Source organism: Diospyros lotus, chromosome 3 (genome assembly GCF_014633365.1).
Source record: "Diospyros lotus cultivar Yz01 chromosome 3, ASM1463336v1, whole genome shotgun sequence".
Classification (NCBI taxonomy): Eukaryota; Viridiplantae; Streptophyta; class Magnoliopsida; order Ericales; family Ebenaceae; genus Diospyros; species Diospyros lotus.
Window position 1 is genome coordinate 12,021,057 of NC_068340.1, and position 71,510 is coordinate 12,092,566.

The window sequence follows — 71,510 nt, forward strand, 5'->3', positions numbered from 1 at the left end:
TCTTTTTGTCAAAATTTAAAACTTTGGATAAAATCCCGAATGCACGATAAGGTTTAGTTTTTTCCTGCAAATAGGCTTTATTTTTTTATTTTTTTTTTTTTTTGAGAGAGAGAAGAGATCCACTATAAAAGAATGTTGTCATTGCAACCCAACATTGAAGAAAGCAATGTTAGGTTAACCCACATGCACATGTGCCATTGTGGAAGAAGATAACTCTTGAAAAAACATCGGGATACTTGAAAAAAAAAGGGTCATTAACCACCAATCACTATCTTTGTTGTGATTGACACTAAAAAAAGATAACAAGAGTAGTCAGGAATCAAATGAGAGGGAATAGATTTGTTATTGAGAGCTAAGAAAATAGAGGGGATAACCTTTCACTCTTTGTTATGGTTAGTGCTGAATTTTATCCTTTTTCATTTTTATTTTTAATTAGAGAGATTAGGAAATTTTGGTTAATTTTAATTTTCACTAGATTTTGTTAGGATAACAAAGGGAAAGTACAAAGACCTATTTGGTTAAAAACAAAATCACATGGGGTGTGTACAAAAGACATAAATTACAGGGGTGTTAGGGCAATTTTTTTTATTATAAAATTAAAACTAAACACAAAATTTGATATATTGTTGAAAAATAAATACAAAATTCTGTATAAGTTCATTATTATAAAATTAAGACAAAATTCAAAAGTTTAACATTTTTTCAATAATTTAATCCTAAATAATTTGATGTTAATTAATGCACTATGGAACAAATAGGGTTTCCTAGCAATTTGGAGAAAGTAGGAGGATTTGCTAAGTTAAAAGCAAATCACAAGGGTGTTTGAGAACAATTCATCCTATTATAATTGAAATTAAACCTTAAATTTTAAATTCTAAACAAAAAATTTAATATACTATTAAAGAAACTAAAACTTAGTTATAAAATTAAGACCGAAATTGGAAATCCTTTGTGTCTCCTTTATAAAAGCAAAACCGCATGAAATTCTTGCGGATTGGGGGCAGAAAGAACGCCGTCTGTGGGAATCGAACCCACGACCACATGGTTAAAAGCCATGCGCTCTACCAGCTGAGCTAAGACGGCTTCGGGGATGGTTGGGCATTAACAAGTATAGGAATTGTAAATGATCTGAAGACTAATCATTTAATTTAATATCAAAATTATTGGAACCCGTTCTCCAGGGGCAGTTGGCCAGGCCAGGCCGGGGGATCTATTTTCTTTCGCATTTTTGGCTGCGTGCATTCTCAATCTCCTCTCGTCTCTTCTTTCCCATTAGACGGAGCGAGTAGTCCCGTTGAAACCCTAGAGACGCATCACCAGAAAGAGACAGAAAACGAACCAAGAAGAAGAAGAAGAAGATGTTGAGAGTTGCAGGGAGGAGGCTGTCTTCTCTCTCATGGATGAGGTCGGCCCAGACATCGCCCTTCGTCGTTAGGAACGCTATCACCGGCCCCGATTCACCCTCCGGCAGCCCTAAGTCCGCTTGCTCACCCCACGCGTTTTCCGTCAACTCCATGTTTCTCGATCAATTCAGAGGTCAGAGCTTTCCTCTCTCTCTCTCTCTCTCTCTCCCCCTTTGAAAATTTGTGATTCAGATTTGGGATCATATCTACTGATTAGCTAATTATTCTTAAATATTCTATGATTCTTCGCTCGTTGCTCGAGGAAACAAAATCGCGCAGTTTGTCTGCTGGAAAGTGGGAGCCACATGCTCGATCAATTTGCTATTTTTCCCATCTTCATGGAATTGCTTAATGACTAAATGCAGGATTGGATTTCAATTTGTGCCATATACGACTATAAACGATTGTCCTTTTTCCTCCAAAAAAATGCTTCCACGGCTAAAGTCATCTCTTTTTTTTTTTTTTTTTTTGTGGTTTCCAGATCATCAATGGTGCTATTAGCTGTTAAATTTTGAATATTCAAGATTGACCTACATATATTTCTGCACGTATGAGTCCTTATATTATGGTATAAACCAATACATGAACAATTACTCAGGCAAGTTTTTTTTAGACACCCCACCTCGTCAGAATTACTCGAGTCATGCTGGGGTTCTGAACCCCAGTCACTAGGGTTTAATCTTGAATCCCACCAGGGGCTCAACCTGCACCACCATCTGGGTTTAGTTCTTTGAAACGAGAGAGAAAGAGAGAGAGAGAGAGACCATTGTCGCCATCATTGTTGCCAAAGGAGAGGAGATGTGCGGGGGGGGGGGGGGGGAGAGAGAAAGGGAAGTTCCATTGTCAAGAGAGGGAGGGAGGGAGGGAGGGAGTGAATGAGGACATTTTTGGCATTTTGAAAATTTTATGTTGTATAAAAGTAGAGAGGAAAATGAGTTGAGTAATATAAATTCAGGGGAGGTTATCTCAAAATGTTGAGGCCATTGCCAAACCTCAAGGGTGTTGGATGTAATTTACCTTTATGATATTTTGATTTTGTAAAATTGGGGTTGGCTCAAAACAACCTCTTTGCATTGGGTAAGGCTTTATACAAAAATGATCCTCTCTGGATGTTCAAAAAGTAGGAAGCCTGTGCATGAGGAACGCCCATGTAGCTTCATAGATGTCAGCCTTTGATGCTTGTAGTATAGTGCTAAGTAGTAGTTAACCCTCTTTTTGCCTTTACTTTCCCCCCGTAGTGAGTTCTATGAATGTGCAATTTTAATCTTCCTCCTTATATCACGTAAACTTATAAAATTTAAAATACCACTTTTATTTCCCTCCTTAATTCTCCAATGTCAATATAAACACTAAAATAGTGTTTGTTAACCAAGATATGAGATAGAAAAAGTGGGATATGAAAAGCATTCTAGACAAAGGTGTTTTCTACTGTGTTTGTTAAATTTATCTGGCTATCCACTGAAAAGAAATCACTTAACTTCTAATGTGGGATTTTATATATAAATTTATCTAGAGAGAGGGAGATAAATTTATCTAAGATTTTACAGATAAGAAAAAAATGACCTATATGTCCCTCATCTCATAAAAGTACAATTCTCAATATATTCTAAAAAATTTAACAAACTGTCTAATAGAAATCTTAGAATGCTTCCCGGTCTTATTTTGACAATTCCATATCTTGGTCTGAAAAGCATTTTAACATTATCTTGATGCAATCTTATTTTGTTCATTTTAACGAACGCTACCTAAAGAGAGAAAAGAAAACCCTCTAGATGTGCTCCCTTCAATTGTTGCAATGCAGAAAAGTGGATTGATGCAGTCTTTTGAAGAAAAGAGGAATTATAAAGCTCTATACATGGCTTTTATTTGTCATGTACTAGGTGAAGTTCCCCTTGGAAGACTGTGGGTAATTAATTTTATCCCTTGTTATTGCTTTGTTGGACGTCAGTGTTGTTTTTCAATCTCCCCCTTCCTCCATGTTTTCCTTCATTATGAAACTTCTGATACAACTGTTTGATGCATCACGAGTTACCACACTGAAATCTACAAATGTGACATAAGGAGCCCTGTTGAATTTGGTCAGATGAGTGGATTTTGAACCTGAATTTTGGTTAGTTTTTAAAATCATTATCGATATATAAAGAAATAGCAAGAGTAGTTTGGGAGGGTCAACACTTCTAGAAAAGGAACTGTTTGTTACTTGTTTATAAGTAATTACAAATTTAATTATACAAGTAAATAAACTTGTCTTTTTAAAATCAAGTCTATTATAGTTAACTGAAAATGGCACACCAATAGATTAGCCAAAAAAGAAAGAAAATGATACACCAATGTGTTACTACCATACATGTACAAATAACAAAAGCAGTGTGTCAACTAGTAAGGGAATCACAACTATGCTTTTTTGCCCTTCATGTTGTCAACCTGTTTATAACATTTTATTGTTAACATGCTGAATAAGGTGGATTCTTGATTTTTTGTCACTTTGTTTATGAGGCAGGTAAAGATTTGTTTTATCCTCTCTTTTTCCCTCTTGTTGAGTAGGGTTTTGTTTTACTTTATATTTGTTGAGTAATGGCAAGCCTGGAAAGGCACCTGGCAAGAATAGGCTCATAGCATTAGATCAGATTACTTCCATTCGTATTCTGATATGGAATCTGTGAGTTTGACATGCTTTCTGTTGCTTCTTTCATTGCTTTGTTATCCTTCCTCTATCCCCTCTAATTCCCAAAAAATGTGTCAAGATGATACCAGGTTGGTTCTGTTCTCAAGATGAATCAAAGATTTTTTTTTTTGACTGGCTACTGATGTAATATCTTTGTCAACTATGTTGGCTTCCTCCAAGTTGCTGGCATGACTGCCATTGATTACTGAGGTCAGCTTAAGCAGGATCCAAGATAGTGTAGTTCATCAAACATTTTGCCAAGCAACTATTTGTGTAGGCCTGGTTTGAAATCCTTGCAAATTCTAGTTTTCTGTTTTCATTTTCAAAATTTTGGGTGAAGAAACTGTTATGGTCCATTGCAAGGTATGGGACTTGTCCCACATTGGGAAGTATGGGCTATTGGTGTAGGGTTTATAACCTCTTTAGCACCCTCCTCTCAACAGGTAGCTTTTGAGGGTGAGTTCTACTTGAGGGTTATAATAGAAACACAAAAAATTCTGTCTGGTTAGGCATTTTTGTTTTAAAAAAACCAACCATATTTTCTTTTTTGCAATAAGAAAAAAGGAAAAACCAAATTGGCGTGTCTTTTATGTTGAAAATGGTGGTTAGTTCTCAGCCTCTGGGCATGAGTTCAAGTACCAGTCAGGGCAATTTTTTCCCGTCTCCCATTTGTGCTTCTCTCTCCTGTTAATTTTTTGAAATTGTAACTAATAATATTCTTCATACTAATTTTAAAATTTATTTTATTACATCTGAAATTATATATGATAAAAAATAGGGTAAATTACAGATGACACTAGTGTTTCCAATTTGACTAGGACCTCCCTTGTTAACAAGTTGTGTAAATTGACCATTTTACCCATAATTTTTACATTCTCTCTCTCTCTTCCTTAGATAAAATATAGTTTAATTATAGAAAATAAGTTTAATTACAAAAAATATAACAAGAAACTAGAATACTATATTTTCTAAAATATAAATATAAACTAATATATATAAATATATTTACAGAAATTATATGAATATAATAATAATAAACCTAAAGATATTATCTAAAAATTAGACATCTATATAAATATAAAACAAATATATATAATATGTATTTTCTAAAAATATACTTTATTTTTAGAAAAAAAAACAATAGAACTAAAAAAACAAATCACGGATGTTGGTAGGCTGTCATTGCCAGAGAGGTGATCATCAGCCAAGAGGAAGCCCATTGCTGGGGTTACGTATCCTCAATGATGGAGGAGGAACCCCATCACTAGGGTTCTGCAAACCAAGTGATGGGAGTCACAACAGAGGAGGAGAGTGATAGGAGGGGAGGAGGTGAAGGCGAGAGCCTTTAGCACTTTCTGACTCCCCCTACCTTTATCACATAGTCTAGGTGCCAGGAGAGAGAGAGAGAGCTACCATGGCTACCGTCTACTACCAAGACCACCGAAGGAGAGGAGAAAGAGAGGAGAGTTTCACTAGAAGCAAGAGGGAGGAAAGAGAGAAAAGGGCATTTTCAAAAGTTTAATGGTTGTTTTATCACAATAGGAGAGAAAGTGTTAAGAGTTTTTAAAAGTTGGAGGTCTCTGTCATCTATTGGACCAAAGGGATACCACCTTTAGTTTCACTAAACCTCTAGGGAATTGGCTGTAATTTACCCTAAAAAATATGAAGTGAATTATTACATATATCCAATTACCATATTAAATAAAAAATTGTCAAAAATGGTTCTTTGTTTGTGAGAATTTTGAGAACGTCATATAAAAGATATGTTTAGTTTTCATTTTTTCAAAAGAACAAAAGTTGAACACAAAGAATGTTAAGAGTAGAAATGAACACATAAAACTAATGATGTTATTGGTTGGTGGTTAGCTGTTAATGTAGTTTGTCTTGTTGACATGAAAAAAGGGTAACTCAATGCAGAATATTACCTCCATTTATGAGGTGCAGGTGTGTCTGATACTCTTTTTCTTGGTTTTTGCCTAATAATTTTAACCATCAGATTATTGTGCTTCTTGCAATAGCAAGTATAACGTAGCCCTTTTTAGCATCATAGTGATGGGAGACCTTCATCATTACCATCTTATATGATTGCTGTATAGGTTTTCCTTGGTGGAAATGTTTTTGTTCGATTTTCTGATTGCTGTGGATTGTTACATATTAGTAATTGAATTTGGTAGATGAATTTACGTTGAACCAGACTTCCCCTGAAATAAATTCATACATAACATATTGTTTTTTGGTTACAGTAATTGACATGTATTTTTCTTCTTCAATGAATACAGTAAATTGACTTATTGTTCCTGGATTTGCATTTTGATTTCTTGTCTCACGGTTTTTTACAATCAATAACATATATATTTTTCTTTTGTGATAAATACAATAAATTGGCTTATTATTCCAGGATTTTCTTCTGATTCCCTGGCTCCCACACATGACGCTGGTGTAATCCCAGACCTCGCAGCTACCGTGGCAGCTGTCAAAAATCCCACCTCAAAAATTGTGTATGATGAGTACAACCATGAGCGCTACCCCCCTGGTGACCCCAGCAAGCGAGCATTTGCATACTTTGTCTTGACTGGTGGCCGGTTTGTGTATGCTTCGCTGATTCGTCTCCTGATACTCAAGTTTGTCTTGAGCATGTCTGCCAGTAAAGATGTTCTTGCCCTTGCCTCCATTGAGGTAGACCTCTCCAGCATTGAACCAGGAACTACTGTTACAGTCAAGTGGCGCGGTAAACCAGTTTTCATCAGGCGTCGAACTGAAGAGGACATCAAGTTGGCCAACAGTGTTGATGTTGCCTCCCTGCGCGACCCACAGGAGGACGCTGCTAGAGTCAAGGATCCTGAATGGCTTGTGGTGGTTGGAGTGTGTACGCATTTAGGCTGTATCCCGCTGCCAAATGCTGGCGATTTTGGTGGTTGGTTTTGTCCATGTCATGGTTCGCACTACGATATATCTGGCAGGATCCGCAAGGGGCCCGCACCCTTCAATCTGGAAGTGCCTACTTACAGCTTCATGGAGGAAAATAAGTTGATGATCGGGTGAGGAAAAATAAGTTGCATGGTGGGTGCATCTTAAAGCATCTTCTGATGTTTGTTATTTTCCTCCAAGCCTGGGAAAGTGGAGAATAAGTCAGGAGCAAGTTTATACCCTCTTTTTGACCTATTCATTCAGTAATGCTTTTTTATCATACGACTTTGGTAGGCGTAGGAGGGATCTGAATAATAATTAAATTCAACTGCCTTCCAGTTCCTGTTGTGCATTTTTTGTATGTTTTCTTTTCAAGTGGATAAAAACTTTTGGAATATATTTCACCTAATAATTAATTTGGGGATGCTTTCCTTCCTCTGCTGTAGTATTGTATCTGTAATATGGTAATTTGGATGTGATGGATGCCCGTCCTATGGTTCTATTTTGCCATTTCAGTTGACAGCCAGATGAGATCTGGATTCTGGGTGGCCATTCCACCCGCATGGATGGCTTCCTTCCTTCCTGGTCCTTGATAAATATTTGCAGGTTGGCTGCCATAACGGATGTTATCATGTATCGTCCTTCTAGCATTTAAGCTGAAGAGCGCTCCAAATCCAATCAGTTCAAGTCATACTTCAACGCTGACGATGATTTCATGGTGTGAAAAATTATGAGGAATATCTACAAAAATGTACTAAAATTTGTTGCAGTATTTGCGCTCTATTAAATTTACTATAATTTTACAAAAAGTTTAATCAAACCCATTTTAACCAAATTGAGACTTCCTCAAGGTTAAGTTCATCGTGAAAGGATTTTTTTTTTTTTTTTATAAGTATTCATTGAAAAAAAAAATCACATAACATCCAGAGTTTTTATTAGAATGTACTCTGAATATCTCAAAGAAAACTAAAGAAAAACTAAAAGTGATCTCTACGCATTCCTCTGCACATAGAGGAAATATGAAATTTGTTAGAAAAAATCTTCAAAAGATCGCTTTTGCAATTATACACACAATCTTCACTTTATTGATGAAGTAATCTACAACTCTATGCATTAAAAATTCTTGACAAATTTTCAAGTCCAAAAGAATTATTTGAAGATTTAACCTACAAGATTGCAAGCCCATATCAACTCCCATAAGTAGTTCATTGATTTTAAGGAAAGATGAAGTTGGAAAATCAGTTGATAGAAAGTTGTATAGAAGCATGATGTGTTCATTACTATAGTTGATAGAAAGTTGTATTAGAAGCATGATGTGTTCATTACTATACCTGACTACATTAAGACTAAACATCATGTTTAGTATTTGTTTATTTGGTAGGTTTCAATCAAACCCCAAAAGATTCTCTTAAAATTGTAAAAATAATCTTTAAATATCTTAAATCATCCTCTAGTCTTGAACTTTTCTATCCTAAATCAAGTACTTTTGATTTAGTTGTTTACACTTATGCGAACTAGGATGAATGTAGGTAGAATAGAAAAAGCACTAGTGGATTATCCCAATTTCTATGGTTTGTTAAGAAGCAAAACATTGTTCCATTATCATCTACCAAATCTGAATTTATAGCTGTGAGGAGCTATTATGCACAACTATTGTGGATGCAAAGACATTCGAATATAGGTATGAGGCATCTAGATGTGGCTTGTGGCATTCAAATGTGAGCAAAGGCATTCGGATGTGCCTTTGGCTTTAAGTCTTGTCTTCGAATGAAAGGCTGATATATTCGGATGTCTTCCTTGAGTTCTTGTAGGTGACATTAAGATGTGGGGGTGAGACAGTCGAATGTGGCTTGTGGCATTCAAATATGAGCAAAGGCATTCGGACGCCTATGCTTTCAAGAATTCGATTAACCCTTCCATCTAGATTTTGACCTTGATGCAGACTGAATCTCTCAAAACACAAACACATAAAAGTTGTAGATCTTTCTTTTTTCATTCTATAGCATCTTGAATCATCTCAATTGGAGCTCGGACGAAAGAGTTATTGCCCAAAATACGAAGAGATGTTGAATCTGTCCAAAATCTCAATTTTTTCATTTAATGCCTCTCATATCCGGATATATGTCTTGGCATTCGGATATGTTGATTTGTAGCTCTGTCTTGCATCCGGATGATTGACTAGATATTCGAATGGGCCTTCCCACATTTGGATACCCTCTTTAGCATCCAGATAAGCTTTTCTGAAAGCGACTTTTTAGGCCACTTTCTCAACCCATATCTCGAATTTTTGGCCGTGGATAACTTTTCATTTGATTTTGCCACGCGTTTAAATCTACATATGTCTGTCTCTTTCCCATAGATATATACACAGAGAGTGAGTGAAGAGAGGGATATTTATAGAGTGTTAAGTAGAGAGCAAGAAGAAGAAAAAAAAGAAAGCATGAGAAGAAATAAGGGTCTACTAAGTTTCTGGGTTTCATTTGCTCTTCGTCTTAGGCAAGCTCTCTTTCTTTCTTTCCCTTACATGTTCAAGCTTCTTATTCTCTTCTTACTTCTATAATGTCCATTGTTGACTTGTGAGATTTTGCCACTCTATGCCACTCTTAAAGAATGGTTTTTTTTCCCCTACTGTTGAGTTACGTATAGATAATATATGTATGTATATTTTGAGGATTATAGGCAGGCTCTGCCACTTTCTCGTTGGGTTTATTTCCCTACTGTAATGTTTAATTACTGGAGGTTGTAGTTGGAGTTTTCAAATAAACTTGTTATTTGAGGATTTATTGAGGATATTTTCACTTTTGAGTTACAGATGGTATATTTTTAGGATTATAGGCTTGATCTTGTTAGCATCCTTCATTTTTGTTGGATCCTTACTCGAATGGTGAGTCGTTTCTTATGAGCCATAAAGGGCTTGGTTCTCCCTTCTGTTTGTTGTTGGAAGGAAGCTAGGATGCTAGGGTTATGTTCTCATTAGATGTTGTGGTGGCTGAGAGTATTTGCATGTGTTTTCTTTAATTTCTAGTACTTCATCATTTCAAATGCATGCAGGGGTTTGGGATTATGCATTTAAGGGTTTCCATGTAACTGGTGTGCTCGACTACGGGCATGATAGATGGTTTTAAATATCTAGGTTAGCTAGTCACGAGCACTGCATCGTATGTGACTTTCTATATGGGTGAGCAAGGCTTGATGCATGGTTTTATGAGGGCTATGTATCATGTTTATGCTTAATATGTCATTGCATTATATTTGCGCATTGCATGGTTACTGGCGTCATGTGAGTGTGTTGTGATGGATTTACGGACGTAGTTGGCGTGCTGAGATGGGTGTTGGTTACTCCTACCTGAGCGAGCTTCAACTTGAGTTTATGTTTTCGGACATTCTAGCATGCCAAGCGAGCTTCGGCTCAAGTTACGGGTGTTGGTCGTTCCCACTCGAGCGAGCTTCAGCTTGAGTTACGAGCGTTTTGGACTTGGGTGCTAGTGCATTTTATTTAGACCCTAAGATCCGATATGTGCATATTTTACTATGTGGTGTTTTATATATATGTCATGAGATTCATGGACATGGGATGTGTGGTTATTGCACGTGTGTTGCAGATTACTCTTTAGCTTCCATACTCTTGTTGGCCTTTCTTTCTTATATACTTATTGAGTCTTGTGACTCACTCTTACTTCTCTTCATTCCAAGTAAAGGCAAGGTTAAGTGTAATGCCCCAGAATTTTATAAATAAAGGTGCTTGATTCTTCGAAATTCTCGAGCCTAAGTATAATCAATATTTTGGGAAATAGGAATCTAAGGGTATAGTTTTTATTTAATGTTAATTGCTATGTATACTTTTTGGAATATTATACCCTATTGTATATTAATAAAAATATATATATTATTGTATATTAATATATTTTTGGGATATATCTTATTGTATATATCTTATTATATATATGTATGTTATTATAAAAAAAAAATAAGTGGGCAGGTGGGGCGTGGCAGAGGCCGGCAGCCATATAATAAAAATAAGTGGGCAGGTGGGGCATGGCAGAGGCCGGCAGCCTCTATGGCTGCCAACCAAGGCCAAAGCTGGCCACGTGAAGGCCTACCCATAGGGTTTCAGAGCCTAAGGAAGTAGATCAGCACGAGGATGGTCAAGATTGGCTGGATAATCGGCTAAATGGGGTGTGTCATTTGGCCAAAGCATCGCTGGAGAAACCAAGGTTATCGTGGCTGTTTTTGAGCAATTTTCAAGGGGTTTTGGGGTTCCCAGTGGCCGAGGAAGAGCCTGAGGACCAAGATTTGGCCATGGATTGGCCTGAAAGGCAATGATTTCGACTATAAATAGTTGAAATTCTAACCAAGAATAGGGGCATTTGAAATCGGGTGTTCGGGAGCTCATTGCATCAAATTAGCAAAGGGATTCTACTCTAGGTGAGAAATGGGGAAGATCTGGAAAGTTTGGAAGGAAAAAAAACAACGGAAGGTTGGTTTCAAGTGATCGTCGGAATTGCGAGGGGGTCGCCGGAGCTGAGTCTTCAAGTGCCAATTTGAGGTATGAATCGAACTCTTTTTCAATTTTAAACACCATATTTGAAATCAAGAGGTTGGATTTAGGGTATGAGGGGGCAATCGAAAGGAGTTTTGGAAGCTAGAAAGATGGCTGGCAGCGAAAAGGCTGGCTGAGGAAGACGTGTGGCGAACACACGCCTTGTGGCTAGAGAAAGGAAAAAATAAAGGAAAAGAAAATGAACAAAGAAAATTTGGAAAAAATTATGAAAAATTCTAGGAAAAATCCAAAAAAAATATTTTGGGGATTTTGATGGAAGAAAAGTTGGAAAAAAATTAATTAAGGATGAATTTTATTTGAATTTCTTTGTTAGGAAAAATAAGGAGGGGAAAATAGGAAAAAATTAAGGAAAATAGGATGCTAAATTTCTTGAGTAAATTCAATGTCTAGGGAACACTGGGACATAGGAAATATTTGTAGAAAAACTCAACACGAGTTTTGAGGTGAGTATTCTTACCTAAAGGGTTATTTTCCAAAAAAATACGAAAATGCTTTATTTGCCATATTGTCATGTGTTGAGATGCATAATACATTTAGAAATGCATTCATATGATGTGTTGTGATGTATATGTACATTCATAATATTTCTTAGCATGCATCGCATGTGAAATGATGATGTCGTTAATCAATCACGGATATTGTAAGCACATCCCGCCCTTGCAAGTAGGGTCACAAAATGATAATTAGCATAAAAGGAAATATTGTAGTGTATTGCATTTTACATATCACGCATGGAATTTTATTAAATGAAACCTCACTTAGATGATTCAACATCTAATTTGAGTTGTACCCCTGGAACATTCAAATGTTCTAAATGAGGCTTGCAGCAAAGCAGAGGAAATGTAACGACACGAGATGTCGTGTCAGATGAAGTTTTAGCAAGTTATTCATGTACTATACCTCTTCATGAAAGTGCGGATATGTCTTAGTCATGTTGAAAAACTTATATTCCGTTGATAATCAATCTTGTAAAATAAAAGAATGTTATATATCACGACTTATGTTTGAGTATCAATCATGTAATAATGTTATGTTTTCATGTTATTTGAGGTTCGATTCTTAGCTTTCGCATTTGATATTTATGGTAATTCTCATTCGAGATAAATGAATGGAAATCTTGGGAGAAATATGAGAAAATATATGGTGTAGCATTAGTTTTTTTTAAAAAAAAAAATTATCACAGAATTGTCCTAAGTTATAACACGCTGGAAATATGAGATGTTACACTAAGTATAGGGACGAGGCTAGCAGTCCTTGAGCTATCCCGATAGGTGGTGTACAAGGCAGTATTAGTAGATCCTGATTTAGTGTGTGTATCTTTTGATATTATGCCATGGTTGTGTAGCTTTTAGTGCTTAGCATGGTTTTGTATATATACATGTATATACATTGTAATCCTGTGGACTGGTTATCTTTTGTATGCATGCCTAGGATGTATGTTATGCTTCCGTTGTCTTTTCTTCTGTATAAGTACAAGCGATCCTAATTTAGCATGCATGGCAGGTCAAAGTGGTTCCTCTTATGTTTTTTTACCAATTGTGGAGATCTCGCTTAGGCTTTTCAACTTGGCTAGAGTATCCGGGCAGGGGTTCCACAAGAACAACCATATAATATCGCTGATATCCTAATCCACCAACACACGAAGATCCATGTCATCTCAGGTCTAAATGTTAGTGTTGGCACCCTAATGCTAGATTTAGATGGCATCTAACACTTATATTTATGGGACTAATGATATAATTCTTGTAAAATGTAATAAAATATGTTCTCATATTTAAGGTTATATCTTTATTCATAGCTCTTCAATCATATATATATATATATGAATGAGTCATTAGATTTCCTGTTGAAGGTTTTATTCTTAAGTGTTAAGAATGTGTGACAATTGACCTTTGTAATAAGGATATTTTAATGACAATTTCTAGTCCTTAGACTTTTCAGATGGGGACTATGATTAGTCAAGTATGAACTAGTACATGGGATACTACATTTGATTAGTATGAGATGCTAATGGTAGAAGATGGTGACTTACATGCCATAATCTATGAGATGGATATAGTATACATGTGGGTGAATGTTAGTGGAACATCCACTGAATATGACGCATGTGATAGATCACATGGCTCAGAGGATCTATGGTCAATCATAGGCTTTGATTAAGTTATTGGTCCTTCGACCGAAGGCAACACAAGTCTTATGTGTCAATGCCAGAGGTTTATCGTTGCTAAGAACCATCTGATTATCTGGTGGGAAATGCACTGTGTGGTTCTTGTGCAGTGGCATATAGAGACAAGTGATTGCTAATAGGATCCATCAACCTTTGGCGTGAGGTGAACATCCTATGCAATCAGTGGTGGTCTTGATTGTAGAAATCCCTAGCCAGGGTATACTTGATTGGAAAGTGTTTCAATGTAGGAAAGAGTTCTAATGTGTCGTCTCAATCTTATCACACTGATTTTGGCATAGTCATCAAGTTAGTGAGTTTGATCAGTCTATTACTCTCACTTGATTGGGATGATAACTAATTGAGGGATTATAGTACAAGGGAATCGAAAGACCAAATAAGTTATATTCTAAAGTAAGACTTCATTACTGGCAGGATCGCCCTAACATAATACTAGCTGTCACTTAGGATTTTTCAGGGTATATCGAGGAGATGGAGAGATCCTCATTGTAAAGAAAAATGTTTAGTCAACGTCAAAGAGTTAACATGTCCTAATTGTTGCTCAGTAGTGAACCTAGAAGGTCACACCCATATCCAAGTGTGATGGTTGACTAAGCAATTAAGATTAAAATCGTTATTAAGAGTTAATGACGTTACCATTAAGAGTTAACGGATCGGGTTAAATAATTAATTAATAAGCAGCAATTGTCAAGAGTTGACATGCATGCCGTTAAGAGTTAACGAGAACATTAGTGTCATTATGATTTATGAGATAATGAAAGTGCTATTAAGAGTTAACAGTGGGCTTAGATGCAATTTTTTGAAAGTTTTAAATAAGGGGCAAAAACGGTCAACAACCTTGGGAAACGGTCAACCGGTCCTATTGCAAAGGTTGCGAATGCACGATCAGTTTGCCATCTTTTGCAATAGAAATTAGGACACGTGGCATGGGAAGATGACAAGAGGATGAGAGGGGTAAAGGCGTGTATCCTTCTTGTTGTCCCTTGGTCTCCTCTCTCTCTCCTATGGTCGATTTGTCGGATGTGCCTCTTTTGGGTGTGCCCTAGGGTTTCCAATTTTGGGAGATATATATATATATATATGCTTGTATTTGTGCTATGAAAAGAAGAGACGATTTGGCTTGTTTTCTCTCGGCCATTCTCGTTGTTATTCTCCCTACCTAGAAACCTTAACTCCTATTTTGCTCATTCTTGCTTCTTTCATAGCTATTGTAGCTTGTTGTTCTTGATAGTGAGACTATCAAGCTTGAGAAGCCATTTTAATTTGAACCCATTTCATTTCTAGCCATAATCTCTCTCACTTTCTCTGTCCAGCACAAAGAGAGGATAGTGGGATTCACTACCTCACTAGAGCATGGACCTGATAGGCCCCTCGTAGCTTCGGGGGATAGTTTCGGTCTAATTGAAAAATGAGTTCGGGAGCTAATTGAAGCAAGGAGTTGTTGCTACCGGAGGATTTTGACATCTACATCGACCTTCAAGAGTTAAAATGTATACCTACTAAACCCCCTATGACATGGTTTAGATTTTGATAGCATATGGACATCGAAACGAGTCTTGCAAGGACATTTTTTGTTTATGTTTCCATTGCCATTTTATTGGTTTTTCAAAAAAGTTTTTGAAAATCTGATTAAACCCTTGCATTGATACTCCAATGGTTAGCATTTCTCATCACTAAAGACTAGTTGCAAATCTGTAGTTAATATTGAATTATTGACCTGTGAGATAAAACCCATGTGATTTAATGTTAATAGTCTCGTTCAGTGAACTCGTTCCTTTAATAGACATCCACTTATCTTCGCTCTATATTTTATATAGAATGACACGAGACTCATTAATCTTATCTTTTAGTATTTCATATTGAACAAGGAGGAAAACTATGTGTTAGCCTTTGCGAGTTACTAATATTCAGGTTATGAATTATATGGTCAGAAACATGTTTATAGTATAACGAATTGTGGATTATTCGTCATATATATTCTTAACACTTAAAAATGGTATCCACTCCTTATTATACTAAAAGATATATATTTATATGTTAAATTTAAATCATATTACAATTTAAATAAAACATAAACTTGCCATTAAATAGAATTTAAAAAGTTACAAGATCAAACCTCATTGCGTCATTAAAACTAGTCTTAAGGGCTTATACCTAACATTGGTGACTTTGGTGTCCTTTGGCTAGCACAGGACAAGGACAACGAGTTGGTTTTGGAAGGCTTACTTGGTGTTGACAATCTAGACCTTTTACAACTTAAGGAGGATTCGGTTTTATTGTAGAAACAATTTCTACACCTACCTAAATTTAGCCCTTCAGATACTCATTCATTTGATTACATTAGATGCATTGTTGCATTATTTAAACATCAAAGTTACATATAGATTATATAGAATTCCGCTCATATCTCTTATGAGAAAAAATTTAAAATTACATTTCCAACAAGTATTCTCCCACTTTATATTTCACCTCAAAACAAACATTTTCATTGACAACAAAATTGGCTACTACCATCTATGGTAGGGGGACACCAAATTTTTGCAAATTTTGGCCAAATGAGAAGCTAAAAGCATATGTCTGAAAACTTTACTCAGTAATAAATTTAGAAATCAACAAAATTTTTACTATGGAGAGGCTTCAGTAACCAAACGGTGGTCCAAACTCGTGAATTTGAGTAGTATATGTTATTGACAGTACATGTTTTGCTGATCAAAATTTCAGCATAGTTCCCAAGTTCTAATGTGGATGGACCAGACGAAGATTTGTATATGTTAAATATTATAATATTTTGTTAATAATTTAAAAAAATATATAAAAAGACGAAGTTGGTGGCGTCGGTTAATCATCGCATTCTCACCAACCCCCCCCCCCCCCCCCCCCCCCCCCCCCCCCCCCCCCACCCAAGTGAATATTCTTAATTTTGTAAATTCGTTTTTGAGTGATTTTCCTTTGCAATAGATGTCTTTCTCTTGCGGAAGTCTCACTCACTCTTTCACTCTCTCTCTTTCGCGCAAGTTTAAATTGGAAGCGACCCTACTTTCCTTTCCTTGTAATTTCTAGTGTCATACATTTGGGTTTTTCCTCTGTGATTTCACAATAATGGCTTCCATTTCCAAGCTCTCAACTTCCGGCCCTGCTGGTTCGTCTACTCCGTTCAAACCCAAATGTTTGCAGCCCAAATGTTTTATCGGCTTCAGCAACACCAGAACTGCTTTTGATCGGAGAATTTCATCCTCCAGGCTCTCCATTTGCGGCAACCATGCTTTCCGGGGCTCATTGGCGTAAGTTTCACTTTTCAAATGAATATTCTGTTTTGTGCTTTGATTGGTGTGCTACAAAGAGTAGAGAAAGCACAGAGAGAGGAAGAGAAAAGGGGATTGCTTGATCCATGTTATTACTTGATCTTTTGATTGTTTGATGAGTGCGTTAATTCAATTTGCCCATTGTTCTTATGCCTTTAGATTCCGACGCTAAGATGCAATTTGTCCATTGTTCCAAGCCGTGATATCTTTTTTTTTTGGGGGGGGGGGGGGGGAATTATATTTTGTAGCCTTTTGAGAAGTGCTTTTGTAAGCGAAAATCTTGATCTGTAATATGCAAACTGACTTCCTGGAATATATAATTAGTTTGTCATAATGCACTCGGCTAGATGCTAAATGTTTTGCCCAACGTCTAAATATATTTGTTGTTAGACAACCGAATATCTTTTTACCCATTTTTCCAAATGATATCTTATATCAGTCTTTCAAGAGCTGGGGCTCTTCTTTTTATAATTTATTCTGGGGATAAACTCAAATTTCATTAACTCTTAGTTGTGATCTTCATGCTCAAATATTAGTCTTATATGTAAGACCAAGGGTTTTAAGCCTAATGGAATGTGGTGGCGAATGATGGTACAATTTTGTGGAGGTCATGAGTTTGACTCGATCTTGCACTTCCCCTTTCACATGGTTGTGGATGGAGGCAAATCTGTTGTCGTTTTATATTCGTCATGTGAGGACGATCTTGATTCACTTATCTTCACATATATGATTGGCTCATCTGAATAACTTGCGGCATTTGCCTAGCATAGAAAGGAGTCACCTTGATCATGTACGAGTGAGCTTATTTGACATGCAGTTAAATGCATGGGACAGTTTGTGGCAGGCTTAATATGAATTTTTTCATATCCCTGATTCATAATTGTCTAACACCCTCCTCCCCCTCTTGGTGAAAGCCATATTGGATTCATCTTGGATTGTAATTTTGAGTGCTATTTAATACTTTAATATGTTGGCCAATTCAAACTTCCTTGCTCCATCTCATTGATGAGCTGGCTATGTTTCAAACTGTTGATGGTCTGAAAGCATTCCATTCCTAGACCACCCTAGAAACATCATCACTTCTCATGTTTGGTTGGTTTTTTCTTTCCCACATGTTTTTCAATTTCTGTTTCTTTGCTGAGATATTTAATGTTTTTCTTCTACTCTTGCTGGGAGTTCTTTATAAATCCCTAGCACATCAAAAGATGTGGATTTGAACAAAAATATATTGTTTTTGGTAAGACAGGTAAAATTTTCTTTGGCATGATAGCGAAGCACGATATTCTGTTTTTGCCCCTCAAAAAGAATATGGTAACTGGAAGGTCATGTAATGGACCTCAAAACTCAAAACAATTTGGTTAAGGGGATTGTTTTTTAAGTTCCATTTCTTGAGATTAAATTAATTTTAAGATTTATGTTTTACAGCTTACAAATTAGTTTTTTGGCTACTTTTGGTGGTAAAGATATATAACAGATTACCTAATGAAAAGGTTTAATGACAACTATTTGTGTATAGGAATGTATTTCTGCAAACTTCAAATCAAAAGAATATCAAATAGTAACTATTCTTGTACAGGATGGTACCTTGTGCGTCAGTTGTTTCTTGTACTAGCAACTTCTTTTTCCTTTTTTGTTTTTTTTGGTGCTAGTAACTTCTTTACCTAAATAAATTCTTAAACAGTGTCAGGTGTTCGCAACTTGATGGAAATGGAAGCCAGATCAAGAGAACAGTTCTCCATGATCTTTATGAGAAAGAAGGGCAGAGCCCATGGTATGATAACTTATGCCGTCCTGTTACTGATCTCCTCCCTTTGATTGCAAGTGGTGTTAGAGGTGTTACCAGCAACCCAGCGGTAATTATGCTATTTTCCTTCTAAGTCTTTAATCTATTCCATGAGTTGAAATTGTTTTTTCTTGAAATGAAACCAAGGAAAATAGAAAGTTGATAAAGTTATCATGCTTACACTTTTTCCACACACCTATTTTGTACTTTTTGTTCATGAGTTGTTAACTTGTAATTATCATTGCAGATTTTCCAGAAAGCCATATCAACTTCAGATGCTTACAATGAACAGTTCAGGTACTGTTGATTATATAATTTCTTCATGATATTAATAATTAAGAGCGGATTATGAGATTAACTTGGGCTCAATAATTGCCTGCGTGAATTATCCAAGATAAATCACAATATAAAGAAACTTACCAACAATGAAGTTGTAGGCCCATTCCCAACATTCCGTTAATTCAGCTACTCGCAGCGAGTGCTCCTGAAGAAGGTCCTCATGTGTGGACTGCAGCTCGCCATACTTTTGTTCCCAAGCCAGCTGGCCTTGGCGAAGCTCCTGAACCTCCCTATATAGGCCTGAGGTGCCGACCTGAGCCTCTGACAGCTGGGCACACAACCTCTCATTCTCAGCCTCCATCCACCTCAGTCGACCCCTAAGTTCCTGACGCTTTCCATCTCATGAGACCTTGCGCTCCCTTCACTGGGTTATCTCATCCTCCATAAGCTCACAATAGGCCCAGCCTTGAGCGTTGGAGGCCACAATCCCTTGAACTGCCTAGACAAAATCAAACAAAGAATCAAAAATATGAAAACGGATTTGAGAAGATGCAAGAGAAGCTTACATCCACTAATCATCGCTCAGGCTCATCCATGGTTTGAGGGAAATTCCCAATATATTGACACTTGTCCCGAGGTAGTATGGAAGTGTACATGAGGCGGGCGCCGACTCCAGGCTCAGTTACCGAATCTGATTCTAGTACTTCCGAGGAAATATGAAAGTCTTGCCCGTATATCCTCGTGCTGTCAGGGAGTCCTCGGGATCACTTGTGTTCAGACTTGAAACTCTTATGATCATTCTAAGCTGAGGCTTGTTTTCCAACACTATAAATTAATTATTGCATTAAAGCAACAACAATTGGCGCCGTCAGTGGGAAATCAAAACAAAAGGCTAAAACAAAGATTAGTGATGGCAAATACCAGAGATAATCGACGAACTCTCTCCCAAGGCATGGAGACTTGCCCACCTCTGCGAGATTCTCAACATCCGATGGGAACACTCACCTACACTAGACTCTCAGCAACAAGGAGGTACTCATCCAACTCCCCTAGATCCCCAACAACCAGTGGGAACTCATCCAACTCCACAGGACCCTCAGCTACAAATGGGGACTCATCCACCCCCACCAGACTTCCAACATCCATTAGAGGTTAACCAATATGGTCATCTTCTAATCAGCTTGGCACCTCACAGCAGATTCCCCCTATGGTCTCTTGGGCGAAATACGAAGCCCTACGGCAACAACATATTAAGGGGATGCAGGCACTTTGAGGTATGGCGTGGATACTACAGAATATGGTTCCCAATGAGGCATTTCCCGCTACATTAAGGAGATTCATACTAGAAGTTATCCAACCACAGGGAGCCCTACAAGGAGATGTGGAAGTCAGCTCTTATTGGGAAGTCACAGCAGACACTCACTCTCAGTCCTCCCCTCACCATGGAAATCAGCAAGACCCCTGCCATGGAGAACTAACCCTCACGCTTCTCCACGGCAAAATCAAGGTTAGGAGGAAAATAATCGAGGAGTGTGAGGAGACAGGCGAAGCCTATGAGAGAGAGGATATTAGGAAACTATGGCAATCACGCCAAAGGGGGGAAAGCAAAGCCCCACTAGGGATTCAACAAAAAGAAACAAAGGGGCAAATAATCACACGGCAATGAGTATGCGGGATGACATGAAAAGGGTGGTGGAAGAGGTGCTTGAGCAGAAAAGATTGGTCCCAGGCACAAAGGAGCAACCATTAGGAAGGTTCTCATTAACTGCGGACATATTGGAGAAACCCCTACCAAGAAAATTCAAGATGCCACAAATTACCCTTTGTGCCGACAAAGACAATCCTTATGATCACATTCAAAATATGAGTCCTTAATGATGTTTCATAGTTGGGATGATGAGATTATGTGTCGAGCGTTCTCATTGACTCTAGTAGGACATGCCCATGTCAGGAACCCAAGTCTAAATGTAATTCCTTTGATGAGAGAATTGAAAGAGAGTGAGAAATCGAGAGGAAAAAGGGAAAGAATCGATTAAGAGGAAGAACTAAGAGAGAAAGGAGAATTTAGACATGAAGTAAGGACAAATAGAGAGAGAGAGAATTAACTTTCAATTAATCAAAACCTAAAAAACGTACAAGAGTAGTACAGCCTTATATAGAGGCTATTCCACTACTTTAACAAAGCAGTTTCCACTTCCTTCACTAGAGTAACTGTACCTAAACACTATACAACTATCACTAATTTGTAAATAACCAACTAATACAATTTTGTAGAAATAAAAAGAAAATATAACTAGCCTAAATCGTGACATTCCCTTCCCCTTTAAGATTTCTTGTCCTCAAGAAATCCCAATGGCCGGTCCTTCATCCCACCCCTACATCATCTTTGCCTTCTTCTCCTTCCTCCAATCCTTCCATAAACTGCAATTGCCTTTTGCACTGGTGGCTTGGACTGAATTTCTCTCCACACCTGTAGCACAACCCTAGCTGCCTCCTCTGGTCCATTGCTAGGGATTTTGCTGAAGTATTAACCCTAGGATTCCATCCTGATGTTGTAGTCCCCAAATTTTTGTCCAATTGCTGACTTGTTGAAGGTTGAATTCTGGTTGGGATGTGGTGCCTTTTAAAAATTGCTTCCAAGGCCATTTCTTTTAATCTTGTCTTCTCAGCAATCTGCTTGATAGTTGTAGGCTACATCATCTTAACCACTACCCTCAATTCATCATTAAGTCCCCTGATAAAACTAGAAACAAAATAATTTTCAGTCAAGGCAGGATGTGCATTCATCATTAGAGACCCTAATTCTTCAAAACGGGCTTGGTAGTTTATCATTGACCCTTCTTGCTTAAACTTATTGAACTCCTCGATTGTGTCTATCATAGGTTTCTCACCAAACCTTATACAAAAGTCCTCCACAAAGTTTGCCCAATTTGTCTCATCTCTCACTTTGTTCCACCCTTGGAACCATGCATCAACCATGTCATTGAAGTAGGTTGTTGCAAGGTTTATCCTCTGACTTTCAACCACTTGATAATATTGGAAAAGCCTCTCACACCTCCTAACCCACCACCTGGGTTTAGCACCCTCAAACATGGGAATTTCCAACATAGGTAGTGTTGATGATTTGGGTGGGGTCCCCTTACCTGGATGGCTTGGTCTATTACTGGTTGTTCTTCATTTTCCTATGACGAGGAAGCATGAGGGGGGATGCCTGCTTGTGCCAAGATTAGTTTTGACACAACTCTTGGAAGGAGATCTTCTAGCAGGCTAGGCTGAGGCATCTTGGAAAACATCTTCAAGAGTCCATCAATCTAGTGACCCAAGTTAGTTACTTCCTTCTCCAGTGATTGCACGGCCTCTCTAGTGGCACCATTGGTGGTTGTGTTCTTCTCTCGGCAGTGACCTAACTCTTCCTGAGTCTGCTATAAACCCATCTCCATAGCCTCCAACTTTGTCTCTATCTGCTTCGTGTGGGTTCCCTCTACCATTTCCTCAATCGATTTCTTCCAACTTCACCTTGAACAATGATTGAAATTGCTTCCAATAATTGGTAACTGCCTTGGAAACCGCTTCCAGAAACTGCCTCATACTACTTGCCTTCAAAATCTAATTGGAAACACCTAGAACTAACCAAGAACTGGACTACTCTGATACCAATTTGTCATGAACCCGAGCCTGACCATAATTCCTTTGATGAGAGAATTGAAAGAGGGAGAAATAGAGAGAAAAAAGGGAAAGAATCAGACTAATTAATAGGGAGAACTGAGAATTGAGAAAGAGAAATGAGACTTTAGATAGGGAGTAGGGAGAAATATAGAGACAAAGAGAGAATTTCAAAGAGAGAGAATTAACTTTCAATTAATCAAAACCTAAAAAGTGTACAAGAGTGGTACAACCTTATATAGAGGCTATTTCACTACTTTAACAAAGCAGTTTCCACTTTCTCCACTAGAGTAACTACTCCTAAACACTACATAATTGTCACTAACTTATAAATAACTAACTAATACAATTTTGTAAAATAAAAATAAAATATAACTAGCCTAAATTGTGATAGCCCGGACCTAGTTCAATAGTTTACTCGAAGCATCCATCTCCTTGTATGGGTAGCTAAGGGCAAAGTTTATTAAAGCATTTGTTATTAACAGTCGAAGAAAGAAAGACGCGACATATCTCTTTAGTGTTCGACAGGGAGGCAAAGAGACCCTCTGTTAGTATGCGGACAAGTTTTGTCACGCCTTCCTTGAGGTTCATGATCTACCAATTGAAGTGGCAGCATCCGCTATGTTACAAGAGACACGGTCCACTCCCCAGCAAAAATCTCTATCTCTGAGCCCGTCGACGTCCCTGGTAGATTTGTTTGTCAGGGCAAATAAATATGTACTTTTTACGAAAGTAATGAGGACTGTAGGAGGAAATGAAGATAGGGAATCGAAAAGAAAGGAGCGAGATGCTAAAGAAGACCCTAGTCGGCGACATGAGAGGGCTAGGAGAATGGATATAGCTAGGGCCCAATTTAATCACTATGTCAGACTCAACCAATCTTGATCAGCCATACTAGCAGCCATAGAAGAGTCAAATCTCATCAGACTTCCAAAAAAGGTCGATCAGCCTATGGGGAAAAATCAAAATAAGTATTCCAAATATGACAGAATTCGCATCCATTCCACTGATCAATGCTTGGAGTTGAAAATTAGATTAAGATGCTTATCCGGGAGGGACACCTACAAAGATATCTAAGAGGAGAAGAGAGGAGAGAAATGACCAGGAGCTACGTAGGAGAAAGGAGAGACAGAATCAGTGGAAGCAAGAAAGAGGGAGGGACTACAGACATGATCCCCCTCTAGATAATGACATGTATAGCCTGGTGAGTTGGCTCATTATCTATAGGAGAGTCCTATCTGTAGTCCCTCCCTTTTTCTTACTGCCTCTGAGTCTGTCTCTCTTAATCCTCAGGTCTCTCCTCTCTCCTATGTGGCTCCCGGTCATTTCTCTTCTCTTCTCGTACATATTTTCATAGGTGCCCCTCCCGGATAAGCATCTCAATTTGATTTTTCAACTCCCGGCATTAATCGGTGGAATGGTCGCGAGTTTTGTGGTATCTGCAATACTCATACTGATTCTTCCCCATAGGCCGATCGACCTTTTTTGGAAGTTTGATGAGGCCTGACCCTTCTATGGCTGTTAGGACCGAGGTTGGTTGAGTTTGGCATAGTGATTAAATTGGGGCCTACCTATATCCAGTCTCCTGTTGCTAATTAGGGTCTTCTTCAGCATCTCGCTCCTTTCTTTTACGTTCCTTGTCTTCATGTCCTCCTACAATCCTTATTACTTCCGTATGGAGTATATATTCATTTACCCTGACGAACAGATCTGACAGGGACGTCGATGGGTCCAGAGATAGGGATTCTTGCAAGGGAGTGGATCACATCCCTTGTAACATAGTGGATCCTGCCACTTCAACTAGTAGATCACAAACCTCAAGGGTGGCGTCATGAAACCTGTCCACATACTGACGAGGGTCTCTTTGTCTCCCTGTCGAACATTAAGGAGATATATCGCTTCTTTCTTCCTCCGATTGTTAATAACAAATGCTTTAATAAACTCTGCCCTTAGCTACCCAAACTAGGAGATGGATGTTTCAGGTAAACTATTGAACCAGGTCCGGGCATATCCTGCTAGAGTCAATGAGAACGCCCGACATATAATCTCATCATCTCAACCATGAAGCATCATTAAGGACTCATAATTTTGAATGTGATCATAGGGATCATCTTTGCCAGTGTAGGGGGTAATTTGTGGTATCTTGAATTTCCTTGGCAGGGATTTCTCCAATATGTTCGCAGTGAACGAGAACCTTCTTCGGGGTTGCTCCTCTATGGTTGGGACCAACCTTTTTTGTTCAAGCACCTCTTCCACCACCCTTTTCATGTCATGCCACATACTCATTGTCGTGTGATTATTTGCCCCTTTGTTTCTTTGTGTTGAATCCCTGGTGGGGCTTTGCTTTTCCCCTCATTGGCATGCTTGCCACAATTTCCTGATATCCTCCCTTTCGTGAGCTTCACATGTCTCCCCGCACTCAATGATTTTCCTCATGATTCTGATTTTGCTGTGGAGAAGCATGAGGGTTAGTTCTCCGTGGCAGGGGTGTCTTGGTTGATTTCCATGGTGAGGGGAGGACCGAGAGTGAGTGTTTGATGTGGCTTCTCGGTAAGAGTTGACCTCCACATCTCCTCGTCGAGCTCAGCTCCCCGTGGTTGGACAACTTCTGGTATGAATCTCCTTAATGTAGCGAGCAATGCCTCATTAGGAACCATGTTCTGTAGTATTTCTGCCATGTCTTAAAGTGCCTGCATCCCCTCAATATGTTGCTACCGCAGGGCTTCGTATTTCTCCCAAGAGACCATAAGGGGTGTCTATTGTGAGGTGTTAGGCTAATTAGCAAGATGACCATATGGGTTAACCTCTAATGGATGTTGTAGGTCCAGTGGGGGTGCCTGAGTCTCCATCTGTCACTGAGGGTCCCATGGAGTTGGATGAGATCCCACTGGCTGTTGGGGATCTAGGGGAGTTGGATGAGTGGTTCGATGAGTACCCCATGTTGCTGAGAGTCTAGTAAAGGTGAGTGTGTTCCCATTGAATGATGAGAGTCTCGCAGAGGTGGGCGAGTCTCCACGCCTTGGGAGAGAGTCCGTCAATTACCTCTGGTATTTTCCATCACAGATCTTTGTTTTAGCTTTTTGTTCTGATTTTCCTTAGACGACGCCAATGTTGTTGCCTCTATACAACAATTAATTTGTAGTGTGAAAAAGCGAACTTCAACTTAGAATGATCTTGAGAGTTTCAACTCTAAACACAAGTGATCCTGAGGCTTGCCTGGATGTAGATGTTCAGGAGACCTGGAGGTTCAGATGGGGATGATCTGGAGACTTGTAAGTCTGCACACAGAGTATCCTGAGAGTCCTATGGTGATCAAATGCCCTGATGATCAAGTGCCCTTTGGATGACCAAGTGCTCTGATGATCAGGTACCCTATTGAGAGGATCAATTGGCTAAGGGTGTGGGTGAGTGTCTTCTCACAAACCCTCTGATACCTAAATCAATTTTCAAGTGCTGCAGTGCAAAAATGGTGTCCGAGTGTTGAAGCGAACTTACCTGAGTGAGGAGGTGGCTCCCCTATTTATAGAGAAGGGAGGGGGGACACATGGCAGTCATCCCAAATTTTCAAGACGGCATATTCTCAACATATTCTATGGTATTTTGGAATATTCCTGTGGGATCCAATGAGGGTCTTGGAAAGAGGCTCCTGGGCTTGGTTTGAGGGATGCCCCAGGAGGATCTCTTGGCTACAAGAGAGGCTCCCAGGGGTGGCGGATTACATGGTCGGGCTTGGAGAATAGTGGTGGCCAATTTTTGATAAGCATGATTAGGTGGAGTGCATGCCACTCAGTCATGTGAAGATCTTTCCACTCGGCTTTATGGTCCTTTTAGCCTTTGTTTCCTCTTGTGTTTGCTTTGATGGCTTATGGCCTGGCGAAATCTTCTTCAAAGATGAATTTATTGGGTGTTTGAGTGGGTAAGGCCATGAATGATCGGGTGGAGTGCACTCCACTTGGTCATGGCTTGGCCTTTGGCTTCTAGTTGGGCTTTTGGCCCCTTTAGTCTTGGATCTTCTGGTTTCAGCCCATGTGTTTGACCCAAATCTGTTATTTGGGTTTGCTTCATATCCAAACCATCTGCTGTTTCCAAGGCATAACAGAAGTAAACTATGTAAAATTTGTAGGAGGGGAAGGGGGTTGTAGGTTATGTTCTTGTGTTCCACATTCTGGAGGTGGTCAAAACTTGCAAGGTTTAGGTGTTACTTCTTATATATGCATCAAGGTGTTTCAAATGCTTGATTGGTGGCAAGTTATCAACTTGCAAGATGGTTAGGTATTGTTGAAAGAAAGAACCAAAGAACTGAAAAATCCAATCTCTCTACATTCATCTGTAGGTTACAGAATATATACAGCTTTAATTCTAAGTTAGGCAGTCTCCCAAGAAGAGAAAGATGCCTAAACTACCTTAGGAAATATCTACAATAAGGAAAGATTGTACAAGATACAATCCACTAGTGATACAAGGAAATAAATAAAACAACAAGAATAGAGGAAACAAATCAGAACAGCAGTAAAAGGAAACAAACTAAATAAGAAACAAATCAATATCAGCCACTGAAGGAAAGAGCAGTCCATGCGTGTAAATTCCGGTAAATTCCAACAGATATTATTATTGAGAAAAGCTAGGTTTGTTGGGAAGATTTCACGTTTCAAATTAACTTATTTGCTCTATTGTGTTTGGCAAATTAAGCTTTTCAGATGCTGATTTTGTTCTTATGTCTCTGAATCAGAGAGCTAAAACTCAACCTTACCACCATACAAAATTTATTTACCTTAAATGGTTGGATTTGCAGAGAACTTGCAGAAGCAGGAAAAGATATTGAAAGTGCATATTGGGAACTTGTGGTGAAGGACATCCAAGATGCGTGCAAACTTTTTGAGCCAATCTATGATCAAACAGATGGAGGTGATGGGTATGTCTCTGTTGAAGTTTCTCCCAGGCTGGCTGATGATACTGAGGGAACTGTTGAGGCAGCAAAATGGCTTCACAAAGTGGTTGATCGCCCAAATGTCTATATAAAGATCCCTGCCACAGCCAAATGCATCCCCTCAATTAAGGAAGTTATTTCACTGGGTATAAGCGTCAATGTTACTGTAAGTTGATTCTTTACATTTTTTATGCTTCTATGTCTCTTAAGTGTAAAAGGATTAGTTTTTTTCAATAATGGCATTGATTTTTCTTATAGCGTGCTTAGTTATTACCTTCTCTCAGTTCACTGTAAACTTGAATTAAGTTTGGATTTACAGAATGATCCAAAGAATTGATTCCAGTGTCTTGATTTCTTTTACTGTCTATTTTTCACTTATATTTTTTTGTTTGTAATGTTGGGATTAGATAACCAGATTGCAACATTAATTAGTGAGGTTACTCCACAAGAGCAATCACATTGTTGTAGTTGGGAATCAACTGCAGGGGCGGTAGGTGTTACACCAACTACAGGACACTAGATCAACTGATATATCTAAGCCTCCGTAGTACACTATCAATGTGGGATTGGTAATGATAGGAGGATGATGATCTAGCCTCAGATATATTATGTTATGATTAATGGTTCTGCTTGTTTTCTCTTTGAGGAAAAGATCGCAAGCATGACTGAAATTACACAGATCCATGTTCTGGTTTTTGAATTTTTGCAATACCTTTTTCCTAAAACGTTTGTATTGCACAGAAAAGGTATGATCCCATTACAAATATGGCCGTAAAAAAGCTATGTATTGATGCTTTCATCCATCTACTGGTAGGGTGATTGACATAGGTCTTTTGTTATCTCTGACTATATGTGTGTATTCAGCTATACTGAATTCAAGGAGTGACTATTCTTTAAAGGAAGTTCCATTATACTGTCCTAAGGAGTGACATAAGTCTTTTTGTTGCATGGGTAACAATAGCATTCCTTGACAGACTGGAATGAGGTGTATCACCATCCTAAGGTTGGGAATCAGAGGAACATTATACCATTAGTAGGCATCAATTCCTTATATGTGGAGAGAATGGAAAGCGAAAAAGTTGCTGAAGAAGACAACCCAATCCTGCAGACATTGCTGGCCTTCTTCAGGAGCTGTGTTGAGGATAAAGGGGAGAATATATGAACTACTAATAGAGAAGACAGCATAATAAACGATATATCCTACAATCACTAACTCAAATTTTTATTGCCTTCTAGTCGTCAAGGCTTCTAATTCCTTCAGTTATTGCCATTTTTTGTTCTATAATTTCCTCCAGACAATGGAAGAGGATCAAGAATGAGGAGGAAGCATTTGTGCATTGGAGGTCTCACAGTTCAGCGATGTTTAAATGGATGTAAAATTATTGGACTCCATATTCAACATTGTATATATATATTAGACTTGATTAGACCAAATATGCTAGGAGTAGAATGGAAAGAGGAGGTTTAAAAGGTCATGAATCCTGTTTTCTTTTGGTTTTATTTTATCAACATGGTTTTGTAAATTTGTGTTAGGTACAATCTTGGTAGCTCAAGCCACAAGACTCACAGGTGGTTGTTATTTTTTACACCATTTTCCTGACAAAAGGTCTTTCCTGGTTGCTGGACATCGAGTACACAGATGTTTTGGACAAGCCACAGACCTTACTTTTCCCTCTTAACTATTGAGAGATTAATATATTTTGATGTGAAAGTGATTGATGCTTTCTTGTTTGGGTAATTTTGTTTTGATGGGTTATATATTTGTCAACAAGCTGATCTGAACTGGCAGGCTTTGACTTTGGTGTGAACACCTTTAGGATAAGTTCATGAAATTAGCCCTTTTGTATAGCAGTTTTGTTTTCCTCTGCAGAAATGATTGATGAGAATTTATGGAGCCAACCTCATCTAGTGGAATTAAAGGCTTTAATCTGTTGTCGTCTAAGTACATTAGCAGTAAAATTGAACTCGTGTGTGTTGGTGAGAATTTATGAGCAGTCTAGAAATGCTCCTAAGCTTTCTTTAATGTCTTTGTACAGCTCATATTCTCTCTCGCTAGATATGAAGCTGTAATTGATGCTTACTTGGATGGCCTTGAGGCCTCTGGGCTAAGTGACCTCTCCAGAGTTACAAGTGTTGCTTCTTTCTTTGTAAGTCGGGTGGACACACTGGTTGACAAGATGCTTGAGAAGATTGGAACACCAGAGGCCCTTGATCTCCGAGGAAAGGTGAATATGATACATAATGAAACACCCCTACCTCAAACCAGAAAGAGAAATAAATTATCAGGTGGATTTGAAACATGAACTTAGAAAAATACTTACAAAATATTTCACTCTTTTAGGCAGCAAATGCTCAAGCTGCTTTGGCATATAAACTTTACCAAAAGAAATTCAGCGGACCCAGATGGGAGGCTCTGGTGAAAAAGGGTGCCAAGAAGCAGAGGCTATTGTGGGCGTCCACCAGCGTCAAGAACCCGGCTTACCCTGACACCTTATATGTTGCCCCCCTTATTGGACCAGACACAGTAAGCAATTTTCTGTTCCCGTCCATTTCTCTCATGTTGGTTAGGCAATAGCTGCTTGTTACACTGGCTGGCGCCAAGGATGATTCTCTTCGTTTAGTAGTTTTCTTCTAATACTTGTGAATGAATCTTACAAATTTAATCTGTCATTCCTCTTTTGCATTTTGTAGGTTTCAACAATGCCTGACCAAGCTCTCCAAGCATTCATTGACCATGGGACTGTGTCGAGAACGATTGATTCAAATATATCCGAAGCTGAAGGCTTCTACAGCTCCCTGGAGAAGTTGGGGATTGATTGGGGATACGTGGGATCGCAGCTCGAACTCGAGGGAGTCGATGCTTTCAAGAAGAGCTTCGACAGCCTGCTCGACAGTCTGCAGGAGAAGGCAGACTCTCTTAAGCTCATCAGTCTCTAAGTCTAGGCAGTGCATCTTGTTCTTGTGGAGCTGCCGCAACAACTTAATATCAATAAGCATATATATATACATATATATATATGGTGGGTGTTTTGCTGTCCTGTGTTGTAAGGCTGTGGATGATGAATGAGTGTACTGTAAAAGGAAGGGATAATAATGTAACCAGTACCCAGTGGTACGTTAAGTGTTCAAAATTTTTAAGCAGCTTTAGTTGGGGATTGTTATATCAATCTTTGGTTTTGTGAATTCTTATATTGATTCCGAAAATTCTGGCCGAAATTGAGGTGAAAAGACAAAAAACGCCCTGCACCCCTTCAATTTCGGCCTAAGATTTTTGTAATCAAGGTCTGTGTCCTTGAACAAAAATGCTCAACTTGGATCCAATGCTATAAAGATTGTCCATTTGGGGTGGTGGTCAAAGTACATATAGATAACTTTCTTTTTAGGGGTAGATCACTAGTATAATGTTCATTTTAAGAAATATTTAGATCTTAAAATCTTTATTTGAATAGAATAAAAAGTAGGTTGTAAAAAATAATGATCTCAATAATAATTATATAATTACAGAACAATCCATGTATGTGTGTGTATAATTTTGCTGGGATGTTTCTTTCAATTGCAAAACAAAAGAAAAGAGAAAAGAAAAAAAAAAAAAAAAAAGTTGTTTTGGCGAGGGTAAAATGGTCAATTAAGATAAGCTGTTACAGGTGAAGGGGCGTTATCTTCTTCTTCTTCTTCTTCTTCTTCCACTCCCTTGAAACTACTACTACTTCTTCTCTCTGCGGTGTGATAAAGGGGCTTGTTGAAGCTGCTCTGCTGCAATGGCGTGCTCGATTTCGGCCCTGGGATCATCTCTATCTCTCGCAAAACCTAATAACTCTTCTGCTGCGGTGGTACGCTGTCCTCCTCTTCCCAAGTCACATATGCATATGCATATTTGTCTTTATTGTCCGCTTTTCTGTTTCTGCATATTTGTGTTTTCGCTTCCTCTTCTCTATGTCTTCGTCTCCTCAGTTGAGATTCAATTTACCCCACAAGATGACATGTATTTTTAACTCCCATCTTATCGATTCAATTTGCTTACTTTAATTCAAATTCAATTTGTATATTTCTATCTTAGTTTCTGCTGGTAGTTGAGGCATTTCCTGTTTCTTCCATTCCTTCTCTCGTTTGATTTTCTTGGATGGGTTGCTGAATTTCAGATGCGGCAGCATCCTAAATCGCCTAGATATTTCCCTGAACCAGCAGCGAGACTCCATCCTAATCCTTCTGATGCGTCCAATTCTTGTGGTCAGTAACTCCGTTCCGTCACACACACACAATCGTTACGCTGTTTTCTTTTGAGATTGATGATAACACAATTTTCTTATTCGTTGTCTTTGTTCAAAGGTGCAAGGATCGCGGCCGACTGTGGAGCAGTTTTTGATCGGAGAAACATACTTCTTCTAATATCATCAGCCACAGTTGGGTCCATAGCACCACTATTACGGAACTCTTCTAAGGATGGGATAGCTGTGGCAGCTGAATTTGCTGACAGTAATAAATTTCAGAACTACTCCTTTCTCTCCTTTAATTATTTAACTCCAGCAATTCTCTTTCCTCTTCCTCTGCAATTTAGCAGCTTCATGTTTCCACGTTGATGTGTATGTTTGAGTTTATTGATGTTGCCATGACAGACCATCCATATCCATTTAATGTTATTCGAGCTTTCAGGCTCCCACATTCCTTGGATTCTCTTTTCTGTTTCTTTGTTATATGTCCGGAGTTCAAGCTGGGATCGTGAACTTTCCTTTCTTGCAAATTTTCTGTGTTGTTTCACAATTGTGTCCTTCCTTCTTTGAATGGTACTAGTTGTTCAGAAGCTATCTTTGATCTTATGCTATTGATTGAGAAAATTCACTACTAAAATTGGCCATTTTATAGATCATTGCCCTCCAGTTGTGATAAATAGTCTCTCTTCTAACTCCTCCATTTTATATTAGTTTCCTTAGACCCAGCACTCATGTTTTTCGATTATACATATCTACGCCATGCACGGTATGGGGAAGCTAGGTACATACTGAGCTAATACACACAGTTGCTTGTTGTCCTCCTTAAGTGGTTGCCATTCAGGACTCCTGATACATGCTTGTTCATTAAATATTAGTTGATTAACGTACACAGCTTAAAAGGTGTGATAATTTATTTTCAGCACTTTGTTTCATTACATGTTACAGTGCCAGCACTTAGGGGAAAAGATTATGGAAAGACAAAGATGCGGTACCCAGATTACACTGAAACAGAGTCAGGTCTCCAGTATAAGGTCACTTATTGGGATGCACATTTGTCAAATTTCTGTCTGGTGATATTTTTTTAGGTCGCATTCTAATAATCTTGTCATACTAAAGAGTGCAGGACTTGCGAGGAGGAAGTGGCCCTACACCGAAGAGCGGAGATACTGTAGTGGTAAGCTGAAATATTGTGTGCACTGGACTTTGCAATTAGGAAGCTTTATATGTTGAAAAAAATTGAAAAAAGGGAAAATGGAGTTAGAATAAACTGAGCTAGATAAGAATTTATTCTTTAGTGTTGTCAAGTGGTTTCTGCTGAAGATTCAAAGAAAGTCTAAATATGAAACTTCCAAACCCAAGATCAAAAGTGACCCTGAATGAGAACTCTTGAAATCCTTCTCTTGAAGATCTTGCTTGATGACTGTCCTATATCCTTGTCTCTTCTTTTTATTCCTGATAAGAGTTTGGAGAAGTAAAATAGCTTCTGGAGACATTCATTTTAAACATGATGGTTTAGATGGAGGTAGACTCAAAACTTTCCTCCATATTTTCTTGGACTAAATCTGAAGCATTTATCAAATCTATTAATGCATTGTAGGTTGATTGGGATGGTTACACTATAGGATACTATGGCCGCATATTTGAGGCTCGAAACAAAACAAAGGGAGGTTCCTTTGAGGTATTGCATCCTTGAAATTTTAAGACAGGATTTTTCTATCTGGGCAATCTAGGGGTTATGTTTCCTGCTTACTCTTATGCAGGGTGATGACAAGGACTTTTACAAATTTAGAGTGGGATCTCAGCAGGTAACTAAGTCTCCAATTCCAGAGTGAACCGATGAATATGAAAAGTTAGTTCATGTCTTTTTTAAATGAGTGAAAGTAATTTCATGTAGTATCTCCTATCCCTCTTTTTCTATACCTTTCTTTTTTGTTTTTCTTTCTTTTGTTTTTGCTTCTTTTTTTTTTTTTCCTATTTCCATCTTTCTTGGTTTGCAATGAGCTTGTTTGTTTCAGATAGTGGTAGGAGCTCTTGATTCATTACTTTTTTCCATCTTAGAAGTCATGACAGAGGCTTCTAATGTTGTGCTGTTTTTATTGGAATGTTCAGGTAATACCAGCCTTTGAGGAAGCTGTTTCAGGAATGGCTCTTGGTGGCATTAGAAGGTGCTTCTATCTGCCTTCTTGAGGTTGATATCATTTTTCAATATGTAGTGCAGGCACTCTTTATTAGATTAACAAGCTAAAAAGAACACATGCATGCAATCAATTCTGCTCGTAGAACATGAACAACTAAGTGCTTCCACCTCTTATGATGTGATAATTCCTATATGGAACATAACAGAAATGGGTAGAGACACAGAATAAAACTGAACTTTTTCATGTTCTGGTTTCAGATCCATTAACTTCTTGGCTACTAAGAAAAGAGCACTGTATTTCTTTCTGGTTGTTGCCCTGTTAGTTATTAGATGCATACCAAACAAAATTTGCTTGCAGAATAAGCTTACCATATGCAAGATCCTTGGGCTGTGTTTGGAACAACGATTTCTCAATGAAAAGGAAATGAGTACACTTTGACACCCCTGAGGTTTCACTAAATTATGTTTGCCCCTTACATTTAAAAATTACACTGACATCTCCTTCATCAAACAGACGTTAAGAAGCCTGTTAAAATTATAATTTTGCCTGTGAAATATTAAAATTGCATTTATTGAAATAATGGCATATATTTTGAAATAATGATATTAAAAGACCAAAATGCAGTTTTTATTTTAAAATTAAGGTTTTTTGATGTGGGACAACAATAAAGGTAAATCAAATTACACTGGCACCCTAAGGTAAATCAAATTACCCTGCAGTTTTACATGCACGAGCACCCTAAGGTTTTACTACTTACAAGGGCTACCCCTTTGCATTCTCAAAATTGTGAAAAATGGACCTCTAGAAATATTAAAATATTTTTCACATTTCGGAAATGATTCCCCTGACTTCAATATGTCACTTTTCATGTACTTACATAAAACTATGAACAAATTTTTGCTGATTTTTTATGTATCATTTTCCATGTATTTATGGAAAATTGTGAACAAATTCCTGTTGATTCCACTTGGATCCTAATTACTTCTTGAAACCATTATATCATTCCCAGTTAGCTCTTTGCTTAGACTGAATCTTGCTTAAATCCCCTAAGCTATTTATACTCTCTCTCTCTCTCTCTCGCGGTGGTTTTACCTATTTATTTTATTGTTTTCCTTGGTATCGTCTGCGCTGGTTCAACAATGGTGAAAGAGAGGTGAAATAGCCATAGGCGAGGAGGTGAAAGTTTCAAATGGAGGAGGAAATGATGTTGGAGGTGGAGTTAGTAGTCAATAGAAATTGGCGAAGATAAGGGGCACATATATGGACGGGTATATATTTATATATTGAGAGGGTATTTTGACCTATATTGAGGACATTTTAGGCAATTCACCAATTTAGTTGATATCATTGTTTTCATTTCATCTTGCAATTAGCTACCAGACTGTAGTGGCAATGTGTTACCACTTTTGAACAAGGAGAGTATTTAGTGTTTCCTCTTTGTTTTTGGGGAAACCTCAGGGCGGCATGGTGTATTCCATTTTTAAAATAAACTATATTACCAGAATTGTCATTAACACATGAAAATATTCATTTTTCTTTCCCGATCGTTTCCTTCCACAAATCCTAGCTCCAAACATAGCATTAATATTTAGGTCAATGCTGTTCATTTTCCGTCCCAACTCGAGCAATGCTTTCCATTTGCTGTTCTAAGACCAAGTCCACCTAATCTAGACAATCTTGATTTCATGCACTGGTCACTCTTTTGCTTGTTTCTATTGAGGGAATCATAATTGTGGTGTACAATTACAGGATCGTTTTCTTTGTCCAGTTCATGCAAGATTTTAAAGTTGCTTCTTACTGCCTCTCCCCTGGTTAATTTACATCTCACTTGTGAGGAAATTAACGAGGGATAAGTGGCTATAGTAGTAGAATGTATATGTAACAGATGTACAGTAATTTGTATATAGCTTTACTGCGTAGTGGTAATGGTGCAGGATCATAGTACCTCCAGAGCTGGGGTATCCTTATAATGACTTCAATAAGATGGGGCCAAGACCAACGACATTTTCGGTAATGTTCCCCCCTTCCCTTCTCGAATGATTGCAATACTATGTTTGCAACTTGGCTTTGAGAATGAGGGTGCTTAGTGTTTTCAACAGGGCCAAAGGGCCTTGGATTTTGTGCTGCGGAACCAAGGATTGATTGACAAAACTCTGTTGTTTGACATTGAGCTCCTGAAGATCATCCCTAATTGATTCAGCCTACAACACTCTGATCCAAAACTTAAAGAGGGGGATCTTCTGTTATGTGACCTTTTCCAGTCTGATGAGACGTTTAAGATTATTGTCATATGTTCCAGGGAAGGGGAAGATCAAGAATAGCAAAGGGAGCCATTTACTAAGCATTAACACCATGTATATTTGTATCTACTGACGGCTGCTGCTGTATTATTTGATAACTTCAAATCAAATGATATATATATATATATGTCACGTGACTGATATATATTATTTTATTCATTTAACATGCCAATATATATACATGGATCTAGATGCATTACAAGACTTGTACCACAGGGTATAACAACATAAAGTATCAAACAAAATAAGAATAGAATAAAACCTAATGAGCTAATACATGAGATTCAAAATATTCTAACAATATGTATATGTATGTGTGTGTGTGTGTGACCACTTTAGATGTAGATGGGTTTGTGGGGGCGAAGCCTGATCTAAACCTTTAATGAGTTTTTGCAACTGAGGCTGGGAGCTTCAAATGGGCCTTCAACATTTACACCCTGTTTGGATTGAATGAATTGTATAGAATTTTGTATAATTTATCCTCAATTTTAAATTTTTGTAAGTGTTAAATTTTAGGAATTCAATTAATAGATAAAAATTTACAAATGAACGATCTTTTGTAATGGTGAACAAATCTGCCCCTTAACCTAAGAGCAAAATAAATTTTAATTTGAAATTTATTTCAAAGATTGTGTTGAGTCACTAGCATTACCAAGGACAAACATGAATCCCCAACCTAGAAGACTAGCAAATTTCAAGAGAAGATGTAGAACAAGGACAAGCCAACTTGCAAAATAAATAACTGAATTTGCAACTTCACCCTCTTCAAGTAAATTTGAATCCAACATCTAAGTTGTCGAAGACCAGCAAAACAATAATTCAATGCTGGAACACCCATACTCTGCTCTCTCTCTCTCTCTCTCTCTATCTATCACCCTCAAAATTCTACAAAGAGAAATCAACATTTGGCATGTGAAATACCCTTTACTCGTGTTTCTTTCTCTTCTTGGCTTTGCTTTCATTAGAACGCTCCAAGGATCCAGAAGAAGTTACTATGCTATGACCGCGCCCAGAGTCTTGGGTGGACTGGCCCCTGGATCTGGTTGACTCCTCAACATCATGCCTTCTTTTCGGAGGTTTTGATGATGGCTCACCCACCTCAGATAAAGAACGTTTATATCGGCTGCTGCTACCACCTGATTGTGGGTTTCTTGGCCTAATACTACGAGTAGGAGTAGTGAATTGATGGGATGAAGTGGTCAAGGAAGTCCCAGATCTCTGATACAGCAGCTGCTGCTGCTTCTGATTATTGGTGTTCCGTTCCTGGAGTTCACTGGGCTCAGGATAATGAACAAAGGAGACCCGCCGTGAAATCTTCCCGACTGCAAGAAATAAAACAGCATCATGCAACTACATTAAAAAACTGCTCCAAGGCATACCACCTTGTCAAAGCAACTAACTTGCCACGTAGACTCGAATATACTCCCTACTGCTAACAACAAACAACTTCAATCTTCTTCTCTTTTCTTCCCTGTTTCTTTGTATACAGAATGAACTTATCCTTAATGAAAAGATCAGTTAAATCCACGAACACCAGCACCCTAATAAATACACCTTTCAGTTCAAACCCTACCTTGCTGCAACAACCAATCAGGAACCACCAATCAAAGAAAAGTGGATAGAAAAAGAATTGTTCCAATTAACCAAACTTTTATTCCCTTCCCAATAAGATCCATTTGGAATTGATTCTAAACTGACCAGCTAATGGCATGACCTTGGGATGTTCATCCCTCAAGAATTTGAGAACCCTACTTAAAGATCAAAAAACCATATTTTTCCAATGCAAGGCCAGCAGCAGACACCACCTACGAACCCTATCTGACACTTCTATTGTTCCTGGAGCCTATCAATAGAGGTACTATAGGAAATGACAAGCGTTAAAACATGAAAAGGGACACCAAGGAAAACAATGTCTAGCTTGGGTCATACTCAATCTCACCCTCCTAGTGCTACCCTTCATTAACCAGGAATATCTCACGAATAAACCTTTATGCCCTTCAATCATTTATTTAAATTTCATACCATCAAAATTCAATATAGTTTTTAATCTTGGTGACCAAAAAATTGAACTAGGTTTTGGTTCAAACTGACTGCACCCTAATGCAAATGCAATAAACCAAATAATGCATATGCATAACGAAAACAACACTTATTCTCTAATTAAATAACTTTAAAGAAGAAAGAAAAAACAAAAAGTGGGGGCACTGGGGGGGGTTCTAGAAGCCTGAAGTTGAAATGACAAGGTAGGTAATATCATCCAAAAACTGAAACTCAAAGGCAACAGTGGGGTTCTAGAAGCCTGAAGTTGAAACAAAAAGGTAGGTAATATCATCCAAAAACTGAAACTCAAAGGCAACAGTGGAGTAGTTGTTTTTAATCATGCACTCTGCAAATAAATAAACAATTATGTTATTGCAACCACAAAAGGTAAGCATTATCCATTACGAACAAAATAGATCCTAGCACTCCTATTATCATTAACACCAAGACAATTTCAAGCAGAAGAGTAGGAAATGAAAGGACAAGAAAAATACTTGACATATCCAAGAACCTACCAATCTTTGCCTCTGTTGAAGATGATATGAAAACTGTAGCATCTGGATCCTGCGAACGAAAACTGACCACATCATATGATTTTCCTGCAATCAAGACAAAATTTCACCATGATACAGTTTGCTAAAGCTTGTATATCATATTTTGAACAAGCTACGGCATGTTCATCATACCATTGTCAAAGATTGATGAAGGAAAGCAAGTGTAACGTAAAAGTAGTCCTATATGTATTTATAAATTTATACTTGCCTGATGAACCCTCAAAACTGCCCAGCTGTCCATCACGATGAAGTTTCAATGATATCTCTTGCCCATCAAAATCAGGAGCCTGCAATTCCTCAGAAGAATCTAATATACCCAATGGTTCACAATATAAAAATAAAACAAAACAAAATCTCAGTCTAATACAGACCAAGCTATAATAAATGGTAATAAAATGACACAATAAAGTTGACATTCATCCCCAGTCAAGATCATTGGGCCACCGTGCAAGTCATCTCCAGATAGTAAATTTGTTTGAACTATGGTGTATTATTTCAGAAACTGATTCTAAGTTGGTCAATTGTCTCTCTAATAAAAGATACCTTACTTTATAAAAATGGCACTCAATGTTGCCCTGACCACGGTTCTGGTTCCGGAACCTATTGGAACCAGAACTGAACTGTCTCCAGTTCCAGTTCAAACCGATTTGAACCAAAATTACAATATATTATATATCTAATTTTTTATCTTTTTAATAGGAAAAAAGGGCTTGGATTTAATTTATATAAATTAAATTGCCAATGTATCATTTTGGGGTTTAAAAGAATCAAAGTCCACGTAGTTCACTTACTATTTGAATTTGTAACCCCCTTACCTTAAACAGAATTATTTTTGAAAATACCGGTTATTGTGCCTTCGGTTGTAATCTCATATAAATCTTCATTATTATTGCCGACAATCTCTTATTGTCTAAGTTCCACTTTGATCCAATCATCCACACAAGTTTGTGCCTCAACCGATTCGAGAGTCATACTTGATCGCATCTCATCCAAAATAAGCCCTCCCGCACTAAATGTTTGTTCAACCACCACCATTGAGACAGGAGTTGCTAAAATTTGTTTAGCAATTTGTGATAAAATAGGAAAATTGCTTGAATGTTCTTTCCACCATTCTAAAATTGGAAAATCTTTCTAAAATGTTTTCCATCTTTGAAAGATTTTCCAATTTTAGAATGGGGGACAAAACATTCAAGCAATTTTCCTATTTTATCACAAATTGCTAAACAAATTTTAGCAACTCCTGTCTCAATGGTGGCGATTGAACAAGCATTTAGTACGGGAGGAAGTATTTCAGATGAGATGCAATCAAGTATGACTCCTAAATCAATTCAAGCACAAGCTTCTGTGGATGATTGGACCAAAGCGAAAGTTAAACAATAAGAGATCATCGATAATAATAATGAAGATTTATATGAGACCACAACCGAAAGCACAATAATTAGTACTTCCGAAAATACTTCCAATTAAGGTAAGGGGGTTACAAATTCAAATGGTAAATGAACTACATGGACTTTGATTCCTTTAAACCCCAAAAGGATACGTAGGCAATTTAATTTATATAAATTAAATTACTTGATTTATATAAACTAAGTCCAAGCCCTTTTTTCTTTTTTTTCCTATTAAAAAATAAATAATTAGATATTATAATATATTGTAATTTCGGTTCAAACTAGAACCAAAACTATCAAGGAACCAAAACCGAACCGTCTATTTTGGTTCACCTTTCTATTTGAATTGGAACCACCGGTTCTGGAACTAGAACCATTGATTCTAGAACCGTGGTCAGGGCTATATCTATAAGGAGGTAGATGCAAACTCATAAAATCATAAACGACAAATAGCCAACCCTATAGGAACAACTAATATTATTGCAAAAAAACAATTAGTTTCTTCTAATTGCAAAAGAGATTAGAGGAAAGAAAAAATTATAACAAAACAAAGATTACAAAAAATCAATTAGTTTCTTCTAATTTCTTTTGCAATTAGAAGAAAGAAAGAAAAAACAATTACAATAGAACACAAAGCAAAAACATTTACAAAAAAAAAAACAATTAATTTTTTTTTGCAATTAGTTTATTTTAAATTACAAAAGAAATTAGAAGAAAGAGAAGAAAACTTAGAAGAGCACAAAATGAAAAACATATGTTTCTTTGCAATTAGATGCTTCTAAATTGCAACAAAAATTAAAAGAAAGAAAAAATAGAGAAAAACACAAAAACGAAAAATAACTACAACAAACAATTAGTTTCTTCTAAATCGCAAAGAAATTAGAAGAAAGAAAGAAAAACGAAGCAAAATGCAGACATGAGACTAGTTGTCTAACAAGTGAATCACTACCAAAGGATCCCGATAAGTGGGAGATCTGACAAACCTCCAGCTTATACAGCTAGGTTCTCCTCTCATCGATAAAAAAGAATAGGCAATCAAATTAACAAGAAATAGCTAATAGGATCTAAGATAACAAATGAACAAGAACTAGGGTTTTAATACAATAAAATATACAAGCTATGAGCCTCATGAACCTTGCATGAGGCACGCACCTCGTGCACATATGCAGCTCCTCAAGCATGGAGTTGTGCCTCAGTGGCGAGGAGGCACACAGAGTGCAACTCTAACTACTATGGTGACTTGCCCACCTCTGACAACTATGGTTAAGTGTGTAGTTAGGCACAAAGGAATATCCTAAAACAAACATATGGCTTTGAGTCAATCTAATGGAGGGTTCTAAACAGGAGCTATTTTTTTTTTTTTTTTTTTTTTTTTTGTAAATATAGGAGCTATTTTTATAGGGAACTGTATCCAACCTAAATCGAGATTTGCTTAAATAGAGAGATGTTGACCTCAAGCATAGGCCTATTGGTTGATCCAAGGATACCCAAGCAATATTTGAACTTGTAGAGAAAGGCACTTCCCTAGATCGACTATATTGTCACAAGTACATGGGTCAAGCACATGGTAAATTCTTGGGAATTCATTCCATATGAACAGATTGCCATGTTGTGATCAATGGAACACTCAAATTGATAATTGCTTCAAGAACAAATGAAACGATATTGCAACTACACTAAATTTTTTTTAATATCATATTTTCACCTCAAAAAGGGCTTAACTACATTTTCCCCACTAGAAATGCAAATGCTTGGATTCAATATTTAAAACAACATTTAGATAGGAAAATATGGGCATAAGCAAATAAGAAAGCTTACTTGATTAATTGGCCATTGAATGAGCCAAAGCTCAGCTGAGTTTGTTAAATTAAGGTCGATAAGTGAGTCCCTCCCATCTTCCTGAAATTCTGATGGGGCTTTGTAACCCACTTCATTATAGGCATCCATTCCTTCACTACACTCAACAAACCAACAAATAACTAAATGCAAGAGCACAAAAGAGAAAGATAAAAATAAAGAACAAAATGTAATCACATTAATCCAACATAAAATTATTGGCATTAACCTCAAATATCAACATGGGAAGCGATTATTATGGTTCAAAAGGTATTAAAGAGGTGATTCTTCAAGATTTAACCCAAGGCGAGCAAGTTGTCTTATGACTAAGGCCCAATTTATTTATAATTTAAAACCAAGCCGAAACCACAGTCTTAATATAATTAACGCCCATATCATTTTCTAAAATATTTTAAGCCTAAAGCCCAAAGCCCAAAACCCAATTAGTGCAGCCAAACAGCCCCTTAGCTGGAAAATTGAAGGGACAACTAAAAAGGTGGCGTCACTGCTGGCAGCCAGCAGCCTGCCAGTAGTTCCGGTGATCGGTACTTAAATCCCCATCACTCATGGAGTCCATACTTGGCACAATTTGAACACTAAAAATAGGTATGCACCGCAACTCCACAAAAAGTAAAAAACTCTCCAAAACAAAATTACACAAACGTATCAAACAAAAGCATGAACATTCAAAATCCTTGAAAACGAAGAAAGCCCAAGCCCATTCTCAACTACCCACAGCTGCCAGTAGCAGACAGCCGATTGTCACTCCGGCTCTGACCAATGGGTACAGTAATCCAACTCCACCACTAAACTTCCCTCGTAGCGGTGAGCAATATACTTGAAAAAGAAGTCGATCCAACGGCAGATCAAGCTGGATCTGAAAATTAATTTCTAGACTTTCACCCACCGCCGACCGGTGATTCCAACAATCAGGACCGACCAACAGCTTAACCTCACCGCGGTGACCAACATACCCAAAAATGGGTTAGATCTGACAGTTAGATCTTTGTATATCTAACTTTTAATTTTCAGCCCACACACACCCATGAATATATATATATATATATATAGTGACGAGAATGAATAAAGAGAGAGCAGACCTGGACAGAAAGGGCAAAGAAGATGAAGAGGCAGTGGCCGAAAATCGCAGAGGAGGCGGAGATGTAGTGGTTGTGGCGCTTCACGATGGCCAAGCATAGTGGCGAAGGAGGCAATGGTCGAGCCTCAGCGATGGTTATCGAGCAACGATGGTGACGTAGATGTGATGACCAAAAAGGCCTTGGTCGTCGATGGCAGGGGCGGTGGCTAGCCACCTAAAGAACAGAGAGGACAAAGATATGGTGGAGTAGGCGATGAGTGCAGAGAGAGAGAGGCTAGGGTTCACAGAGATCCCTCCACCCATATATGGGGACCCGGTTGGATCGGGTCGGGCGTTTGGATATGGGTCGTTATCCAAGTATTTCCTTTTTTTCCTTTTAAAATTGTCATAATTTCTTTTAAAAAATCAGCCCAATATTATCAATAATTACAAATTATTGTTAAAATATGGATAAATTGTTGCAAAATTAAAATATATATATCTATATAAGATGGCAATGTTAAAGCTTAAAACTGCTACAAATTACTCCATTTCACGATGATTTTTAAAACCATTGTAAAAAAGTGTTACAGTAGTTCTTTTTGTGGTGTGCAAATTTGATAAATGTGAATTTAAATGATAAATTAGATATTTAATTATTAAAATTGATAAATTTTAATAACTGTTGACCGTTATGTTTTAAATCATACGCATTCTTTTAAAACATAAGGCCAAATTATCAACCATGTTAAAATAACTGTTAACCGTTTCATGCCTTAGAAATTGAGCTGATGTATCAAGCAAAAATTGTTAACCACTTTTCCAAATGTTGAGTAATCTATTATGTCATTAAGGTTTTGATTTAATAAGGAAATAGAAAAAAATTTGTTAAATGATGACGACCAAAACAATATGTTTAAAGTTAAAGAATAATTGTAAAAATAATCGAGTAAAATATATATTAATCAAGTAAGTCAAGTTTTCGCCCCCAGGGCATAGGTCGAGCGGTCGGGCAAGCGATATATCGGTGGATTATGAGTTCGATCCTCACCCTACACAGTGAGGCAAAGTCTCACACTTGCAATTTATCTGCCCTGACGTAATCGAGGGCACGAGTATCGGGGGGCGATCATCCCAAGTAAGTCAAGTTTTCAATCGAGTATTATTTCATGTTTATTGAGTAATTAAGTAATATCTCTAATTAAGTCAGAATATTGATTCTTTTAATTGAGTAAAATGCTCCATGTAATCGAGTAATTAGGGTTGTAATCGAACCGAGCCGAGCCAAGCTTGGCTCGGTTTATTTGTCTGGAGCTCGAGCTCGGGTTCATTTTGTTCTTCATGAGCTCGAGCTCGGCTCGCTTAAAATTCATTTAGATCCATTTGCAAGCCAAGCTCGAGCTCGAATCATTAAAAGCTCAATTATTTTGTTCAGAAGCCGGGCTCGAGCTCGACTCGACAAAAGCTCGTTTATGAGCTCGAGTTTAAACTAATAATAAAATAAAACTCAAATTTAAATAAAAAAATTTCATAGCATAACCATTAACCAAATTATGTAAAAAATACTACAAATATACCCAAATAAATAACAAGTAATTCTGAAGTCCAAATAAATAACAAGTAAATCTGAAAGGACTTCATAACACCAAATTGGACTTCTAACCGTTATAATAGTATAGTTGTTTGCATTGCAGCATTAAAACATATCACAAGAAAATACACAAGACTTATAACAGGTTCTTAATACTCCCCCCCCCCCCCCCCCAAAAAATAAAATTCTTAATACAAGTAAACTCCATGAATAAGCACAAGCAAGCAATAGATTTATACACAATCGTTCTGGATCCAAACATATTACAAGAAAATACATAAGATTTATAACAGGTTCTTGAAAAAACCACACTTAACAGAGCGCAAAAGAAAAAGAACCTCATTTAACCATTGCACCCACAATCCAGAACCAAGGCATTGTAAAAAAACACTCTCAGTGTCGGCACTAGCAACCTATTTATAAAGGCCGGCTATGAAGAGATAAATTGCGTTCAAATCTGAAATAAAATCTACTGAAAATCAAGCATAAATGCTACTTACGATTGAGATAACCAAAATAATTAGATAAGATAATAACAATTTAATAGATTAACCAACAAGATGGGAAGAGATACTAAAATTAGCCCAAACCCTATCAAGACAAGACAAAATCAAATTGGAAAATTCCAGATTATAACCACTCATTTTAGCACAGAAAAAAAAATCAAATCCCTTCAGATTCAAATAACAGTAGCGGCGACGACGACCGGAGGTGCAACGAGTCGGGAAGAGAGAGGAAGTGAGAGAGAGAGAGAGAGAACCAGACCTTGTGGAGCGGCGGCGACGACGACCGGAGGCGGATCTCGAGGCGGCGATGACAACCGGCGGCAGATCTCGAGGCGGCGACGACGACCAGAGACGGAGGCGGAGGGGTCGACGGCGGCGGCGGTAGTTCAGAGAGAGAGAGAGAGGGAAGAGCGGGTGAGTTAGGGTTTTACGTTTTGGCCAAAGATTAGATAAGAGAAATGGGAATTTGGCAATTTGGGGTGGGTGGGAAATAGTTTTTTTAATTTTTTTTAATATTTAGTTATTAAATAAAAAATAAAATAATTTATAAAATTATATTAATAATTATTTAATTGATAAAAAAATAATTTAATATTATGATAATTGATAAAATTATTTAAATTATGATAATTATTAAATAATTTAAATTATAATTTATCATAATCATCTAAAACATGATAATAAAATAATTTAAACTATTATATCAAATTAATATTTATTTAAAATTTTAATTATATAATAAATCTAATAATTATAATAAATTAGTTTGATATATTGTATTCTTTTTAATATGTTAGTAATTTTTAATATATTGTATTATTAATAAATAAATAATATTTAATTAATTATAATAACTTAATAATTATATTCGTGCATTTACATAATTATATTAGGAATTGCTTATAATAGTATTAGATTAAATCTTAATAATTTTTTTTTGCTTAGAATTAATGAAAATAGATTCAGTAACAAAAAACTATAAATATAACTCCAAACATAAAAAAAGATTGAAAAAATAAAAAAATATATAAGAGAAGATATCATATGTAGCATCTCAAAAATTTGGAGACAAGTAAAAATAATTAATTTGGATATTGTGGATATCTTAGAATATTTAGGAATTTTGAGAAATATTTATTTATGATATTTAAAAAAAAAAAAAGGAAATTAAGGTGATTAACTAAATTAATTGAAAGTAGTTATGAAAATAATAAAATAAAATATAGTAATAACAATAATAATAATAATAGTAATAATAAGAAAGTAAATCAAATTAACTTAAATTAAATTAATTGCTTACTATATATATATATATATTTATATGTGTGTATGCATGGCGTGGCCTTGTCTTGGCCATGTCTTTTTATGGCTTTAATGCCATTGAGTTGAGTGCAATGAGATAAGCTTGGGCACTAAAGTGGGAAGAGCAGCGCGCGGGGAAGGAAAGAAAGAAGAAGAAGAGGAAGAGGAAGAAGAAGAAGAAGAAGAAGAAAGGAAAGAAGAAAGGGAGGAGAAGAAGGAAAGAAAGAGGAAGAAGCAGCGCGAGCAGGGAGCAGCGGGCGCGGGGAGGAGGAGAAGAAAGGAAGAAGAAGAAGAAGAAAAGGAAGGAAAGGAAGAAAAGAGAGGAAAGAAAAGGAAATAAGGAAAAATAAAAGGATTTTGGAATTTTTGGCATTGGAAGTGATCAGGTACGTGGGTAAAAATTTGTAGAAGCATGATATGTGTAAATTATAAATTTTGCGCGATTAGAAATAATTAATTTACGTTCCGGATGTGTTATTTGTTAGGAAGTGATTTAATTCGCATCGGGAGCACAAGAGAGGCTGAAATCAACCATTTTCAGGCAAGCTCTTAACCCTCTTCTCACGTTATTTATTTCCCGTAAAAGTCTTTGAGGTTTCTTATACTCTAAACCCTCCCTCACCTTGACTCGGTTCTACGCATAAATAATAATAATCCGCGTAGTAACCATTTTACGACTTTTATTTTATTAATAAGTTTATTGTTAATGGGATAAGCTAAGTAATGATGTCATGGCGTCTTTTATTTCAACCGTCACGGAGCTTCGTATCGCTCCGCTTTCCTTGGGAATGATGCCGAACCCGTTGGGGTTAGGTTCTTAGAGAAATTGGTTATGGTTAGAATTAAGAAAATGTGTTAAAGAGTTTATTATGTATGTTGAGATGACTTTATGTGGATGAAAAGTAATAAGAATGGTATTACGATGTTATGTGGTTATGTACATGAGGAGTTATGAGTTATGGAAAAATGTTATGTAAAGTTAAGCTGGGAAGATATAAAGTCAATAATGTCAGTAAGTGTGTCTAAGGGTATGGGTACAAAGCCACTGACTGTTGACCGTGGGTCGTGGCAGTTGATGGCTGGATGTATGGGCGCCAGTCATCGGTTGTTACGATAAGCGCTAGACGGCCAGAAGAGCTGGTACTCCAGATTCCCGCCTTGGTTTGTGCATTTCATGATGTGTGTGCTACAAAGGGCTGGGTTGCATTCACGTGGGGACATGCTTTGTGTGTGATGGGATGTATGAGCATTTGCATGACCCGGTTGGTCCAAGAGCCAACTTGGGTACCCTAGATGAGCATATGCATTTAGAGCATGTCGCATGTGTGAATTCTTATGTGTGGGCGTAGCAGGGCCTGATGTTTGGTTTATGGGGGCCTTGTCATCACGTTTATGCTACGGAAGCCCTTGCATTTCTTATGTGTTGCATTGCATGGTTCTAATGTTACTGTTATTCTGGACGGGAGTACCGTGCCAGGTGTCGGGAGTACCGACTCATGTGAGCTTCGGCTCGGCTTAGATTTTAGCTCGGGGTTGGCCCGAGGGAAGATCAAGATCGCGGAAGTATATGATTATGTGATGTATGACATGATGAACACATGAGAATATGATGGGAATCAGGAAAAATATGTAACAAGTGTCAGGAAAAGACAAATGTTGAATGTCAGGAAAAGCCGACCATGTCAGGAAAAGGCTGGTCTAAGAGAATGATGATATGGTAGCCTATGTTAGACTACAACAGGTTTGTATGTGGGACCCGGGTGCCAATGTTTGACTTATGTGGGCCCCTGGTTCCTTATGTGTAGTTTATTTTATGTTATGCATGTAGAAGTAAGGTACGTATAGCTCATGACATGGCGTGATTTAATTGACATGAATTGCATGGGGTGTCATGGGAAGAGTCCTATCCTAAACCCTCAGCCTTTCTTTCTAGAGCTTGCTGAGTCTCGCGACTCATGTTGTTTTACATCATTCCAGGTCAGCATATCCTGAGATCGCAGGTGTGTACATCGGGGTTTGGGTCCAGACCATCAAGTCATGGTAGCCAGTGCAGAGCTCTCCCAAACCTAGATCCTGGGTGTCATCGTGTCTTAATAAGGTTAATGTTTATGTTTTCAGAGTTTGTCGCATGCTATGTAAGCCCAGGTGGGCCCAAGTGATGAATGGTTGTAAAGATTATGATGAGATGTAATAATAAAGAAAAATTATGATTTCAAAAAGGGTTATATGTGTGTTGTAGGTGCGTCATTGTTCGATATCATTTTTATAATGACCCTCTCACGGATCCTCTTGATGCTCGGGGGCTCCGGGAGGCGGGCCGTTACAGTTTGGTATCAGAGCAAGTTAAGTTTAAGGGAGGTGACTCTGCACACATAGAATGATCGGGTAGAGTTAGGCGCGTGTCATGGGTCGTATGGCTAGAATGGTATTCGAGGTGCGATTAGTTATAATCTGGACTTCTTAGTATGGTTGCTACATAAGGAAATGAATGTTAAGGAAAGAAAATTACCGGCTTGAGGGCCAGAGGTACTAGAAATGGAAGGAATAGATTTCCAGTTGCCATCGTTGCGAGTTTGGCGATTCATGGGTGTTTAGGAATTAAATGTTGCAACGCGTGATGGAAGGCTAGTGACTCGGGTCAAGATTTTGTAGATGTTGAGGTTAGCCACGAGTAAATGGTAGGAATAAACCCCACTCAAGGTACGTACTCAACGTCTAGGTTGATCTTGGCGTTTGCGCCCCTATTAGTGTTAGCTTGCGGCCCTGATGGAAGATATGATATAAGTGAGAGGCTAGATGCATGATAAATGGTTATAGATTGTTAAGGATGTGCTTGGGTGGTTTCATGGTAGCAAAAATGATTGCCAGTAGAAAGCTATAATAGGAAGTGTTATGTGAGCCAATAAGCAAAAGTTTGATATTAGAACCCTCCTAAGGGAATTTGCGGTCAATAAGGACTCCCAAATGGGAATTCGGTGGGCAAGGTGTATAATGGTGCTAGCCAAATTAGGGTCAACCTTATAGTTGAAGTGAGTAATAAGACGATTTGGAAGTCATTAGTGCTGTGGGAAAATTGAGGTTGATAGTTGACTCGGTACAAAAAAAAAAGCGAGACCTTGAGGATGATTTAGTGACGCAAGATGCCCAGTGAGATACTGGAAAATGATGATATGGAATGTTCCAGAAGTGATGTTGAGTAATTTCATGAGAGTTACGAGTGTGTCTTGAGGAGTTGATGTGAGCGCGAATTTCGAGGACGAAATTCTAATAAGGAGGGGAGAAATGTAGCATCTCAAAAATTTGGAGACAAGTAAAAATAATTAATTTGGATATTGTGGATATCTTAGAATATTTAGGAATTTTGAGAAATATTTATTTATGATATTTAAAAAAAAAAAAAGGAAATTAAGGTGATTAACTAAATTAATTGAAAGTAGTTATGAAAATAATAAAATAAAATATAGTAATAACAATAATAATAATAATAGTAATAATAAGAAAGTAAATCAAATTAACTTAAATTAAATTAATTGCTTACTATATATATATATATATTTATATGTGTGTATGCATGGCGTGGCCTTGTCTTGGCCATGTCTTTTTATGGCTTTAATGCCATTGAGTTGAGTGCAATGAGATAAGCTTGGGCACTAAAGTGGGAAGAGCAGCGCGCGGGGAAGGAAAGAAAGAAGAAGAAGAGGAAGAGGAAGAAGAAGAAGAAGAAGAAGAAAGGAAAGAAGAAAGGGAGGAGAAGAAGGAAAGAAAGAGGAAGAAGCAGCGCGAGCAGGGAGCAGCGGGCGCGGGGAGGAGGAGAAGAAAGGAAGAAGAAGAAGAAGAAAAGGAAGGAAAGGAAGAAAAGAGAGGAAAGAAAAGGAAATAAGGAAAAATAAAAGGATTTTGGAATTTTTGGCATTGGAAGTGATCAGGTACGTGGGTAAAAATTTGTAGAAGCATGATATGTGTAAATTATAAATTTTGCGCGATTAGAAATAATTAATTTACGTTCCGGATGTGTTATTTGTTAGGAAGTGATTTAATTCGCATCGGGAGCACAAGAGAGGCTGAAATCAACCATTTTCAGGCAAGCTCTTAACCCTCTTCTCACGTTATTTATTTCCCGTAAAAGTCTTTGAGGTTTCTTATACTCTAAACCCTCCCTCACCTTGACTCGGTTCTACGCATAAATAATAATAATCCGCGTAGTAACCATTTTACGACTTTTATTTTATTAATAAGTTTATTGTTAATGGGATAAGCTAAGTAATGATGTCATGGCGTCTTTTATTTCAACCGTCACGGAGCTTCGTATCGCTCCGCTTTCCTTGGGAATGATGCCGAACCCGTTGGGGTTAGGTTCTTAGAGAAATTGGTTATGGTTAGAATTAAGAAAATGTGTTAAAGAGTTTATTATGTATGTTGAGATGACTTTATGTGGATGAAAAGTAATAAGAATGGTATTACGATGTTATGTGGTTATGTACATGAGGAGTTATGAGTTATGGAAAAATGTTATGTAAAGTTAAGCTGGGAAGATATAAAGTCAATAATGTCAGTAAGTGTGTCTAAGGGTATGGGTACAAAGCCACTGACTGTTGACCGTGGGTCGTGGCAGTTGATGGCTGGATGTATGGGCGCCAGTCATCGGTTGTTACGATAAGCGCTAGACGGCCAGAAGAGCTGGTACTCCAGATTCCCGCCTTGGTTTGTGCATTTCATGATGTGTGTGCTACAAAGGGCTGGGTTGCATTCACGTGGGGACATGCTTTGTGTGTGATGGGATGTATGAGCATTTGCATGACCCGGTTGGTCCAAGAGCCAACTTGGGTACCCTAGATGAGCATATGCATTTAGAGCATGTCGCATGTGTGAATTCTTATGTGTGGGCGTAGCAGGGCCTGATGTTTGGTTTATGGGGGCCTTGTCATCACGTTTATGCTACGGAAGCCCTTGCATTTCTTATGTGTTGCATTGCATGGTTCTAATGTTACTGTTATTCTGGACGGGAGTACCGTGCCAGGTGTCGGGAGTACCGACTCATGTGAGCTTCGGCTCGGCTTAGATTTTAGCTCGGGGTTGGCCCGAGGGAAGATCAAGATCGCGGAAGTATATGATTATGTGATGTATGACATGATGAACACATGAGAATATGATGGGAATCAGGAAAAATATGTAACAAGTGTCAGGAAAAGACAAATGTTGAATGTCAGGAAAAGCCGACCATGTCAGGAAAAGGCTGGTCTAAGAGAATGATGATATGGTAGCCTATGTTAGGCTACAACAGGTTTGTATGTGGGACCCAGGTGCCAATGTTTGACTTATGTGGGCCCCTGGTTCCTTATGTGTAGTTTATTTTATGTTATGCATGTAGAAGTAAGGTACGTATAGCTCATGACATGGCGTGATTTAATTGACATGAATTGCATGGGGTGTCATGGGAAGAGTCCTATCCTAAACCCTCAGCCTTTCTTTCTAGAGCTTGCTGAGTCTCGCGACTCATGTTGTTTTACATCATTCCAGGTCAGCATATCCTGAGATCGCAGGTGTGTACATCGGGGTTTGGGTCCAGACCATCAAGTCATGGTAGCCAGTGCAGAGCTCTCCCAAACCTAGATCCTGGGTGTCATCGTGTCTTAATAAGGTTAATGTTTATGTTTTCAGAGTTTGTCGCATGCTATGTAAGCCCAGGTGGGCCCAAGTGATGAATGGTTGTAAAGATTATGATGAGATGTAATAATAAAGAAAAATTATGATTTCAAAAAGGGTTATATGTGTGTTGTAGGTGCGTCATTGTTCGATATCATTTTTATAATGACCCTCTCACGGATCCTCTTGATGCTCGGGGGCTCCGGGAGGCGGGCCGTTACATCATAAACAAGTTTAAAAGAGATCATAATAGACCTGAAAATTAATCGGTATAAAAAACGTTACAAAAAATGGGAAAATGTCTAAAATTTCGCAACTTTGTCTCTATTTGACTATTTCTATAGAAACTTTTTATGAGATTAATAATATCGTGTATTTGTTAAAGTTTTAGGAATTTTAAAAATGAGCAAAAGAGCTTGATGAGCAAAAGAGATATTTTAAAAATTAGAAATTGGGTAGGGATTTAATTTTTTATTTTTTATATATTTTTGGTATTTAAAAAAATATTATTAAATAAAAAATATAAGAAGAATAAGATTAGCGATGGAAAATATATAATAAAATATATAAAAAATAATTTATAGTGTTTAATATTCGATTCAAAATCTATAAAAAAATATCAACTTTAATATTCAAATCCTGATTTTGAACAAAGTAATTACACCACAAGTTTAAAACTTAAAAACATATAGGGCAATATTCTTTTTGAGAGAACTAAAATGTCAATTGTACAAATATAAAAATACGAGAGTATTAATCTTACTTATAATTTAATGGTTTAGTATATAAGGAGAAAAATAAATTTTGTTATGATGTTTAATGATTAATTAATAAATATATAAAATGACAATATTTGATTAATCAAGTATAATGTATTTATTGATTGTTAACCCACTAAAAATAATAACTAACATTTATTAATTCAATTAATATATATGTATTTTACAAGAAATTCTATAGTTAATTCGATTAATTTTTTTATATTTATATATATCCAAATCCAATTAAATGTGAATATAATATACGATATATTTTTATATAAATAAATGTTACGGAATCAAGTGTATATTATATTTTTATATACATTTTTATATAAAAATATATAAAACTAAATGTTGATCAAATGTGCTTAGCTTAATGGTAAAAAGGCTCTTCAAAATATAAAAATCTAAATATTATAGATTCGAATCCTCAAAAAATAATATTTTTTCTGAAATTGTAATATTTTGATATTTATTTACTTATTGACTTATTTATTTAAAAATTATACATATTGATATTCAATTTATTATATAAAAATTCATGTGGCTGTCAAAAGATTATTTTGACTATAATGTTAATATTTTTATAAAATTGATATTATTGAGTCATTTAATTTGAAGGAATAAAATATTATTTCTTTATATATATTTTATTTTATACATATTGTCATATTGCTAAATTTATATAATTAACTCTAATTATTAATTCAAATCATTTTATTCACGAGCTCATAGTCGAGCTTGCTCGCGAGCTCATTTCAAAGTCAATTCGTGAACTTGATCATGAGCCAACTCGTTAGCTTTGTTTACAAGCCCATTTGTGGAGCCAGCTCGCAAGTTGATTCACGAGCTTACAAACGAGTTAGCTAACGAGCTGAGTATTGGGTTCTCAAGTTTGGCTTGTTTAACTATTCGAACTTTAAATCCAATCTCAAATTTGGCTCATTTATGAATTGAGTTGAACACAAACGAGCTTTTTTTGAGTCGAACGTCGAGCAGTTCGCGAGCAGCTCGACTTATTTATAGCATTATGAGTAATTATGTGATATAATTCTTGTATTCGAGTAAAATTCTAAATTACTCGAGTAATGCTCTTGCTAGATAAGCATTGTATCAATTTTAATTAAGGTATGATATTTTAATAAAGTATATCATGTTTGTAATTGAGTCAACATAAGCTATATAATAGATAATCGATTACAAATCTTAGTGCATTCGAGTAAAAATCAAATATACTTGATTAAATAGACTTTTGTATTCGAGTAAAGATAGTCTTTCTGATTTTCTTTTCAAATTGATCAAAATCAACTTTTCTCTTTTTCTTGAAATTTCTTTAATTTTCTAGAATCATTTCAAGTTTATTTTTAGCCTTAACTAATTTTTCCAAAGATTATTTCAAATCCATATTTTATTTATGAAGATTATCTTTTTCATCGCTTAAGATTTTCTTTTCATCATTCTAATAATCTTTTTCCTTTTTCATTGAAATGACTTATTCTTCAAGAGACTTAATTTTCTTTTTAAGCAAATTCTTTTTAAAACTAACTTCTTCAAAATCTTCTATTAGTTCATTAAATGCATCACATAACTCATCTAATGTAAATTTAAAACTAGAGAGGTTATAAATGTTGGATGATATCTCATCATCTTTCTTGGCTATGAGATAAAGATTGACCACTTCTTGGTCACTTGGCCCTCGGTCGATGAGTTTTCATCACTCCATGCTTTCTTTTTCCTTTTCTTTGAGTTTTTCTTCAAGAAAGGACATTCTATCCTTATATAACCAAGTTTCTTACACTCAAAATATTGAATTTCATTAATGGCACCTTTTTTATGATATTTATCTTTCTTGAAGTTTTTTCTTTAGTTGAATTTACCTATCTATTAAATTTATTTATTAATAGGGCAATATCCTCGTTATCACTATAAGACTTTCATCTTGATCTTTATCTATTTTGAAAGCTGCATTTTTCATTTTCTTTTAATCTTCTCATACATCTCTTTTTAGCATAATTTCGTGAGTCATTAAAGAACCTAGTAAAATATCAAAAGAAAAGGTATTTAAATCCTTAACTTCAGTAATGTCATTCCAGTTAAGTGATAGTGTCATTGAACAGAGTAAACATTTTTTTTATGGTCTTATTCTCTTTTATAGAAAACAACTCATAATCATGAGTTAATAAATTAATTTTGTTTCTTTTGTCTGTTTTGTACCTTCATGTGTCACTTCTAATTTATCTCATACTTCTTTAACAATTTTGCATGTTGAAATTGATGGATATAAACTCTTAAGACCAATTCTTAGTGACACAAAAGGACTAGATCTTGTAATTCTTTAATTATCAATAAAATGACAAGTTTATATTTTTAATTTAAATTGTAATATAGTTTAAATTAAAAATATATATCCATTGGTATAATAAGGAATAGATACCATCCTTAAATATTAAGGATATGAGTAACGGTTAATTCACGATTCATTATACTATAAACAAATTCCTAGCTACGAGTTCATATTGTAAATAATAGCAACTCGTAAAAGTTATCACATCGTCGTCCTCCTTATTCTATATGATATATGAAAGAAAGATGAGTAGGTGTTCGTTACATGAACGATTTCACAGAACGAGACTATTAGTATCGAATCACATGAGTTCTTACTCACGAGTCAATGATTCAATATTAACTGTATATGTGTGACTAGTCCTTAGATCTGAGATGGCATAGATACCTGTGCATTGGTGGATTAGGAAATCAATGATGCTATTGTTCTAATCAAGAACAATTATACATATCTATGTGCCTAATTGTAGGCAACCCCGCCCGGATATCCCAACCGCCCGGTCTATCCGAACGAGAGCGCCTACATGAGAGAAGAGAAACAAACACAAGACAAAAATACCCTGGCATGCATACATACAAAAAATACAACAGCGGAAGCAAAATAATATACATGCACGCCTACAAGTACCCTGCTGGAACAGCAGTCAAGGAGTATATAAAAATATACAGACACCTGTGCCAACGATAAAAGATACAAGGAACAACCGGGCACAGTAAAAAATGAGAGTCAGAACTCTTAACAAAACATCAGAGAAAACGAGGGCAGCTAACTGTACACCCTACCGACACGGCTGGCTGCTAGGTGGTACGGTCCTCGCCCTCGACTTTAGCCTTACCCTTACCTGGAATGATGGAAAGCAAGGTGAGTCGCAAGACTCAGCAAGTTTATATAATAAAGAAGGCTGTAAACGAAACAGAAGAGAAGATCACCCCAAATATAAACCCACATGTACACACAAGTCATGTGACGCAACAACGCAACAGTGCCGCATAATAAAACATATACCGGTCCTTAGGGCCCACATAGAACACCTGGCACCCAAGTCCCATACCAACCTGCCGCTGCCCTAAAAGGCAACATAAATCACCACAAACCTGTGCGCACTGTCCCGGGTCGGTACTCCCGTCACCCGTATCCCTGCCGGTACTCCCGACAGCCGAGCCAAAGGCTCCCTCGGAACGGTACTCCCGTCCGAGAACTAATAACTACCAGTAACCATGCAATGCATATAAAATGCAAGGCGTAATGAGCACCAACGTGATACAAGGCGCCCATACATCCAGGCATCAAGCCATGCTCCGCCCACGTAGTAAATCACACGCGATGCATATGCCCGTGCTGGATGCAACCTGACCAATCTAAAATGTCTGTGATCAAGCATAACCAAATCATGATGATCCCATCATGCAGCCCGAACCCATGTGCATACCAAATCATGCAACAAAAATGAAATAATCAGGCATGCTATAATCACATAACGGTAGAATAGGTTAACAGTGCCTGACACCGGTCAGCGGTTAGTGACCAGGGGAGACCATCTGACGGCCTAAAATAGACCATACAACAGTTTCACCGTCACTGAACGGCTAACCCTTGCCCCCACTGCCCAACCGCTCTAGCCAATAAATAACCGAAAATCCATAATAATACCCGACAGCTAAGAACCTAGCCCCGGGCGAGTACAACATCATTCTCATAGGATTGGGGGTGATACAAACCCCCGTAGGCAACCAACGATTAATACCCTCGAAACCAGGTTAATAAATTAAATTATTAAACACACCGTTTAAATTTCATAATTTATTAACAGCCAAATCTAACGAAGGGAGGCCAAATAAATTGACATCGAAAGAATCGACAATGAGGGTATATAGAACTTGCCTTTCCGGAGATAACCTTAGGCTCAGTTTGACCAAACACGGTCAAAGTTATACCAACTGCAATATTCCATTTATTGACAAAATTAATAAAATTGGGCTCCAAATAAAATTTCAACCGCAGAGAATATTAATTACTAGTTTAATTACATACCTGGATAATTAAATCAGGGATTAAACGGAGTTTAATCCAATTTTTGAAGCTCAAAATTCTCAATTTCTCCCAGGAGCTGCTGCTGCTTTTCTGCAATTTTCCTTACTGCTTGCTGTTCAAATTCACGCCCGAAATCGGGCAAAATTCGGCCTTAAATTGGCCAAAATGAGTGGCCAGCGCGCGGCCACGTGGCAGCGCTGGGGCGGCCACCGCCTTCACCCCGAAACGACGTCGTTTTGGGGTGCTTGGCTGATTAAAAATCAGCTCTCGCGCACAGCTGCCCCCCCCGCGTTTCTGTCCCGCGACCGCCTGCCTTGCACGCGCGCCCGCGACCACCCGCGCCACACGCCTCATTCAACCTATATATGATTTAACTTATATTTATTATAACTTTTTCCCTCTTCCGCGATTCACGCCAGCACCCCTAAACTTTCATTATATACACAAACGCCCCCTATAATAATTACAGAAATGCCCGAACTTTCTAAAAATCACACAAATTAATTAATTTTAATTTTTTTTAAAATCCCAGAAATTCCTAAAATAACAAAATTAATTATCATAACTTCTTATTTCCATAAAATCATATAATTAAATTTTTATTTAATCCCAACAACTTATTTTAATAATTCTTTTAAATCCAATTACCCCAAAATTAATTTAATTACCATATACGGGCGTTACACTAATCTAATGGTACATAAGGTATGTATACATCAGACATTGAATCTATCATCTCGGGGTTTGCGAGGAGGATATTATATAGGATATAATAATCACTTGACGATAAATCCTTGGTTGAATTATTATGACAATGGAAAATGTATTCCATGAGTTGTGTCATATTAATCAAGTATGATTTTGAATTTGGTTATATGACAATATTGAGAGATTTGACACACTGTCTATGATTTCGTATCTTATCGAAATATAGGATGACAAAGGGACTGTATTGCCCAGAATTGTTGCAAAAGGTTCACTATACCCGCTTCACATTAAATTAGGTAGTCATAACATATTGTTAAATATCACTCATGATTTAAGAGAATTAATAAGAGAATATTATTATTGTCAATTTAATTGTGAACCTAGAAAGTCCAACCAAAGAAGAAATCACTTTACAATATGAGAAGGGTAAATTAGTAATATTAGGAATAATAAAGTAATTTTATTATGAATAAAATTACTAATATTATTCAAAATTAGATTAGGATTTAATGTTAGAATATTAAATCCTAAACCAAATACGCCCTAGGTTTGTGTGGGTTCCTTATAAATAGGATCATAACACATAACTCTAGTAATTAGAAATTCTTACCCGAAATTCTCTTGGATCAAAGGTGATTTTATTGTGGATCGACTTAGCATCCTACACATGGAAGATTATACGGCAGGTGAATACATGCAACAATCAAATTATGTTAAAAGGTATTTATCTATTTTCCTTCTTGTTTAATAGATCATACAATCAAAAAACGTGATACCTAAAAATTAAATTTTTTGCTACGTATAATCAGATCTAAACTAACAATGTGCCACGATTGAACTCTTTGGGGCTTAGTGCACAAAACAATGTGTCATTACTTTGGCATTGATGTCAACTGTAATACTCAAGATTTTTAAGTTCAAATATTTAAGAAAATATGACATTTCAAGTGATTATGAAAGTCTTGAGATAAAAGTGGAGTTTTTAAACCAAGGACAAAATCGTAAATATTGAAATTTAGATAAAAGTATAAGAGAAATTCTATTCACAGCGAGGGTTTTACTCTTTGCAGCCTTTTCTCACCAATTTTTTTTTTTTCATTTTTCATAAATCCTATTTTATCCTTCTATCACCCCACCACGTCATCTTCCTCATAGTCACTCCATCTCTCTTTCTCTCTCATTATATCAATTTCTTTCACTCTCACACCCATGTCTCCATTTCTCTCTCTCAATCAATATATATATACAAACACACATAAAGATAATTTATTATAATAAAATAAAATTAAAAAATATAAATAAATATCTGTATTTTAAATAATTATAAATTAACTAATCTTAAATTTTAAATTATCGTGAGTTAAATTTTTGATACTCAAAAATATTTAAAATTAATTAATTTATCTTATTAAATTACTTAAAGATACATATACTTAAAATTAGTTATTCAATCAACTAATTTAATAAAATATATATTTTTAAAAAATAATTGAATTTATTTAAAGATATATGTATCTTTTTAAAAGAATTAACTAATTTATTTGTTAAATAAATTCAACTAATAAGATAAATGTATCTTTTTAAAAAGAATTTATTTATTTATATTTTTTTACTTTTTATAATAAAAAAATTAATTTAAAATAAAAAACAAAAACAAAAACAAAAACTTCCCCCAAAAGCTAGCTTTTGGGAAACATTGGGAAACCTTTTAATAGTTGAAAAAATATTTTAAAAAATTAGCTATTTTATTTTATTAAATTATTTAAAAATACATATACTTAAAATTAGTTATTTAATCAACTAATATAATAAGATATATATTTTTAAAAAATAGTTGAATTTATTTAAAGATATATGTATCTTTTTAAAAATAATTTATTAAATAAATTCAAATAATTTATTTTTTAAAAAATTAACTAATTTAATTTATTTAAAGATGGATGTATCTTTTTAAAAGAATTAACTAATTTATTTATTAAATAAATTCAACTAATAAGATATATGTATCTTTTTAAAAAGAATTTATTTATTTATATTTTTTATTTTTTATAATAAAAAAATTAATTAAAAAAACAAAAAAAAACAAAAAACAAAAACTTCCCCAAAAGTCACCTTTCGGGAAACATTGGGTTCTTTCGAGGGAACCTTTTTATAGTCAAAAAATATTTAAAAAAATTAGTTATTTTATTTTATTAAATTATTTAAAAATACATATATTTAAAATTAGTTATTCAATCAACTAATTTAATGACATATATATCTTTAAAAATTAATTGAATTTATTTAAAGATATATGTATCTTTTTTAAAATAATTTATTAAATAAATTCAACTAATTTATTTTTTTAAAAAATTAACTAATTGAATTTATTTAAAGATAGATGTATCTTTTTAAAAGAATTAACTAATTTATTTATTAAATAAATTCAACTAATAAGATATATGTATCTTTTTAAAAAAAAATTATTTAGTTGTATTTTTTATTTTATTTTATTATAATAAAAAAAGTAATTAAAAAAAAAAAATTCCCCGAAAGCTGGATACATATTGAATTTATTTAATAAATAAATTAGTTAATTCTTTTAAAAAGATACATCCATCTTTAAATAAATTCAATTAATTAATTTTTATAAAAAATAAATTAGTTGAATTTATTTAATAAATTATTTTTAAAAAGATACATATATCTTTAAATAAATTTAATTAATTTTTAAAGATATATATTTCATTAAATTAGTTGATTGAATAACTAATTTTAAGTATATGTATTTTTAAATAATTTAATAAAATAAAATAGCTAATTTTTTTAAATATTTTTTTACTATGAAAAGGTTCCCCCGAAAGCCAGCTTTCGGGGAACCCAATGTTTCCCGAAAGGTGGCTTTTGGGGTAGTTTTTTTTTTTTTTTTTTTAAATTAATTTTTTATTATAAAAAATAAAAAATATAAATAAATAAATTCTTTTTAAAAAGATACATATATCTTATTAGTTGAATTTATTTAATAAATAAATTAGTTAATTCCTTCAAAAAGATACATCCATTTTAAATAAATTAAATTAGTTAATTTTTTAAAAAATAAATTAGTTGAATTTATTTAATAAATTATTTTTAAAAAGATACATATATCTTTAAATAAATTTAATTAATTTTTAAAGATATATATTTCATTAAATTAGTTGATTGAATAACTAATTTTAAGTATATGTATTTTTAAATAATTTAATAAAATAAAATAACTAATTTTTTTAAATATTTTTTTACTATGAAAAGGTTCCCCCGAAAGCCAGCTTTCGGGGAACCCAATGTTTCCCGAAAGGTGGCTTTTGGGGTAGTTTTTTTTTTTTTTTTTTTTTAAATTAATTTTTTATTATAAAAAATAAAAAATATAAATAAATAAATTCTTTTTAAAAAGATACATATATCTTATTAGTTGAATTTATTTAATAAATAAATTAGTTAATTCCTTCAAAAAGATACATCCATTTTAAATAAATTAAATTAGTTAATTTTTTAAAAAATAAATTATTTGAATTTATTTAATAAATTATTTTAAAAAAGATACATATATCTTTAAATAAATTCAACTATTTTTTAAAAATATATATCTTATTAAATTACATGATTAAATAACTAATTTTAAGTATATATATTTTTAAATAATTTAATAAAATAAAATAACTAAATTTTTAAAATATTTTTTTTGATTATTAAAAGGTTCCCCGAAAGCTGGCTTTCGGGGAACCCAATGTTTCCCAAAAGCTGGCTTTTGGGGAAGGTTTTGTTTTTGTTTTTTTTTTTTAATTAATTTTTTCATTATAAAAAGTAAAAAAATATAAATAAATAAATTCTTTTTAAAAAGATACATATATCTTTAAATAAATTCAACTATTTTTTAAAAATATATATATTATTAAATTACTTGATTAAATAACTAATTTTAAGTATATATATTTTTAAATAATTTAATAAAATAAAATAACTAAGTTTTTAAAATATTTTTTTTGATTATTAAAAGGTTCCCCAAAAGCCAACTTTCGGGGAACCCAATGTTTCCCAAAAGCTGGCTTTTGGGGGAAGGTTTTGTTTTCGTTTTTTTTTTTTTAAATTAATTTTTTTATTATAAAAAGTAAGAAAATATAAATAAATAAATTCTTTTTAAAAAGATACATTTATCTTATTAGTTGAATTTATTTAACAAATAAATTAGTTAATTCTTTTAAAAAAATACATATATCTTTAAATAAATTCAATTATTTTTTAAAAATATATATTTTATTAAATTAGTTGATTGAATAACTAATTTTAAGTATATGTATCTTTAAGTAATTTAATAAGATAAATTAATTAATTTTAAATATTTTTGAGTATCAAAAATTTAACTCACGATAATTTAAAATTTAAGATTAGTTAATTTATAATTATTTAAAATACAGATATTTATTTATATTTTTTAATTTTATTTTATTATAATAAATTATCTTTATGTGTGTTTGTATATATATATTGATTGAGAGAGAGAAATGGAGAGATGGGTGTGAGAGTGAAAGAAATTGATATAATGAGAGAGAAAGAGAGATGGAGTGACTATGAGGAAGATGACGTGGTGGGGTGATAGAAGGGTAAAATAGGATTTATGAAAAATGAAAAAAAAAAATTTGGTGAAAAAAGGCTGCAAAGAGTAAAACTCTCGCTGTGAATAGAATTTCTCAAAGTATAATTTACCTAAAACTTTGGGGTATTAGCGTAATAAATCTTTTCTCCAATGACATAAGTGCAATTAAAAAAATGACCTAGGGACCAAGTTGAAAGAGGTCTAAATACAATTACCTGAAAAGTTCGGGTCAATGTGTAATTCTTGAAACCTTTTTCCTATGGGCATTTGGAAGATTCAGGAAAAACCCCATAATTAGGGGTGTTCAAAAAAACTGGTGCACTGCGGAAACTGGCCAGACCAAATCGAACTAGACCGAACCGGTCAGTTGTTTTTATTTTTTTTTGCGGTAGAAAACGGTTTGCATCCTGTCCAAACCACACGATTTGCGGTTTAGACAGTTGGCGGTTCGGTTTTAAACCGAACCGCCCAAGAAAATAATAAAAAAATTATTATTATAAAAATCTAATAATCGGCAGCCCCCTCCTATTTATTTTTTACATTATTTTGTCTTTATTTTTTACTCCTATTTTTTTTTTTATCATTGATTGTCTTTATTTACCAATATTTGTGTCTTTATTTACCATTTTTAAATATCATTTTTAGTGATTTTAAGTAGAATTTCAAACCACGGTAAACCGCACTAAACTAGACCGCAAATGCGGTATGGTTTGGTGCGGTTTGGCCACAGCCAAACCAGATCGCAGTTTGGTTTAGTTAGAAAACTGCACCAGCGGTTTGGCGTGCTGAAAATGATTCAAGCTGGCCAAACCGCACCACGCACACCTCTACTCATAATGACCTTGGAGGTAAGGATAAAGTCTCATGATGACTTTAGAGATAAAGATGAGGCCTTATAAAGAATTTAGAGATAATGATAAAACCTCATGATGACTTTAAGGTTAAGGATGAAGTCTCATGATGACTTTAGAAATAAGATTTGATTGGATAAGATTTGATATGATTATTATAAAATCCTAACATTATAAATAGCGTGTTCATGGCCAAGGATTTTCTCATTCAAAGTTGAGATAAATTCGTGTTGGACGAGAGTGATTCAAGCTTAGTGAATAGAAGGCTTTTGTTCTTAAAGAAAAAGAAACATGTAAAGCACACACGAGGCATCACACTCACAAAGCACTTGGGTAGCGCGTGAGGGCATGTGAGGAGGTGGTTTGGCCAAAAGACTTGAGAATTTACACGAAAATCGAGGTTGTGCACGAGAATCAAGGTGATCTGAATTTCGTTCAAGGTAGGTGTTCTTACTTAAAAACTTGATTTATTGTGAGTGGTTCTACCCTAAATATTTGGTTTTGATTCTACCTAAACTTGATTTAATTATATGTAAAGGGTTTTGTTGTATGTGAATGGTTTTAACCTATGATGGTTGTTTTCATGTGGGAAGTTCGTCCTAAAATGTTTTGCGATAAATTGTGTACATGAAATGTTAGTTTTATATGATGCATCGATTCATGGTATGTGGCATTGGCATGTGTTTATGTTGTCCATGTGGGATGTGGAATGTCAACCTATAATGTGGCACTTGAATGATAGAACTAGGGAAGCGTGACAAGGGACCTTGTGGCTGGGGCTGAAAGTAGACACCACCCCAAATAGGCCTAAGTGCCAGACTGCGAGTGGACATCACCTTAGGTGCCTTTGAGTGATAGTATTGTTTCTGAGGTGGATGTGGATTCCTAAGGATAGTGTTGATCATCTTCTGGTCAGGGTTTATGTTGACGTGATCCGAAAGCTTTTGAGGTGAAATGTAATCCCTGACATGATTGTGGGGTAATTTCCTGGGTTCTTGAATTGATGTTGACCATTTCGTGTTAGAAGTGATAACGATGGTTTTCCGTTGTGTTAAGGAAAGACGTTGATAATGCTCTCTTAAGCTAAGACTATGTTGTGCCAATGTATCGATGTAATTGTGTTGCCTTTAGGAAGATTACATTTTTCCCGATTAGGGTTAAGTGCTGTGTGGGATTTTCTTGAGCTGTGATATGTCGGTTTATTTCATATCTTACATACATTCATGAAATTGTTTAGAACTCTCACTTAGATGATTTAGCATTTTATTTGGATTTTGTTCTTGGAATATTCAAACGTTCTAGGTGAAGACAGCGACACCAAAGGAAAAGGAATTATCGAGGGATGACAGTTATTTGTACATGGTTCATAGTATGACTTTTGATTTATAATGTATTTTAATTTGATCATGTCATGTTAAAACGATGGTACGACTTTCATGTTATGAATAAAGTTATTTCGGTTGTGTCTATTTGAGGTTTCGATCTAACTTCCACATTTATGATGATGTTACCTGTCTGATATGCTGAGAAGGTATAATAGGATTGTCGAAAATTGATTGTCTGTTGGAATGATTTATGTTATATATTTATGGAGAAACAAATATTTATATTTCTGAAATCCTAAGTCATTTAATGCTTGGGAAAAATGGGACGTTACATCAAGTGTCCTTCTTTCCTCATTAATCCAATATTTAATTTTCTCAACTTAAAGTAAGAAAACTCATTCCATTATAATCTGCAGAATATTAGTATATTACATAAGGAAACATAAAATTCTTTTCTTCTAATACCTATAATTAGATCAACAAAAAAGAAGGGGTAAAAAAAAAAAAAAAGGGTCAAGAAGAGCTTTGACCTTAAGCTTGCATTGATCCAAAAAGATGTGTCATTTGTAGATCTTCCTTAGGTGGTTAATTAAACTTGAAATACAAGGAAACCTGTTCTGATAATAATTGTTAAGATTGCTCAAGTATGTCACCACACACCAAGAAAATGGCGAATTGGGTATTGTAAAAATTGAATTAAGATTTGCAAAGTTTTTGCTTGAAATGAGGTTTTAGTGCAGTAAAATAGTAAATGTAAAATGATATTTGCAAAGCTTGAAAAATTTAAAGCAATAATGAAATCAACACAAAAGATTTATAGTGGTTCGACTCAATCGGCCTACTCCACTCGGCATTCAATTGAATAATTGAAGTTGTGGAGCTTGATACAACAATTGAAGAATTGGAGATTGAAGATTGAATTAAAAAAGGATGAGGCACACAATAAGGAATTAAGAGGTGGCTTAGAGGCCACCATTTGTTGTAAACCGAGAGGCCTCTCGGTTCTTGTTGTGTTTTTTGATCCCTAAATGTTCTTCAAACCTTGAGAGCCTCCCTCAAAGCCAACAAACTCTCTTAGGTAAAATGCAAAAGGTTGATAAAGAGAAAATGGTGAATCGAGTGGCCTCTCAATTATGGCAGAGAGGCCTCTCAATTCTTGTTATATTCTTGTGACCATAAAGCTTTTTCAAACCCCAGGAGCCTTTCTTGAAGCCAATGGATCCTCCCAGGGTAAAAAACAAAAGCATATGAGAAGTGTCAAGTGTTGAACCAAGTGGCCTCTCGATTGTGGCTAAGAGGCCTTTCAGTTCTTAGTGTCTTCGCAACAACAAATGATTTTTCAACCCCCGGGAGCCTTCCTCGATGTCAACAAACCCTTTGGGGCATTCCTCAATTCAAATATTCCAATATAATAGTTGATTGTCTGTAAAGAATTATAATTCTAGCTTACTCTGATACTCAAACCTTATTTTTGCGCTCAAGCACTCGAAAACTGACTTAAGCATCAGAGGATTTGTGCGGGAACAACCTCCTGCACCTCTTACTATTTGTTTGTTTTGGTAAGACATTCAGTTCTCAAGGTCACTCGGTTCCCAAAGCCACCTGGTTCTCAAGGCCACTTTATTCTCAAGGCCACTTGGTTCTTAAAGGCCTCTCAGTTCTTTGAGACTTCTTGGTTATTTGAGGTCTTTCGATTTTTTTAAGTTTCTCATTCATTAGCAAGCAATTGCTCATCGGCATCAACAAGTCATCATCTCACGAGACCTTTTGATCATTTGCCACGAGGCCTCTTAATTATTTGCCACAAGGCCTACTAATCATTTGCCTCAAGGTCTCCTGATCATCCTTGTCGAAGAACGTTAAGATTACTTTTCCCCCCTCATAAATCTGTTGTTGTATCTTGGTAACAATAACATAAAAATTGAAAATAAATATCAAAATGAATGACAAAACATAAACATCTCATCAAAATCTTGTTGGAATATAATCTGTATTTGACTAGGATAATATGCACATTAACAATAAAACGGAAACACAACTATTCAATGAAAGGAGATTTGGAAAAAGAATATAGAACCAAATTGAAGTGAGGTATGTCAAAGAAAATCTCCTTAAGACATATTTGGCCCCCTCAATGGTGCTAAATGATCAATAGACATTTGTCTCCCAAGATATAACACTTCTTCCAAAAATTAATATAGCACAATACTAACTTTGACGAGTGAAACCAAACTTGATAGTACTCTACTTCTAAACTTGACCGAAAGAGATTAGAATCTCTTGTACTTGAATATAATAGAAAATTATGAAAGTATGTTGGAGAAAGAATGTAAAAAATCAATAACTTGAATTGATTTTTGATGGAGATAATGGAATACGAGGGGTCCTATTTATAGTTCTTAAGTGTCCAATTGTGAAATGTCATGTTGTTTAACCCGGTTTAATTTGGATATTCAAATTGCATCATTTCATATTTAGATGTGACTTGACGGTCTAGATTGCATCATCTAGCGAAAGTACATATCTCTTCCCTTGCACATTTCACATCCAAATGGACATGTCCACTCATCTGAACAAATATGTCCATTCATCAGCGCCCCAAATGAACAGTCATGTCCAATTTTGAAGATTTTTCCAATTCACATATTTAAGATCCATTAATTCCAACAAATCTCTTACATTTGTCGATACTAACATCCAAATCTTCTGCAACATCAACATGGTTTTCACTTTGATTATGCAAACTTTGGGCCCCATTTTTCACATCAAGATTGCGATCAATTCCACCAGAGTAAGAGTTTCACACACAATCAATTATGTATATTGTAAATGAATCCCTAAAGTTGATTATCTCTTGTGCATAGTTTTAACAACACAATCAATTTTCTCCACAGGCTTGCTTTCTTACACAAAACGTTCCCATAACTGATGGCATCAAGTCTACTAAGTAATTTATTTCTCTCAAGTCGAGAGATCCTAAAGAATAAATAATTTTGTTTCCACACTTATAAAACAATTGCTTTCATCTTGCATAACCATGGCCCTCCATTACCAGCTTAAATACAAACAACAACATATTTTAAAAAAACTCCCCCCATAACCTTAAAAGTCCTTCTTCTACCAAGCAATTAAGCTCATTTACTTTCAGGTTGGTTCACTTACTTTTGTTTTTCTATTTTATTTTGGTGGGTTTTCAGTTATCTAGTCTGTCTTGTGCTTATTTAGAGGCAAAAACTCCAGGCTTCATTGTTGAAATAACAAGATTATTATGAGAGCATAGAGAACAGTCTCTTGAAAGATTGAGCCATTAAGCAACTTTGAAAATGATCTGTTTGAAAACATAAACACACATAAACAATTATTTATCAGTAAAGTTTGAAGATTGCATCATAAACTATAAAAATGCTCATCTAAGTCATTTTCAAGTTCAATTGTAAAAAAAGTAAGATTGTGCACATTTGTTGGGCTGTTTTTAATTTTTTTAAATAGTGAAAACTTGTTTATTTTTATATTTTTAAAAATATAATTTAAAAAATAAAAAAATTATAAAAAATTAAAATAATAAAAAATTATTTTGGCTATTTTTATTATAAACAAGCTAAAAATTTTTAAAATGAAGAAAATTCTACGGATAAAAAAAATGCATTTTCAATAATCTTAACCACAAAATTAAAAATAAATTTAAAATTGAAAATTGAAATATATCCTAAAATAGTCACAAGAGATAAAAGGGACACGAGAAATATACATCCCACACGAAAAGGGAACTATTCATTTTGTATGGCAAGAGGCCATAAAGAAACAAATAAATAAATAAATAAATAAATATTGAAGAATCAAAGGATAAAACATTAAAAAAAAATGATATTGTTCTTTCATATATTTGTACTCCTTGTAGCGGTGGCAGCAACATATATGCTGAGTGCATATTGTAATAAACCAGAAAGCATAAGTAGTTTGGATCTAAGTTGTATAGAAATAAAAATAGAAAATAAAAAATTGATAGAATATGAAATGAAAATAGAAAAATAATATTTTTCTAAAAAATAAAAAATTAAAATGTGGGGAAATACGTAAATAAAAAAAAACATAGAATTTTTTAATTTTTAATATGTAAATTTATAAAAAAAATATTTATTCAATCTAAAAATAAACATAAATTCTATAATACATTCAAAAAAAATTTGAAAATAAATTTTGAAAAAAAAAATTAAAAAATTTATGTTCAAATTAGACACGGAATTTTTTCTATCTCTAACCTTTTTGATAAAAATGCATTTTCAAATTGAAGACACATTTTTAATATTTTTTTTGATATTATAAAACTACCTTGAAATGTTTTTGAAATTACTAAAAGGATCAATAAATGTTTTTTTGATATTTTAATACAAAAAATATTTTAAAAATACTGAAATGACACCTCCAAAGTATTTCTATGCGTCATAAGTTTGGATTCAAACCTTTTGGACACGTTAATGAAAGTGGACAAATCCATTTGAGCCACTTTTATTCGAGTCATATGGTCATAATCTCAAGTGGCAAGTACTTAGTTTGGCTTTCAACTTGGTGATTTTCATTTTTCTAGAAGACATTTTTTTGCAATGTTATAGTTTAGATGAGATGTGATGTAATTTTTCTTTGAAATTTTGTGCTCATAATACCATGTTTAATTGCACTTTGTTATTGCATTGATTGAGTTACATTTTTACTATAGATTGGCCAACCTATTCATGAGTTTACTATGTTGGATGGCTCAATATATTTAAGGGGCTTCATAGGATAAGGGTCATAGGTAGATTTAGGAATTTAGAATCTAGAGATTGAAAATCAGGAAGTCAGGAACGGTATTTGTAAATGTATTAGGTCAATTAAAAAAAATTAATTGAAGGGAAGGATACGATGGATTTAGGTATTAGGTCAATTAAAAAAAAAATTATTTGGACCAGAGCTTGGTTTGATGCATTATATTTAAATTGGGGTTTGAGAAGCACGGGTTGGTTAAAAAAATACGAGCTGATAATTTAAAAATTAAAAAAAAATTAATTTACATAGATTTGGATTGAAACTAACACAGGCTGAATCCCAGTCCAACCCTTCCTTAGATCCACCTCTACTAAGAGCTAACTTCATATATATAACAAGATTTTGTTGCTCAACTCCGAGCAATATATTTAACTATATATGTATACTTAGGATGACAGTTCTTATGTGATTTCCAGTGTTCGTGCTCTTAATTATGTTAAAGGAAATAAATTATAGGTGTGAGATTTCACCTCACTGTGAAGGGTGATGATCGAATTTACGACCTACTGAACTGACACTAACATATTACTTGCTCGACCTATGTCCTGAGATAACTATATATGCATACTTGTTATTTATACAAGTTGCAATATTTAAACATTGACATTATGAAAATTGCAAAATTAGCCTTTTAGGAGAAACAAATTCAAGAAATATGAATAAAAAAAAGAAAAGAAAAGAAAAAAAAATCCTAAAAATCACACAAACGCCAACAAGTACACCATTAATACACCAACCACATATCCAAAAAGTGATTTTTAAGAACATAAAATAAAGCTATAAGTGTCATCGCCATAGTGTTATTTACTGGATTTGTAATTTACTTAATGGACGACTTTCACTTTATATGTTTGTTTTTAATAATTTTTTAGTTTAAATTGTTTTATTTATGTTTATCTAAATTATTTTTTTAATTTTATTTAATTATTTTAAAAATGAAAAATAAAATTACTAATTGTTACAGGGGCATATGCAAGAAGCTAAATAAAATTACTAATTACTAATTAATTGGTAAAAAATCATAAATTCAAATCTTATTAACATAATTAATTTATAGACATATATAAAAGATATTAATTTAATGGATTAGTTATTGAAAAAATAAACCCATTTTGAAATTAATATAAAATTCATTTAAAAACTAAAATTAGAATAAGTATAAACAAAACCAAAGAATAAAAATAGTTCCTTTGCTATTTTTATTTTTTATTTAAATATTACCCAAATCAGTAATGTAAATGGACGATTATACCCTGGGTGCCCTAGATTAATGAAAGGCTCAGATCTACGGCTTACGGTGATCTGACGGCCAGCAATTTTCTGAAGACCATATATAATCATCGCTTGTTGCCCTATCGGTATTGAACTGCCCTCTCTTCTCTCGGCCTTGACAGGGTTTCCTGGCTGCTGCTTGTGCGGTTCTACGAGTTCTGTCTTGCTAGCTTGTCGAAGATGGTGAGTCGAATTGTTCTTTCCTTCCGTACTTCAATTTTATCCTAGTAGGTTTACGGCGTTTTGTTTGATTTGGTTCTTGGGTTTTAGATTAATGTGTGAATCTATGAAATTTGTGTGCGTTCAGGTTCTTCCGAACGATATTGATTTGCTCAATCCTCCGGCCGACCTCGAGAAGAGGAAGCACAAGCTTAAGCGTCTCGTGCAGTCGCCCAACTCTTTCTTCATGGTATTCGTCCCCCCTTTGACGTGTTTCTGTTTTCTTTTTTAGCATTTAGCTGTAAGATCTGTAATGATTTATGTGGACGCGTTCGTACGTGACTGACATACTTTCTTCTTCTTTTCTTAATCTCTCTGTAGGATG

At 35.5% G+C, this 71,510-nt stretch overlaps 5 protein-coding genes, 1 long non-coding RNA gene and 1 other non-coding gene across 10 annotated transcripts in view; 4 read left to right on the forward strand and 3 right to left on the reverse strand.

Moving 5' to 3' along the window:
- Positions 1-1,010: 1,010 nt before the first annotated feature.
- On the reverse strand, positions 1,011-1,083 carry TRNAK-UUU (transfer RNA lysine (anticodon UUU)). The gene has a single exon. It is a non-coding gene; the product is annotated as a tRNA-Lys (tRNA).
- Positions 1,084-1,183: 100 nt separating this feature from the next.
- LOC127797675 (cytochrome b-c1 complex subunit Rieske-4, mitochondrial-like) lies at positions 1,184-7,410 on the forward strand. Its single transcript, XM_052330776.1, has 2 exons — positions 1,184-1,536; positions 6,467-7,410. Exons 1-2 carry the CDS (start codon positions 1,359-1,361, stop codon positions 7,108-7,110), a joined length of 822 nt encoding a protein of 273 aa, XP_052186736.1. The 5' UTR covers positions 1,184-1,358; the 3' UTR covers positions 7,111-7,410.
- Positions 7,411-16,663: 9,253 nt separating this feature from the next.
- On the forward strand, positions 16,664-30,858 carry LOC127797373 (uncharacterized). The gene is made up of 7 exons (XM_052330224.1): positions 16,664-17,002; positions 18,705-18,876; positions 19,054-19,103; positions 27,541-27,841; positions 29,712-29,900; positions 30,017-30,199; positions 30,367-30,858. The coding sequence occupies exons 1-7, from the start codon at positions 16,821-16,823 to the stop codon at positions 30,610-30,612; spliced, it is 1,323 nt and encodes a 440-aa protein (XP_052186184.1). The 5' UTR covers positions 16,664-16,820; the 3' UTR covers positions 30,613-30,858.
- LOC127797375 (uncharacterized) lies at positions 19,041-30,194 on the reverse strand. 2 transcript variants are annotated; one of them, XR_008022194.1, is made up of 3 exons: positions 30,056-30,194; positions 27,520-29,927; positions 19,041-19,580 (listed from the first exon to the last, which is right to left on the reverse strand). It is a non-coding gene; the product is annotated as an uncharacterized LOC127797375 (long non-coding RNA). The 2 variants fall into 2 exon arrangements; XR_008022193.1 differs by having other exon boundaries at positions 19,041-19,584.
- Positions 30,859-31,338: 480 nt separating the features above from the next.
- On the forward strand, positions 31,339-36,448 carry LOC127797374 (peptidyl-prolyl cis-trans isomerase FKBP19, chloroplastic). 3 transcript variants are annotated; one of them, XR_008022192.1, is made up of 10 exons: positions 31,339-31,505; positions 31,815-31,902; positions 32,002-32,148; positions 32,829-32,914; positions 33,007-33,057; positions 33,481-33,561; positions 33,644-33,688; positions 33,993-34,071; positions 35,956-36,031; positions 36,121-36,193. XR_008022192.1 is itself a non-coding variant. In XM_052330225.1 (10 exons), the coding sequence occupies exons 1-10, from the start codon at positions 31,434-31,436 to the stop codon at positions 36,214-36,216; spliced, it is 810 nt and encodes a 269-aa protein (XP_052186185.1). In that variant the 5' UTR covers positions 31,339-31,433; the 3' UTR covers positions 36,217-36,448. The 3 variants fall into 3 exon arrangements, 2 of the variants coding, with proteins under 2 accessions (XP_052186185.1, XP_052186186.1); XM_052330225.1 differs by having other exon boundaries at positions 33,993-34,048; positions 36,109-36,448; XM_052330226.1 differs by having other exon boundaries at positions 33,993-34,048; positions 36,121-36,448.
- A 580-nt stretch (positions 36,449-37,028) lies between these two features.
- LOC127798035 (mediator-associated protein 2) lies at positions 37,029-45,768 on the reverse strand. The gene is made up of 5 exons (XM_052331314.1): positions 45,574-45,768; positions 42,122-42,257; positions 39,124-39,202; positions 38,877-38,960; positions 37,029-37,643 (listed from the first exon to the last, which is right to left on the reverse strand). The coding sequence occupies exons 2-5, from the start codon at positions 42,248-42,250 to the stop codon at positions 37,246-37,248; spliced, it is 690 nt and encodes a 229-aa protein (XP_052187274.1). The 5' UTR covers positions 42,251-42,257; positions 45,574-45,768; the 3' UTR covers positions 37,029-37,245.
- A 25,241-nt stretch (positions 45,769-71,009) lies between these two features.
- Positions 71,010-71,510, forward strand: part of LOC127796556 (40S ribosomal protein S27-2) — a 1,043-nt gene continuing 542 nt past the window's right edge. The window contains exons 1-3 of the mRNA XM_052328741.1: positions 71,010-71,149; positions 71,274-71,375; positions 71,507-71,510. The exon at positions 71,507-71,510 is cut by the window's right edge and continues 25 nt beyond it. Of these exons, the coding sequence (XP_052184701.1) occupies positions 71,147-71,149; positions 71,274-71,375; positions 71,507-71,510 (109 nt within the window). The 5' untranslated portion in view covers positions 71,010-71,146. The remainder of the gene's footprint in view (positions 71,150-71,273; positions 71,376-71,506) is intronic.

Bases quoted from the DNA above. Each gene is read 5' to 3' on its own strand.
- LOC127797675 (XM_052330776.1), top strand. From the start codon at position 1,359: ATGTTGAGAGTTGCAGGGAGGAGGCTGTCTTCTCTCTCATGGATGAGG. The intron at 1,537-6,466 runs GTCAGAGCTTTC...TTATTATTCCAG, and splicing joins GTTTCTCGATCAATTCAGAG to GATTTTCTTCTGATTCCCTG.
- LOC127797373 (XM_052330224.1), top strand. From the start codon at position 16,821: ATGGCTTCCATTTCCAAGCTCTCAACTTCCGGCCCTGCTGGTTCGTCT. The intron at 27,842-29,711 runs GTAAGTTGATTC...GTCTTTGTACAG, and splicing joins GTATAAGCGTCAATGTTACT to CTCATATTCTCTCTCGCTAG. The intron at 29,901-30,016 runs GTGAATATGATA...TCACTCTTTTAG, and splicing joins CCCTTGATCTCCGAGGAAAG to GCAGCAAATGCTCAAGCTGC.
- LOC127797374 (XM_052330225.1), top strand. From the start codon at position 31,434: ATGGCGTGCTCGATTTCGGCCCTGGGATCATCTCTATCTCTCGCAAAA. The intron at 33,058-33,480 runs GTAAGCTGAAAT...AATGCATTGTAG, and splicing joins AGAGCGGAGATACTGTAGTG to GTTGATTGGGATGGTTACAC. The intron at 34,049-35,955 runs GTGCTTCTATCT...GTAATGGTGCAG, and splicing joins GCTCTTGGTGGCATTAGAAG to GATCATAGTACCTCCAGAGC.
- LOC127798035 (XM_052331314.1), bottom strand. From the start codon at position 42,250: ATGGATGCCTATAATGAAGTGGGTTACAAAGCCCCATCAGAATTTCAG. The intron at 39,203-42,121 runs GTAAGCTTTCTT...GAGGAATTGCAG, and splicing joins TTCAATGGCCAATTAATCAA to GCTCCTGATTTTGATGGGCA. The intron at 38,961-39,123 runs GCAAGTATAAAT...TCTTGATTGCAG, and splicing joins CAGTTTTGAGGGTTCATCAG to GAAAATCATATGATGTGGTC.